Below are 72,089 nucleotides of genomic sequence, written 5' to 3'. Positions count from 1 at the left end.
GCCAACGTGGGCGGCAGGGCCCAAGTAAGTAATGAAGGTAGGATACATGTTCGACAGGAACATTTGTTTAAAAGGTAACAGGTCTTCCATGCCTGTTTCAGTGAGTAGGCCAAAGTAAACTGAAAGAAGCCTATGATAGTAAGCTTGTGGGTGTTCGTTCCGAGCTTGTTTGACGGTGTTAGCCAGTGAGCTATCGTGTTTGCGAGTCGCAGAACCACTGAATTATAATTTCAAAGCTATGGCAAGTTTAGCGTAGTCGTTTAGCACGTGTTGCTGTTGTAGACTAATGAACCTTGTCACGTGTCTATTCGACGTTCGCTTCAACAGGTAAACCCTGTCAGAACCCGTAGCATTTGGGTAGCCATCCAACGCGTCCTATATGTCAGCTAGGAACGTCTCAGTATCGTTTGGCTGACCTGGAACGGGGTCAAAGGTGGGGAAATTCTTGATGAGTTTGTCAAGGTATTCCGCGCCAAGCAGGCGGAGAGTGTTGGCTTCATCCTGTGGAGAGATTGGGGCCGAAAGGCCAAGAGGAGAAGCCAAGCCTTGTTGTTGTTGGCCAAGAGGCGCAATATTACTCAGTGCCGAATGGCCAAGAGGAGAAGACTGAGGGACACATGAGGGAGGCAAGGTCTGAAACCTATCATCTTTGCTCCTGTGAGTACAGGGCTCCGGTTGCCTGGATTGGTAGTCACGCTGTAGAGCTTGACCATTCTGGACTTCCTCCAGATGGTACCTAAGAGTGGTATTCTGCTGCATTGCATAGTCCACTTGAGCACTTAGAGTACTGATTTTGGACACGTGAGTGTCACACTTGCTCCATTCGGTCTCAAACTTATCTGTCATGGTTTGCAGATAGAGGTCTTGAGTACGGAGCGAGCGATTCAGTGATGAGATTTCCTCCGCTTGCTTAGAAATCAATATTTCCATTTCCATCACATGAGTTCTCTCATCATTCATTTGGTCAGCGACTTCAATGAGTTCTGCTGATTTGTCATCCAACTTTGTCATTGTGTTCATTAAATGATCATCTTTGGTCTGCAGCGTTTTGAGTAGAACCATGTTACTTTGAGTAATGTTCAACAAAACTGCATACAGGTTATCAAGTTGTGCGCTCCTGTTTGTAGATAACTCTTCAGATTTATCTAGTTTGGCGTGGACATCATCGTATTTAGTTTAGGCTAAATCGAGTTGTTCCTGTAGAAGACGATTTTGTTGAAGAGCTTGTGCTTGTTCATCGTCATACTTTTTGCAATTACATTTAATTGTTCAGTTTTCAAGCGCAGTTCCATAGCTAGCAGTATTTTTCCCTTTTCTGCATTTGTCATTGGTTTCCTGGTTCTCTCCACCTGTCCCTTTCTGTCTACCATTACCTGCTCATGCTTCAGCTGTGCACTGCGGTATTGGACAGATGCCAATCTCGGGTGGCAAGACATCAGGACTGGAGAGAACCTTTATGAGGCCTGCGCCTGATGGTTGATTTTGGAAAGCGTTGTTGTCTGCTTTTCCACTAATTGCATAATTAGGGTTGGTATCGCTGCTGAGGTCAGAGATCAATCCATTTGCAGGTGGAGGTTCACTAATTAGCGGGCGAGTGGGGACTACCCCCTCTGATAGCTTGCACATTATTAGAACATTTGAAAGGGAAAAAAATGTTTTTCCTAATTTTCCAAAGTTTGGTTTTGGAATATATTGGGAGCTGCAAAGACGATTTTTATCTATTTATAGATGTTAATAAACCATCAGTACTGGACAGTACTGTGGAAGTTGGATGTGAATTGATTTGCAAAAGCAAATTGAATTAATCAATGATAATGATTAATCATACCTGGATAGGCTATCTTGGAATTAAACTTTAAATTAACCTGGGAAGTTGGTTCATCTAGGTTACTATTGCAAAGCTTAACGTGTCTCATTTAACTGGAAGAACCTAGAAAGGTATGTCCGACAATTTAAATAAATAAATTGAATGAGACCAAATAATACCCAAGCAATTGAGATTGCTGGATTATCATAACGATAATGTTAGGTACATTTACCACTATGGTACACTTTCCCCTCAGGTCAAAGCCATATGGGATTCCTGCTGGAGACGGGACTGATTGATTGTGCTTTGCAGAAGCAGATTTTACTGATTGATCAAATTTAATTTATAATCAAACCTGTATAGGCTATCTGGGAATTAAACTTTAAATTCACCTGGGAAGTTGGTTCATCTAGGTTACTATTGCAAAGTTTAAGGTGTCTCATTTAATTGTAAGAACCTAGAAAGGTATGTCCGACAATTTAAATTAATAAATTGAATGAGACGATAATACCCAAGCAATTGAGATTGCTGGATTATTTTAACGTGATCCACGTTTGGATTTCCAACACTTTTTCTAAGAGATGTACTTGCGACCACCAGTGATGCTGAATGCTGAAATCAAACGGAAGTACAAAGAGCGGGACTCCGTCGCACAAGGCAGAGGAATTTAAACGGAACACAGGAAGTGAAAAATGTTCCCTCTCTGTTAGCATAGCCTCTTGTGCCAGTTATATCACGTTCTAAGCACGAAATAGGGTCCTCTCACCATGGAAAGGGTGGGTTTACTAGTGACGTCTCACATTAAACCTTTCGGCATACTTTGCGTTTTATTGACCGGAGCGACACGGTACATAATACAGATATGCCTGTAGTCAGTCCACACTGTTGTAGTGCGATAGGCGGACAAAAATACTTCAGCTCGAACACCGAAGATCTATCCTCTAATTTCTAACCATTCTGGCTCTAGAATTTAATATTGACCTACAGAAATAGTACCGTTTGCCCTAACGGACTAAATCTGGAATTTATCACTCATTGCTCTTATGCTACAGAATACTACCGGAGGCGCACTGTAGGCTCTTTGGGGCGGCAGGGTAGCCTAGTGGTTAGAGCGTTGGACTAGTAACCGGAAGGTTGCAAGTTCAAATCCCCGAGCTGACAAGGTACAAATCTGTCGTTCTGCCCCTGAACAGGCAGTTAACCCACTGTTCCTAGGCCGTCATTGAAAATAAGAATTTGTTCTTTAACTGCCTAGTAAAATAAAGGTTAAAAAAAAATGGGAACACACATCACGACAAGAGAGAGACCACAACAATACATAAAGGGAGACCTAAGACAACACAGCATGGTAGCAACATGGCACAAACATTATTGGGCACAGACAACAGCACAAAGGGCAAGAAGGTAGAGACAACAATACATCACAAGAAGGATGGTAAAGAACATCTAGCCGCTCGAGAGCACTCTTACCTGCCGATCTATAAATTACGTCTCCTTAATGTAGTATGGGTAGGAGGGTCATCTGAATCAGGGTTAGTTTAGCAGCTGGGGTGAAAGAGGAGCGATTTACAATAGAGGAAACCAAGTCTAGATTTCTCTAAATAAAGGGGCCAATGTGTGACCTCAGGGTCAGAATTTCTAAATGGTTTGATAATCATTTAAATATTATTTTCTTGCAGCTTTCCATGTGTAGTTTTTTATTTATTTTTACATTTTTAAATGTAACCTTAATTTAACTAGGCAAGTCAATTAAGAACAAATTCTTATTTACAATGACAACTACCTCGGTCAAACCCAGACGACGCTGAGCCAATTGTGCGCGGCCCTATGGGACTCCCATTCATGGCCGGATGTGATATAGAAATAAAAGTCTAGACATGCACAATGAGACCATAAATCCTCCTAGCAATAACAAAACATCTACATGTCATTCAAATTGTCACATGAAACATGGATACCACGTTTACTTGTCATGCCTAGTAGCCAAGTCTATTTGCTCTTTAGTCATTTTCCCTGTCATTCAGCCATGCTAAACATTCCTGAAGAATGAAAAATATACAGCATTCCTATACATTTGTTTAAATAGTTGATATAATACAATGGGTTCTGTCAAGAACATCATTGACAATAATGTAATGCATATAAATCAGTAAACTCTTCGAGCATTGTGTTTGTGTGTGTTACACTGTATACCCTATTTTAATTTACAGCATGTTCTCTGACTTTATGACATCATTAGATCTCTTTATCACCACTACCATCAATACTCATCCAGCACACTATGTGTGTGTGTGTGTGTGTGTGTGTGTGTGTGTGTGTGTGTGTGTGTGTGTGTGTGTGAGAGATGCTGTTATTCATCTGGTCACTGTCATCTGGTACATCTGATCTCTGGCATCTCTTTCAAATCAAAGATCTCTTTCAAAGTTCTGGTATGGAAACAAAGAATTACATGAGGTTATTGAAAGTAATTTAATATCAAACATGATTTACATAATTTAAGCAAAGTGTTACTTCCCACGCAGACTATGACTTTTCACCTGTCTCCATTGCTCAACGTAATCCGTTCTCACAGACTCCAATCCCATGGAGACAAGAGTCATAGTAGCAGCTGAGGTTTCTGGTTGCCACTAACCCATCCTTGACTGTTTTGATGCAATGCAACTTCATGGTGCCAGGCACTTGCTTCAGACTACGGGGACTTCTGTTTTTTTCAATGTACTGGACCACATGTCGACCACATGGGCTTTTTTAAGCTTGCCTTAAGAGTTTTCTACAGACTCCAAATCACTTTGCAAACTGTATCTGTAGTTTGTATTCTTCGTCATATTCCGTGAACAAGCCAAAGCTTTCCTAGTTGCAGATTGTCTGGACTTTGATTGGCCTTTGGCTACTGCTTCAACAACTGCCACATCCAACTTCCCTCTCTGTGGATCAGATGTTCTTCTGATGGAAAATGGCCGCCTTCCTCGCTGAGGCCTTTTCAATGAGCTCCATGGTATTAGTGACATAGTGACTGTACGTACATATCCCAACCAGAAGCTATGGATTACAGGCAACATCCGCACCGAGCTAAAGGATCTGTGGATCTGTTGGGGCGGTATGTCCTCTTCGGTACTTTTATATATAGCAACAATACATTACAAAACAAACTCTTTAATCCCAACCCTCAGACACTCTCAACCCATCCCACCTATCACCATAGACCACCCTTGTTTGGTTTCCATGTGCCATATCTTTTTAAATTGTGCTGTGATGTATCACAAAATGTTGGAATATTTCTAATCGTATATTATCCACAGATTATGAGCTAAAGATAAAAACCTTTCCTACGAGTATTATTACATTATTTATTGATTGGCGATCTGGAAAGCCATTGCCAAACACGGTTATTTATAAGGTTCCTTTTAAGTGCATGTTGTGATTTTTTTAACCATTCTTGAACCTGTGACCAGAAACAAGTTACATATTGGCAATACCAGAATAAGTGATATTTTGATTCTTTCTGTTTTGCAACAAAATCTACAGAGCTGAGATTGTTGTATGCCCCATATATAAAGCATTCTGTTGGTGGCAAGAATTGTATACAATAATTTAAATTGGAAAAACTCTGCGTTGAGTCAAGTGTAGTTTTTTGCACCAGTTCATTAACCATGTGCGATGGAATTGGTACATCGGAAATCTTCTCCCATTTATTTTGCAACCTGTAAGGCGCAGCTGTCAACATTTTCTATTTTTCTATTTATGGAGTTCCTTTCAGCCAATTTGTATCTTTAATATATGGCAGGCAAACAAGTTCCCTACCTTCTCCCTTTTCCACTTGCCTCCATATTTGTGGTAGTGCTGCAATCAGTTGGTTGTAAATTTGGATTGAGCAGATATTCCCATATATTTTCAATAACTGCATATGTGACATAATTCCTCCATTTCTATTCATAATATCATTAATACATATACCAGTTTTTGTTTTTATCCCCTGGATTTCTAACCTCTTGATGTTCTTGTTGGATCTAATTCTAATAGCTAGCATTTCAATGGACATAATAAATAGATATGGAGACAACGCACAGCCTTGTTTTACTCCTCTTAAAAGCTCAATACTTTCTGAGAAGTAACCAAATCAAATCAAGATCAAATCAAATTTTATTTGTCACATACACATGGTTAGCAGATGTTAATGCGAGTGTAGCGAAATGCTTGTGCTTCTAGTTCTGACAATGCAGTAATAACCAACGAGTAATCTAACCTAACAATTTCACAACAACTACCTTATACACACACAAGTGTAAAGGGATGAAGAATATGTACATAAATATATATGAATGAGTGATGGTACAGAACGGCATAGGCAAGATGCAGTAGATGGTATCGAGTACAGTTTATACATATGAGATGAGTAATGTAGGGTATGTAAACATATAAAAGTGGCATTGTTTAAAGTGGCTAGTGATACATGTATTACATAAAGATGGCAAGGTGCAGTAGATGGTATAGAGTACAGTATATACATATGAGATGAGTAATGTAGGGTATGTAAACATTATATTAAGTGGCATTGTTTAAAGTGGCTAGTGATACATTTTCTACATACATTTTTCCAATATTAAAGTGGCTGGAGTTGAGTCAGTATGTTGGCAGCAGCCACTCAATGTTAGTGGTGGCTGTTTAACAGTCTGATGGCCATGAGATAGAAGCTGTTTTTCAGTCTCTCGGTCCCTGCTTTGATGCACCTGTACTGACCTCGCCTTCTGAATGATAGCGGGGTGAACAGGCAGTGGCTCGGGTGGTTGTTGTCCTTGATGATCTTTATGGCCTTCCTGTGACATCGGGTGGTGTAGGTGTCCTGGAGGGCAGGTAGTTTGCCCCCGGTAATGCGTTGTGCAGACCTCACTACCCTCTGGAGAACCTTACGTTTGTGGGCGGAGCAGTTGCCGTACCAGGCGGTGATACAGCCCGACGGGATGCTCTCGATTGTGCGTCTGTAAAAGTTTGTGAGTGCTTTTGGTGACAAGCCTAATTTCTTCAGCCTCCTGAGGTTAAAGAGGCGCTGCTGCGCCTTCTTCACCACGCTGTCTGTGTGGGTGGACCAATTCAGTTTGTCCGTGATGTGTACCCCGAGGAATTTAAAACTTACTACCCTCTCCACTACTGTCCCGTTGATGTGGATAGAGGGGTGCTCCCTCTGCTGTTTCCTGAAGTCCACGATCATCTCCTTTGTTTTGTTGACGTTGAGTGTGAGGTTATTTTCCTGACACCACACTCCGAAGGCCCTCACCTCCTCCCTGTAGGCCGTCTCGTTGTTGTTGGTAATCAAGCCTACTGTAGTGTCGTCTGCAAACTTGATGATTGAGTTGGAGGCGTGCCTGGCCACGCAGTCGTGGGTAAACAGGGAGTACAGGAGAGGGCTTAGAACGCACCCTTATGGGGCCCCAGTGTTGAGGATCAGCGGGGTGGAGATGTTGTTACCTACCCTCACCACCTGGGGGCTGCCCGTCAGGAAGTCCAGTACCCAGTTGCACAGGGCGGGGTCGAGACCCAGGGTCTCGAGCTTGATGATGAGTTTGGAGGGTACTATGGTGTTAAATGCTGAGATGTAGTCGATGAACAGCATTCTCACATAGGTATTCCTCTTGTCCAGATGGGTTAGGGCAGTGTGCAGTGTGGTTGCGATAGCGTCGTCTGTGGACCTATTGAGGCGGTAAGCAAATTGGAGTGGGTCTAGGGTGTCAGGTAGGGTGGAGGTGATATGATCCTTGACTTGTCTCTCAAAGCACTTCATGATGACGGAAGTGAGTGCTACGGGGCGGTAGTCGTTTAGCTCAGCTACCTTAGCTTTCTTGGGAACAGGAACAATGGTGGCCCTCTTAAAGCATGTGGGAACAGCAGACTGGGATAGGGATTGATTGAATATGTCCGTAAACACACCAGCCAGCTGGTCTGTGCTCTGAGGATGCGGCTGGGGATGCCGTCTGGGCCTGCAGCCTTGCGAGGGTTAACACGTTTAAATGTTTTACTCACGTCGGCTGCAGTGAAGGAGAGTCCACAGGTTTTCGTAGCGGGCCGTGTCAGTGGCACAGTATTGTCCTCAAAGCGAGCAAAGAAGTTGTTTAGTCTTTCTGGGAGCAAGACTTCCTGGTCCGCGACGAGGCTGGTTTTCTTTTTGTAATCCGTGATTGACTGTAGACCCTGCCACATACCACATACCTTGTGTCTGAACCATTGAATTGCGACTCTACTTTGTCTTTATACTGACGCTTAGCTTGTTTGATTGCTTAGCTTGTTTGATTGCCTGGGCGGAGGGAATAGCTACACTGTTTGTATTCGGTCATGTTTCCGGTCACCTTGCCCCGGTTAAAAGCAGTGGTTTGCGCTTTCAGTTTCGTGCGAATGCTGCTATCAATCCACGGTTTCTGGTTTGGGAATGTTTTAATAGTTGCTGTGGGTACGACATCGCCGGTGCATTTGCTAATAAACTCGCTCACTGAATCAGCGTATTCATCAATGTTGTTGTTTGACACAATGCGGAACATATCCCAATCCACGTGATCGAAGCAATCTTGAAGCGTGGAATCAGATTGGTCGAACCAGCATCGAACAGACCTGAGCGCGTGAGCTTCCTGTTTTAGTCTCTGTCTATAGGCAGGGAGCAACAAAATGGAGTCGTGGTCAGCTTTTCCAAAAGGAGGGCGGGGGAGGGCCTTATATGCGTCGCGGAAGTTAGAATAACAATGATCCAGGGTTTTACCAGCCCTGGTAGCACAATCGATATGCTGATAGAATTTAGGGAGTCTTGTTTTCAGATTAGCCTTGTTAAAATCTCCAGCTACAATGAATGCAGCCTCCGGATATGTGGTTTCCAGTTTACATAGAGTCAAATAAAATTTGTTCAGGGCCATCAATGTGTCTGCCTGGAGGGGAATATATGCGGCTGTGATTATAATCGAAGAGAATTCTCTTGGTAGATAATGCGGTCGTCAGGTGAACAGAAGGACTTGAGTTCCTGTATGTTGTTATGATCACACCACGTCTCGTTAATCATAAGGCATACCCCCCCCACCCCTCTTCTTACCAGAAAGATGCTTTTTTCTGTCGGCGCGATGCGTAAAGAAACCAGCTGGCTGTACAGACTCCGATAGCTTGTCTCGAGTGAGCCAGGTTTCCGTGAAGAAAAGACGTTACAGTCTCTTATGTCTCTCTGGAATGCTACCCTTGCTCGGATTTCATCAACCTTGTTGTCCAGACATTGGCGAGTAGTATGCTCGGGAGCAGTGCGCGATGTGCCCATCTCCGGAGCCTGACCATAAGACCGCTTCGTCTGCCCCTTTTACAGCGTCGTTGTTTTGGTTCGCCGGCTGGGATCCGATCCATTGTCCTGGGTGGTGGGCAAAACACAGGATCTACTTCGGAAAAGTCGTATTCCTGGTCATAATGATGGTGAGTTGACGTTGCTCTTATATCCAGTAGTTCCTCCCGACTGTATGTAATAAAACCTAAGATTACCTGGGGTACCAATGTAAGAAATAACACGTAAAAAAACAAAATACAGCATAGTTTCATAGGAACGTGACGTGACGCGGCCATCTCTGTCGGTTGCTGTACATAACTTTAACCCATTTGTGTAAGAGATTCACCAAAATGTAAGTATTTCAGGCATTCATATATAAATTCTAATCATACTTTATCAAATGCCTTTTCAAAATCTGCTATGAAGACCAGACCTGTTCAATTGTTTCAAGTAATTCTCGTATATTATCTCCAATATATCGTCCATGTAAAAAAAACTGTCTAATCAGGATGAACAATATCTGGTATAACCAAATTTATTCTATATGCTATGCATTTTGCCAGGATTTTCACATCACAACGTTGAATTGTTAGAGGCCTCCAGTTTTTTTGATTGGACTGGATCTTTATACTTACCATCTGGGTCCTGTTTTAGTAGTAATGAAATCAGACCTTGTTGAGTTCCTGGAAGTCTACCATTTGTATAAGAATAATTAAAACATGCTAATAATGGATCTTTGAGTACATCAAAAAAGGTCTGATATACCTCTACTGTTATACCGTCAAGCCCTGGTGTTTTTCCAGAGTGAAAAGATTTTATTGGCTCAAAAAGTTCCTCTTCTGTAAGTTGGCCTTCACACTGGTCTTTATGTAAATGTGTTAATTTTACATTATTATTAATAGGAAAGAAATCCTTACAGTTAACATCATTCAGTGGAAATGGAGGAGACTGAAAAGAAAACATATGCTTAAAATATAATTTGGTGAATCATGGATAACTCCATTTGTAATGAGTTTCTGTAAATTATTTTTGGTAGAATTTCTGTTAAATTCAAGAAAAATGTTGTGCATTTTTCCCCATTTTCCATCCAATTTGCTTTATTTTTGTAATAAATTACACTCGATCGTTCTTGAATAAGTACCTCCATTTCTTTTTGTTTTTCATTTAACCTATTTTGTGCCTCTATAGTACAGTTTACATTACCATCTACCTGCGCTGTTACTTCCTCTATTTCCTTTATTAGTCTAATCTCTTTTGACCTAAACTGCTTTTGTTTTAATGATGAGTATTGTATTGAATGGCCTCTAAAAGTACATTTGAAAGTGTCCCATACAATAAAGGGATCTGCTGTACCTATGTTGTACACAAAAAGTTTTTGTCTTAGATAAGAACAAATTGTCATCCAACATCCAACAATTCCACGTGGAATTTCTATAAGAGTTATATGGAGGCCAATTAGATGGTGGTCCGATCGCATTCGGTCTCCTATTAATACTTAAGCATACAGTAGCTGCAACTTTGTAAATCTCCAATTGCCCTAATATTCCACCCACTAAAACCTCCCCCCATATCTAGGTCTGTTGTCACTAAGACATCAGAACATCTCCCTGACTCATGACGCACCATTGCGTCCTAAGGCAAACCCTTGGCCACCAATTGGTGTTGGCCAGAGGGAAATATGGGCAGTCCCATGATAGCATAATTATCGATGAGGATGCCTAAGAGAACTAACCAAATAACATAGAAAACAGTAAAAAAAAAAATAGTAACAATAATAGATATTAATATAAATAATAACAACACACTCATATTTGAAAGTCCTAGCAAGGCTGTAAGCATGTCAGCCTAGCCTGCATATATATATATATATATTTTTTTACGAACAATTGAATCCAATGAACTGAGCAGGCTGGGCTGACATGCTTACAGCCTTGCTAGGACTTTCAAATATGAGCGTGCTGTTATTATTTATATTAATATATATATACACAAAATACTATATATATATATATATATGAAAAAAGAGAACCTAAATATATCGCAAGACCAGTCCTTTTCTTTTAATGTCCATTACATGCAAGACATATTTCATGTATATCCTGTTATATTCTGACAAAAAAAAGGAAGGAAAAAGGAACATAGATTCTAACGGCCGCTAATAACTGCAGGTAAAAATTTGTTTTAGGTATCACATTATATCCTGTTGTATAGTGCCATGGCTGTGCCAGAGCCGACCGCAAGCCAACCCCGGGCGCACCCTTATGGGAAGGCATACTCAAGTTCACCTCACAATCGATTCCGACACAGCCAAGGCACGACAGCCAAGTACTCGACAGTACTCTACCTCAGACGAGCAATACATCGTGACACCAGCTGTTATTGACCAATTTGCACAAAATTCAAAAAAACTATTTTTGCTTTGTCATTATGGGGTATTGTGTATAAATTGATGCTGGAGAAAAACAATTTAATCGATTTTAGAAAAAGGCTGTAACGTAACAAAATGTGAAAAAAGTCAAGGGGTCTGAATACTTGCCAAATGCACTGTAATAATGGTCAAATAGAGACTTACCCAGGAAGCCAAAATGTGACATCATGTGTGAATACTTATGTAAATGAGATTTCTGTATTACAATTTCAATACATTTGCTAACATTTTTAAAAACAAGTTTTAACTTTGTCATTATTGTGTATTGTGTGTAGATGGGTGAGAGCAAAAAAACTATTTTGAATTCAGGCTGCAACAACAAAAGGGGTATGCATACCTTTTCAAGGCACTATGTATCAAGCACATTATATGACATTATGTGAATTTGGAATGTCTGATTATATACCATAGAAAAACAATCAAAACAAATAGGAAAACAATCACAGATCAATCTAAAATATGCATGGAAGTAAAAAGCACGATACATTACATTCAAAAATCATTAGACTGTTTTAGGGAAAATCAATTAATTAATCATTATGGCCAGGGCCATAAAGGTTGTAGTTTACAGTACCATTACAGTACCAAGAGTTGCAGCCTCCTCAGTGCTGTGTTGAACCTCATGAGAAGTCTCTGATTTAATTCTCTTTCCTGGAGAAATGTACTTGCCGGGTCCCTTTCAAATGCCAGCTGGACAAGCTGGGCTTTTGGTTGATGTAACATGCTGCGTGCATCTGTGTTCACTGAATGCTGTAGGCTACAGTCAGATGGCAGGGTGGCAGGAGTTTTTTGCCAGATTTGGACAGGCTGTTTCATCTGATAATTTACAACATTTGGTAGGCTATTAGACAACTAGTCTATAACTAGATACATGCTGCTTCTCTTCTCTCATTATATATGTTGCCCTAGAAGACTAAATAAAACCTTGCTCACCAAAATAGTGCCATAAATCAATATAATTAATTCTTCAATCTAATTGACATCTGTGATCTCTGCTTCTTTCGCAGAGCAAACACTATTAGGGACCGGGGAGAAAATGCAATAACAAATAAAATGGGAATGACATCAGTTTCACCGGTTGCAAGGAAATAGAAAGCTGTGAAAATGATCAGCTTTTATGATTCTGATAAAGATAGATACCATGTGTAGAGGTGCTAACTGTACATTCGCATTCTTGCAAGATGCTGAAACAGAAATTATTTAGTAAAAATTTTGCCTATATTTGGTGTGTCATTTTACCGCAAGAAATGCTTAATTCTGCGGGAGTTAATATTATGACTATGTGAGAGATTATAGACCTACAGTCAATGTCCATTTAACCCATTTCCATTTAACCCATCTGAACAGGAGGTTACAGTTCCCTTGACATGATATCTGCCTATTGGAAGTCCTCATCTTGTGACTGTAGAATTTGACTTGACTGTTGAATATGTATAGCGCCTCACAATCATCACACATAACATAGCCGGTACCACTTCACCAAATCTTTCCCAAACATGACTTTTCAGACCATCCCTTCTCTTTATTTTCAACTCTATTTCGCAGCTCTTCTCTTATTGAATTAAACTTTGACCTTGTCCTTTCTGTCTCCGTGGATCGATTTTCCTGCCTGTTGCCAAAATTATTGTTACGTCCGTTGTTGGAATTAGACCAAGGTGCAGCGTGGTAGGCGTACATTTTGAATTTATTTAAATGAACACCAAAAAAACAAGAAAGATAAACGACACGTAAAGTATTGTAGCGCTAACACAGCAACTAACAAAAACAAGATCCCACAACTGAAGGTGGGAAAAAGGGCTGCCTAAGTATGATCTCAAATCAGAGACAACGATAGACAGCTGCCTCTGATTGGGAACCATACCTGGCCAACAAAGAAATAGAACACATACATTTGCCCACCCAAGTCACACCCTGACCTAAACAAATAGAGAATAAAAAAGGCTCTCTAAGGTCAGGGCGTGACAAGTATTTGGCGATTGGCGTGTAGGCCATTTGCTGCACATACAGTTAGGCCCTAAAGCTTAGGCTTATTATGCACTAATGCTAATAATCATTTCATTATTTTAGGATAAATGAAGCCTATAGATATAAATTACACAATAATTATACATTTATGGATTTTTTAAAGGTATTCTTTTCTCTTTATTCAATCCGCCTACCACCTACCCTTCATTGACATAACCACATAGGTCAACCCGTGCATCACTACAGTCAGCATAATTTCACATGAACTGTATGAGTGTATTTCCACATCTGCCACTAGAGGATGCAGCCATCAACCTAAAGACTTATACAGGACAGAACATTGCTGTAATGGGACAGTTTACTGTAAAACTGAGCTATGAGGATCAAAGTGAGGATCTACCACTCATAGTTGTTAAATGTTCTGGACCAGCTTTATGTGGAAGGAACTGGTTACAAAAGCTAAACTGGAAACAAATTAAGCATGTGAGTACAACTTAAATAAATGCTTGAAAATGCTAAATCTATTCAGGAAGTGTTGGAGATGCATGCTGAAGTATTCTAGAATGAGATAGACATTAAAGCAACTATCCTAATCAAACCTGAGGAAAATCTGATGAAAGGTCTTGATCTAGTCGCTTACTTGGATTATCTGTTAATCACAGGCCAGAACGAAAAGGAGCACCTGAGGAACTTTCAAAAGCTACTGCAACTTCTTCTGGAGAACAGACTGAGTAAAAAGGTCCAAATGTGAGTTTGGGAAAACATGTATCGAGTATCTAGGTCATGTGTTTGATAGCAGAGGAATCCATCCATCCACAGAGAAAATCAAAGCCACCCAGGGGGCACCTCCGCCTACCAATGTGAAGGAGCGGAGGACGTTTCCGGGTCTTGTTAACTACTATGGATGTTTTGTCCACAGTGGAGCACAGTTCTAATGCCACTGTACAGGTTGCTGAGAGACCAGTTGACCTGACGTTGGAAACAACAGGAACAGGATACCTTCAACAAATGCAAAGAACTTAACGAGTGAGCAGGTCTTAGTTGACTCGTAAGTAAAAACGATCCTTTACATTTTACATGTACCTTCCAGTAATTTTGCAGATGCATTTGAGTTATTTTGCGGCGGCAGGGGGGACAGCGACTGCTGTCCTAGCTTCAGGGGTAAACTGGTTCCATCTTTGGGGTGCCAGGACAGAGAAGAACTTGGACTGGGAGGGCCAAGAGACTAGTGGTGGGGGTGTAGGGTTTGAATATAGCCTAAAAGGTAGGGAGGGGCAGTTCCTCTTGCTGGTCCGTAAGCAAGCACCATGGTCTTGTAGTGGATGTGAGCTTCGACTGGAAGCCAGTGGAGTGTGCGGAAGAATGGGGTGACATGGGAGAACTTGGGAAGGTTGAAAACCAGACAAGATGCAGTCTTGTGGATAAGTCGCAGGGGTTGAAGGCAGAAGTGGGGAGCTCAGCCAACAGCAAGTTGCAATTGTCCAGACGGAAATTAGAAATGCCTGGATTAGGACCTGCTCTGCTTTCTGTGGGAGGTAGTGTTGTACTCTAGAGCAGGAACCTGCAGGAGTCGCTACTTTGATGTTTGCAGAGAACAACAGGGTGTTGTCCAGAGTCACACCAAGGTTCTTCACACTCTGGGAGGGCGACACGGTGAAGCTGTAGAGGTCTTTGAGTAGGCAGGCAGCTCAGTCTTGTCGAGATTGAGCTAGAGGTGGTGGGCCGACATCCAAGCTGAGATATCAGGCAGGCCTGTAGAGATGCACGTCGCCACCTGGGTGTCAGAAGGGGAGAAGGAGAGAAGTTGTTGAGTGTCATCCACATAGCAATGAGAGAATATGACAGAGCCGAGTGACTTGGTGTAGAAGGAAGAGGAGAGGGCCAAGAACCGAACCAGTAGAGTATGTGGTGCAGACATAGATCCTCTCCACATCACCTGGTAGGAGCGGCCTGCCAGGTAGGATGCAATCCAAGAGTATGCAGAGCTTGACACGCCCAGCCCTGAGAGGGTGGAGAGGAGGATTTGATGATTCATGTGTCGAAGGAAGATGAGATCTAGGAAGATGAGAACAGATGAGAGAGAGAGTCAGCATTGGCAGTGTGGATAGCCTCCAGAACACAGAGAATAGCAGTCTCGGTTAGGGTCAAGAAGACTGTTCTGAGGCAGATAACGATAGACTTGATCAGAGACAGCAGGCTCAAGTGTTTTGGAAAGAAAAGAAAGAAGGAATACAGGTTTATAGTTTTTGATATCAGATGAGTTGAGTGTTGGTTTCTTGAGGAGGGGAGTGACTTGGGCCATTTTGAAGCCAGTGGTCAGGGATGAGTTGATGAGGGAAGTGAGGAATGGGAGAAGGTCTCCAGAGATGGTGTAGCAAAGGTAAGAGGGGATGGGGTTGAGATGGCAGGTTATCGGGCGGCTAGACCTCACTAGTCACAGGATTTAATCTGGAGAAGAGGTCAAGTTCTGTAGGGTAGTTATGTGTGAGTGGGACCAGTGGACTCAATAGGCTGAGTGAATGAGGAGTGGATGTCGTCAACCTTATTTTCAAAGTGGTTGAAAAAGTCATCCTCAGAGAGGGAGGAGGGTGAGGGGGGGTTGGTAGGATTAAGGAGAGAGGAGATGGTAAAAAATAGTTTTCTAGGGTTAGAGGCAGAAGCTTGACATTTAGAGTGATATAAAGTGGCTTTAGCAGATGAAGAGTAGGTAGAGAGGAGGGAGTGAAAGGATGATATGTCCTGCGGAAGTTTAGTTTTCCTCCATTTTCACTCAGCTGCCCGTAATCCTGTTCTGTAAACTCGCAATGAGTCACTCAGCCACGGAGCAGGAGGGGAGGGCCAAACCGGCCGGGTGGAAAGGGGACTGTGTGAGTCATAGGTTGCGGAAAGCGAGGAGAGTAGGGTCGAAGACGCAAAATCAGGAGAGGAGGAAGAAGGATTTAGCAGAAGGGAGAGATGATAAGATGGAAGAAGAGAGAGTAGTGGGAGAGAGAGAGAGCAAAGACTGTGATGGGCTGAGTGGCTAGGGTTGAAGGAAAGGGAGACAGAAAAGGAAACAAAGTAGTGTTCAAAGACCTGGGCCCAGATTCACAAAACACTTCTTACGCAAAAACTTAAGAATCTTAAGAAAAAAAAATTCATAAGATAGTTCGTAAGATTTAATGATTTTATTTTGAAATTCTCAAATATCTTCTTACAAAACAAATGTTTGTTGCTAGGTAACCATTTTAACTAGCTATCTAGCTAGCAATGGCAATTATGTTAGCATATTTCTTACTAAGATTACTGTTCTAAAACATGTTCTTGGGTTTAAAATAATCAATACTGAAACTTTCAGATTAAGTTTGTGTGAAAAAACATGTTCACTGCGAGAGAGCGAGAGCGAGAGCGAAATATATACCTAAGATCACACAGGACAGCAGATAAGACAGGAGAATTACAACAGATAGGAAAGACTGACCCTAGCCCCTGGCACATAAACTATTGCAGCATAGATACTGGCGGTCGGGGGACACTGTCCAAAGTTAGCCCTGAACAGGGCCAACCAGGCAGTATATAACCCCACTCAATTTCCCAAAGCACAGCCCCCACACCAAAGGGATATCAACAGTCCAGTAACTTACCCCATTGAGACAAGGCTGAGTATAGCCCACGAAGATCTTCCCCACTGCGCAAAAACAGACAGGAAAATCACATCAGTGACTCAACCCACTCATGTCGAGTATAGCAAAAAAAGCCTGGCACAACATGATTCACCCCACCTAGGGACGACATGGGAGAGCGAGAGCAAGCCAGTGACTCAAGCCCATTATAGGGTCAGAGGCAGAGAATCCCAGTGGAGTGAGGGCAACCAGCCAGGCAGAAACAGCAAGGGTGGTTCATCACTCCAGCACCTTGCCGTTCATCTTCACACCCCTAGGCCAGGCTACACTCAATCATAGGACCTACTGAAGAGATGAGTCTTCAGTAAAGACTTAAAGGTTGAGACCGAGTCGGCGTCTCTCACATGGATCGGCAGACCATTCCATAAATATGTTCCTCTATAGGAGAAAGCCCTGACTCCAGCTGTTTGCTTAGAAATTCTAGGGGCAGAATCAGAGGAGGCCACCCACGATGATCTGCTTCCCAAAGATGTGTGCTGGCTGAGTGAAGGAAAAGCGGTGAAGGGATTCTGTGAGCTGCATGATCACCTTCACATTCTGGAAATTGAGGAATGTCTCTCCAATGTTGCTTTTTTGGCTGACATATTCTGTCACTTAAACAGGTTAAATCTGCAGTTACAAGGAAGCGGGAAAACAGTTGTGGACATTGTGGGAAAATGTGGAGGCCTTTACTAGGAAGCTTGAGTTTTTCGATTTGGACTTGTCATCTGGAAGGCTACTGCACTTCAGCGCGCTGAAGAAATGACAGGCAGAGGGATCAGGCCGCAACATTGTCCCAGAAGTGATAGAAGATTTCATCAATCAGCTAAGGTACAACTTCTCCACCAGATTTGAAGACTACAGCAGGCCCAAGGATATCATTGCGTTTCTACGTGATCCTCTCAGTCGCCCAGGTGGAGAATTCTCCTCCCTTGCTAAGAAAACAATACCCTTGCTGGATGAGGCCACAATTCAAACTGAGCTGATTGAATTCCAGACATCGAGCCAAATCAGCTATGCGCTCAAGAGTGCCGAGTCCCTGTGTGCGTTTTGGGTGGCATGCGCAGAGGAATACAGCACAATAAAGAAACTAACAATGTTTGGATCGACTTACACCTGCGAGTACACCATTTCCTCTATTAACACAATCAAGACTTACGACAGGAACTGGCTTTCACGTAAGTCATCCATCTCATTTGACATCCACCAGAACGTGTCTGAGCAGAAATGCAACTTTTCCCATTTAAGTAACTTAATAGCCTATATGACTTTATTTAATAAATACTAACAGTATTGTGAGTGCTTGTCCTATGCCTTTTTAGGTCTCCTGTTGACAGTATTTTCTGTTTGTTCTGTTGTTACAGGAGCAGGCCATCCCGAGACTCCCGGTACAGACGCAGACATTTACAGACGTTGACATTTTTTCTTTAAATTATTGTTTTATGTAGAATGCTCCATTTTTTGGCCAGTTGCCTTTGTAAGTAAGCCTAATAATAACTTTAAAAAACACTTCTATTAGGCCACATTTTTTTCCCTTGTGAAATATACATTTAAGCCACATAAAAACCGGCTGAGCTAGGCTGTTTTATATAAGCCTAGGCTCGGAAGAAATAGATGATTAAGTTTTGTTATTTGAACATTTAAATTAAGATTGTTGCAAGCACTGTTCACCTATTGATTGCGCAGGGTTTGCAGTTTTTTCGTTTCTTTATTAGTTGACTGTCTTCTGCATTCTCCCTCCTCATGAATTAAGTTAAAAAGTAACTTTTGCATTATTTAGGTGGGGTAACTTCCTTCTTGGGACATTATATTTGCGGCTATTTGCATCATGTGTCTGAGAATGTTATTTACATTTTGTTAAAAATAATCATATTATTGCTAGCCAGATTTGTCCCACTGGCCTCCAGTTGAGGAACCCTGCCCAATGCAGCCACACAACTGCTCTCCCACCCTCTTACACATATTCACCCTCCCTCACACATCCCACCCTCACACATGCATTCACACACACACACAGAGAACAGTTAACATACATGCTATATTTCTCACTTTGAATTGTCTTTTCAGTGTCCATGTAGCCCGTTGGCATCGGCTACTTCTATCGTTTCCTCATAGAGAAGAACAGTTACTTGGGGAAAGTAGAGTATAGATTGCATTGGGGGAAGGGGGAAATAATGTCTCAATTTACCATAAACGGGTCTTAGGTCTCACTATGTTCATCGCTTTTTCTCACTTCATCATCTTCTTGGTGCAGGGGACTCTCCTCTGCCCGTGAAGGTCTCCATTACACTCAGTGTTCGTAGGCCTTTGACTGGAAAGGTTTCTTGCAGCTTGATTAGGGCTTCATCGGTGCCTGTGAATTCCATGCTTTGCATTCCCTTCCATTCCATATCCACAGCACTGCCGGGAAGTGGAGCTGATATTTAATCCCTTCTTTGTCCAGGGACTGTCTGATTGGAAGGTATTCCTTGTGTCTTTTTATCAGCTTAGTAGATAGGTCCTGGATGAATAGAATGGTCTGTCCTTGGATTTTGATCTCCTTTGATCTCCAACATTTCAGAATGTTGACTTTGGTCTGATAGTTCCATAGTTTGAAGATTACCATGCATGGCTGTTCAGCGTTCTTCTGCTTCACGCCGATTCTATGTCATCGTTCCAGGGATCTTCTGGTGATATACCCACATCAAGTTCCTCTGATATCAGTTTGACCAAGTAGCCGGAAAGATCTCCTTTTTCCTAGTCTTCTGGTAACAACAACGTTCTCATATTGTTATGTCTCAATCTCTTTTTTTTTGCTGGTCCGGTTCATCGCTATTTTTGTTGTCTTGTTCGTTCATGTGCACACCTTGATTGTGCATGTCTTACACGATAGCTACATTCTTTTTGAGCGCATCTACTTTCACAGATTGTAGCAGTTCAGTTGTTTTTGGTGTGCATTGAGAGAATTTTAGCTACGTTTCCCTGGGATAGCATTTAACTGTTCATTACTCTCGTTTGTGTCTCCAAGTTGTTACTTGTTGTAATTCGTGCCGCTGTGTAGTTTTACAAACTGATTGGTTTGCTTTTCCAGTTGCTTGGGGATATGTTGATTTACTAGGTTTAGAGGCTTGATTTAACCTTTGTTGTCTGGTTTGTACATGTAACCACAGTTGTGTCGGTACAAAACGGAGCTACTTACACCTCTTGCCTCCGATTGGTACACGCATGCTTCTCTAAAAGTTTCTATCAGCGACACCAGTTGAGCATGCCAACAGCATTTCTTTCCAGAAGCCACCTGTACTTACTGGTGGCACAGACTCCGTTTCATCCTTTCCTACACTTAAATTGCTCTTGCCTAACGATTGCATCTGAAGCCGGGCTTGCAACTCGTTATACTCACCATAAGGCGATAGTTCTCCTGTATGTTATGAGTACAACGAGAAGGCATAGTGTTACTTAGCGTTTTTGTCTGGTGGAGGTCCTGCATATCCATGTCCAGATAAAGCGTCCGGGGACAAAGCTAAGTGTAGGACAAAACTAAGACGTTAGTGTACTTGTTAAATAGAGTTTGATTAAAAAAAATCTTAAAAGTAAAATGTGAAAAGTTTGGCAGTTAGGAGAGTAGAAACAAACAGCCTATGGACTGATCAAAAACCTCTACCTTGTTTGGGGAGCACGATGGCCGCTGCACGCATTCGGCAGTGGGCCATCATCTTGTCAACGTATGACTACCGCATTGGTTATTGCAAATCGGAACACCAGAGCAACACTGATTTATCTCACTTTCCTTTACCTGAGACCAGTGACGCCGGAACCGAGGCAGTCAGCTCACATCCACACACTGCTAACAGAGCACTTCCAGGAAGCACCACTGAACACTACACAAGTAGCCAGAGCAACACGCACGGTCAGCAAGAACTCAAAAGTCTACAAATATATCATGAAGTTTGGCCTGAGCCGGTTGAAGACAACTTGAAATCATTCTACATACAGAATGAATGAGCTGTCAGTGGAACAAAGGTCTGGGGCACAAGAGTTATAATTCTAACTAACCTGAGAAGGGCAGTGCTAAAAGAAATTCATCAGGGCATCGTGAAAATTAAAGCATTGGCTGAGCAAATCGTAACGGACATTAATTTCAAACGTATTCCAGACGTTCATGAGGCAGAACAAGATCCTGCACTTAAACAGCGCACCCAACTTCAAACGGGCTGGCAGACAGGAATGTTCAGACATAACAAAATGGCACGAAAAGCTTGCCGATACCACTCTGGAAATCGAGGACAAGATCTCCTTGTTCTTACTGCAGTACCGCACCACACCGAACTGCACTACAGGACAAACACCTGCTGACCTGTTCTTGAGCAGACATGTTCGTACCAGACAGAAGTTCATCAAACCAGCACAGCCAAAACTGTCCGCAGGATAAGGTACCGACAAAAGTTCTGCCATGACCAACGTGCAGTGGAACGGTAATTCAGTGTGGATGATGCCGTGTACTTGCAAAATACAACGGGAGGAGGACCGAGATGGATACCTGGGTTTGTCACACAGACAGGTCCGGTATATTACATAGTGATAAGCAGAAACACAGACAGTCTACGTCCAAGGTAAACGTCCACGTCAGTCTCACAGGGTCATCAGACCACACCAGCGTTACAGTCTGAAACACACGGTTATTAAAGACTTTTATTAAAGACACTGATAAGAGACTGAAAAAATGACTTGTGATGAAAACAAATGTGTGGAAAATAAGGTTGTAAAAAAGAAACATGTTGTCAAACTGTTCATTTTTGATGACACATTGAAATGTTACAGGTTTAAAACAAATGCTCTTTTAGTCGTTTACAGTACAAAAGATAAATGCTCTTTTAGTTGTTTACAGTACAGTATAAGCATTTACCGGGAATTATTGTTATCAAGACCAAAAGGGGGATGGAGTGTATTAATAACTACATGGTTTAATTATGGTATTACATTATAGGGTTGATCGTAATATTGGTATGAGCAGGATGCTGTACCTTAGTCAGGTCAAAGTACATTATGGGAATGCACGCAAATTCATTCTGTTATCAAACTTGATGCTAAACAGCATGGCTGTGTCTTGGCTTGTTAATATACCACAGTATCTTTGAGAAACACTGAGTGGGGTCCATGTTGTTGTTGTTGCTATGGTTGCGATTTCACTTCGCAAGAATGTGAGAGCCACAATAAACTCTGCTTCCACTGGTTTAGTTTAGATCCAACAATGGTCTGACCTAGTTCACATCCAAAATGTCTGGGCTCTCGGGATCTATGGCACATAGAGCCTCCACCAGTTTACTATTTCCCTAGCTAAAATCGTTAGTACATTTCCCCCAGCATGGCATCCAAAGTGCTGAAAAACAGTCATTTACACTCAACTACATAATCATGCTGACCCACTGTGCTTTCAGCTACATACTTTTGCAGAGTTCTACTGATGAGTCTCCGTTGTTTGCTTAGAGCTGGTGTGCTCATGCCCTCCTGGCATTCACCCCTCATGCCCGACTTTGCCCCCAACGAATATACACAATGAACAGATTGTCAAACAGACAATGGTTCCTTTTGAGTTTCGGGGGATTTTTTAAAACTCGGTATGTATGTGTGTGTGTAAGAGAGATCCTAAGGTTTCAGACTGTATCCATCGCTGGTTTCCTGACTGTGGGGTTCCACTATTGAGGCGAGTGCTGTCCTGTTTCTAGCCAACACTGCCTGCAGCTGTAGAAAAGGGAAAATTTCAAACCTGCACCATCCCGTTTCTGAACTTCTACAGACATGAATCAAACCATATAGTCCACATTGTGCTGAATGAACACATTTGATCACAATTCGGGAATAATATAACAGTGTGGATTGAAAGGACCAAAGGTCAACCTAAGTTTAAATGGACCCACTAGTTGTGTCCCAAATGGCACCCAATTTCCTATATAGTGCAATACTTTTGTCAAAAGTAGAGCACTATGTAGGAACTAGGGTGCCATTTGGAACAAAACCACTATTCCAGGCAGATGCCTCCATTCTCTTCTCTCCCTGCTCAGGACAGAGCCAACAGATTTGTGTAGGTCTCAGACAGCAAGTGCAGTCCTAAGTACACACATTTACAGACAACACACATCATTCAATGTACTTCCCGCTGTCAGAGTGCAGTGGCAAAAACGTTGGGCTACCATTAGCTGTATCATCCATTGTGATATGCAGATGTCAATGCTTTCAGATTCTTGGGGCAGCAGGTAGCCTAGTGGTTAGAGAGTCATTGAAAATAAGAATGTGTTCTTAACTGACTTGCCTAGTTCAATAAAAAGGTACAAATAATACATCTTCAATAATGAAGAAGCCTTTAAGTTTTAGCTGAAGCCCTCCTAGTCAACCTCCTCAAACTGTACCATCTATTACCATTATTCTTATTATCTCCCCTTTTTTTGGGGTGGGGGATTCTCCAACACTAGTGTCTCTAAGCCAAAACCAACACTTCCCCTATCAAGCTGGAACAAAGAAAGCCTTGGAGGCTCAACCAGAAACCAAAAGCAGCAGTTAAGGTTTGGCAGAGGGTCGGAAAAGGTGATTGCATCCCACAATAAAGATGCAAATAAAAAAGGCATGACAAAACAAATATTTATTAAGGCTTTCATGAAAGTATAATGAATCAATACAGCTTCATTGCAGATTTATCACCAACTCAGGACGCCGTAGAGAGCAGTCAAATTAGCTAACGGTAAATCATGATAATTCCAAATCAGGCACCAGTTCACAAAAGATCATGGTGGAATGCTTCAGTCTGGCCATTTAAACCGTTGACCAATGAAGACCCATTCATATTCCTGTCCACCATTCAGGGAGAAACTACATTTAAGACAGACAGGCCAAGCTCCACCCCTGGAGCAAACCTAGCAGTCGTTTTGGTCGTCCATTTTGTTGTCCTTGCAAGGAGAGAGCTGCTGCTCCTATCAGCAAGGCAAAGAGAGTTCCAGTTCATCTCACATACAACTGATATCTGTAATACTGAGATTTTAGTATGCCACTCTGTGGAAAACCTGCTAGGTAGTTCTTCCTTCCGTTCCTCTGCACCTTCTTCCCCTCCTCTGATGATGACATCATCAACCTGCAAAACAAAGGGACACTTTTGAGGGATCTTGAAGAGAGCTACCATACTCATATTTGCTGACTGTCTCTTACCAGGTTTCCTACTCATCAGATTTGGGTTACAAACTGTATGGATACTGGCAAGTATGTTAACAATGTTTTCCAAATTGGAAGGTAGGAAGATTTGTGAAGCACATCCAACAAAGCTCAATCTCTATGGCTTACTTATATGGGGTTCAAGGTTGGCTGCTATATGACAAATATTATTACATACAGTATCACATCAGTCAAAACAGAATCTCTATGAATTATGAACTGTTCAAAGTGTGCGTCATCATACCAGTTCTGTGTCGGGACCCGTGTGAACAGTGGATGCTCACTGAAGTGTTTCACCATCCAGTGAAGCACCTCCTCCATGTCTGTGTTGGTGTACACCAAACCCTGGGAGATCCCATAAAATGAGTTAAACAATGTCCTCATAAGTATAAACAGTAAACAGAAAGCCTTTTGTCAAAACCTTTCAGATCCCAAAAGTAGACTAATGTTCAGATGAGTCCACGTCCCACATAATCTGTTCTAGATACAGATATATTACTCAATTCCACAGGAATGGGGAAAACAAGCAACATATGATCCTCATTTCAGTCTGTGCCAAATGTTTTCCATTCATTTGGGTTTTAGGTCCACTTTTAGACCTAAACATCTGACAAACTTTGATTTTAGAGTGAACAGTCACTTAAAGCTCCTACCTAGTGCAGCAGGTGACTGATACACACAAACATCATACCAACTGTGGTCTGTACTTTAAGTATCAATCTAGTTTGAGACAGGGGACAGATACTGGGGTCTACTTTAACAAACCTAATGCAAATGGTAAATCTTAGCGCTTGCACTAAGTCCAGAAGTTTGTCAGAAATATTTTTGTTCTTTTCACAGCAGGAATTATTGGCGCAATAGCTGGCGGTGGTGTGAAAAGGCTAGATTTTGATTAATAAAAAAAGTGGTAGGTGTGACAAGGGCTTGACCATTCACTGGTCAATCAACGTGTTCCATGGCTAAATACTGATGCAGCAGTTGTGTACGTTATTGTCTTTGTGTTGTCATCAACTCCAATTCGGCTGGGGGGCACGGAATATTCTCGTCCATTGTATTTTGATACTGTTTATTACAGTGTTGTGACTTTGTCTATGAATATTCAAGATCATTTACTGATTAATTAGTGGAATAATTCATTGATTTAATTTCTAAGAAATTTGGTAATCCTATCCAACTTAATCTAAAGAATCATTATGGGTTTTGATATAGAGAGACCCCTTGAAGTAACTATCAGTAGTTATCATTAAACATCAACAATAGTCTTAATCAACACTTAATTTACTATATTCTAATTCTGAATGGTCATTGAGATCTGACTTCAAGAATTCAATCTCACACTAAGGCCTTCAATGCAACAACGGATTTACTTCAAAGTTTAATTACTAGACTAAGATGGAAAATTAGTTAGGTACAGTTAAGCATACGGCATGCCAATATTGGAATAAAACCTGAGATTGGCTTGTGAGTGTACACAATAAGTCCCTACTATATAGATATATATTAGTTCCTGAAAGGGGATAAGGAGCCCATAGATTCTAAACATGACTGGAATAAGATACATACATACATTACACTTTTAATAACATAGGAACAACAGTGTGGTGAGGCATTCATTTTGAGACATTATTTTGAAACCTGGTGAAAAGGCCCACTTCGTGTTTGGTGCTATTGTCCTCCTTAGAACAAAAGAGGCATCAGGCTAAATATTACTCTCTTGTCCCCCTTCCTTAAAATCAGCATATTTGGTGCCAGGATCTGGTTGACTAATTCTGTGTAACACATGCTAATCATAAAAAAAGTGTCTAGTTTGACCTGTTTGATAATTAAGGGCCGTACGAGGAGGGGATAGGACTATGGCCCTTGTGGTAGACCTGGTTTGTAAGATAACCAAGGACATTTGTTTTCCCTCGTGGGGTCAGAGAGGTACAACAACAGTTGTACCATGTACAACATATGCCAAGATTTAGGGGATGGGGATTATCTAATTGTTATGATTTTTTAGAATACTGCGGACATACTTTCAATTGAGATCATCATGATTTAGTGACTGCAAAGAAAAATGTACTGATTGACTGGGATTTTTAAAACAGACTACCTTTCTGTTTTGTCTGCTTGGACTCAAGTGATTAGTATGGTTGTGTTAATCTTTTTGCAGGCAGTCATGTTCTTTAAATGAATGTATTTGCAATTTTGACGGTATAACATATTTTTCATTAATGTATTAATGTTTTGAGAAGGTGTAACGATCTTCTTCATCTGAGGAACAGGAAAGATCGGACCGAAACGCAGCGTGGTAAGTGTCCATTTTAATTTAATATAACTGAACACGAAATACAAAATAACAAAGTGAAACAACGAAAATTGAAACAGTACTGAAAGGTGACACAACACAAAACAGGAAACAACTACCCACAAACACCAGGTGGGAACAGGCTACCTAAGTATAAGTATGGTCCTCAATCAGAGACAACGAAAGACAGCTGCCTCTGATTGGGAACCATACCAGGCCAAATACATAGAAAACATAGAAAAACAACATAGAATGCCCACCCCAACTCACGCCCCGACCAAACCAAAATAGAGACATAAAAAGGAACTAAGGTCAGGGCGTGACAGAAGGCAACTACACGAAAATGCATTTACTGATTTGTAAAAGGCCACTGAGTTACTGTGCGTCTTGTGAACTCTTGTAAATCGACAACATTGTTCCAAAAAAATGCTTTTACGCGATTGAGGAAAAACTATACAACAGCATAGGTTACAGTAACAAATTGCAGCAACAGTAAAATACATCCAGTTTTTGCTAAATATGTTTGGTGTTGGCAGTCAACATTGTTGTAATTGCTTCAACGAGTATAGGCCATACATGTCTTTACGCATACAAAAATAAATCACATAAAAAATACTAGGCTCCCCTTAAAATGTAATGTATTGTGTATGTGTGAGGCACAATCGCAGTAAGCAAGATATAGGCCTATCCACCGTTGATATGGCATTATAGGACTGAATCATTTGAATATGTTTGAAGGAGCGCATCCTTCGTAACTGGACAAGTCGCTCTTTAGAAATGGGAATGGATACAAGCGAAATGAAGTAGGTAGGTAGGCCTATGAGAATTGGCAATCACGCAAAAGCATGATGGCGAAAGCCTCCAAAGTTGACCATTTAGAAATCTTCTATGGATAGGCTACTTGACTAATTCTTGGCAAGGTTTTTAATTGTGGCGGCAGGTAGTGTCACGCCATGACCTTAGTTATCTTTGTTTTCTTTATTATTTTGGTTAGGTCAGGGTGTGACGAGGGTGGTATGTGTGTTTTTGACTTGTCTAGGCTTTTTGTAAATCTATGGGGTTTTAGTATGTCTAGGTATATGTAGGTCTATGGTGGTCTGATTGGGGATCCTATTTAGGTTTCCATTTTCCATTTTGGTTTTGTTGGTTATTGTCTATGTGTAGTTGCATGTCAGCACTCGTTCTATATAGCTTCACGTTCGTTTTGTTAGTTTGTTTAGTGTTCTTTCTTTCATTAAAGAAGAATGTATTCATATCACGCTGCGCCTTGGTCTCCTCTATACGACGAACGTGACAGAATAACCCACCAAACCAGCACCAAGCAGCGTGAAAAGGAGGAACAGCGCTTAATGGGGAAATGGACCTGGGAGGAGATATTAGATGGAGCAGGACTCTGGACACAGCCGGGGGAGTCTCGCCGTCCTAAGGAGGAGTTAGAGGCAGCGAAAGCGGAACGGCAATACTACGAGGATAAATACCGGAGAATAGAGCAACAGCGACGATATGAAGGTACATGGCTAGCAGGGAAGCCCGAGAGGCAGCCCCAATAAATATTTTGAGGGGGCACACGAGGAGATTGCATAGTCAAGTAGGAGACCTGAGCCAACTCCTCGTGCTTACCGTGGGGAGCGTGTAACTGGTCAGGCACTGTGTATGCAGAGATGCGCACCGTGTCTCCAGTGCGCTATTCTAGCCCGGTGCGCTCTATTCCAGCTCCTCGTATTTGCCGGACAAGAATGGGCATCCAGCCAGAACGTATTGAGCCCAGCTCTATGTTCTGGATCTCCAATGCGTCTCCACTGTCCAGTGTATCCTGTGCCTCCCGCGCACTCGCCCTGAGGTGCGTGTCACCAGCCCAGTACCACCAGTGCCAACACCACACACCAGGCTTCCTGTGCACCTCCAGAGTCCAGTAGGTCCTGTTCCTCCTCTCCGCACTTGTCCTGGGGTGCATGTCCCCAGCCCGGTACCACCAGTGCCAGCACCACGCACTCGGCCTCCAGTGCGCCTCCAGGGTCCAGTACGCCCTGTTCCTGCTCCTCGCACTCACCCTGAGGTGCGTGTCCCCAGCCCGGTACCACCAGTGCCGGCACCACGCACTCGGCCTCCAGTGCGCCTCCAGGGTCCAGTACGCCCTGTTCCTGCTCCTCGCACTCACCCTGAGGTGCGTGTCCCCAGCCCGGTACCACCAGTGCCGGCGCCAGGCACCAGGCCTATAGTGCGCCTCGTGCAGTCCAGTACGCCCTGTTCCTCCTCCCCGCACTCGCCCTGAGGTGCGTGTCCCCAGCCCGGTACCACCAGTGCCGGCACCACGCACTCGGCCTCCAGTGCACCTCCAGGGTCCAGTACACCCTGTTCCTGCTCCTCGCACTCACTCTGAGGTGCGCCAGGCACCAGGCCTACAGTGCGCCTCGGCAGTCCAGAGTGTCCGGCGACAGTACCCAGTCCAGAGCGTCCGGCGACAGTACCCAGTCCAGAGCGTCCGGCGACAGTACCCAGTCCAGAGCGTCCGGCAACAGTACCCAGTCCAGAGCTTCCGGCGACAGTTCACAGCCCGGAACCTCCAACGACGGTCCCCAGCCCGGGGTCTCCAGCGATGGTTCCCAGTCCAGGGTCTCCAGCGACAGTCCCCAGTCCGGGGTCTCCAGCGACGGTCCCCAGCCAAGGTGAATTTTTATATAATAATTATTTTTAGCATGTCCGTCCAATTTGCTCCAGGAGCGGGGTACTACTATGGTTGACCCTGAAAAACACACACCTATATCTGGAGAGCCCTGTGGTTGCGGACGGTGCAATTGTCATACCAGGCCGTGATACAGCCCAATAGGATGCTTTCAATGGTGCATCTTTAGAAGTTTAAGAGAGGACAAATTTCTTCAGCCTCCTTAGGTTGAAGAGGCACTGGTGCGCCGCCTTCACCATGCTGTTTGTGTGAAGGGACCATTTTAGGTTGTCAGTGATGTAGAAACGTGAAACTTTTTACCCTTTCGACTGCAGCCCCATAGATGTGGACGTTCTCTCTCTGCTGTCTCCTGTAGTTCACGGTCAGCTCCTTCATTTTGTTGATGTTGAGGGAGAGGTTATTTTCCAGACACCAGACTGTTATGGGTACTTGGTAATTAGTTGCTCTTCAGTAGCTAACTATAAATAGGTTTTAATGTACAATCAGGGCTTTACCTAGACATTTCTGACAAGGCTTTACCTAGACATTTCTGACAAGGTGGTAGTGATGTAGGCCTAAGGTTGGGTAGTGGGTAGCATAGAGTCTTACATTATATCAAACAATGTAGCCAACACATTAGTTTATGTTTGATCGTAAATTAAATTGAGCTGGTCTAAATTACACTTTCATATTTTTCTAGGTTCAATTTAGGGGTCATTTCTCTGCCACGTTCATACCAGTGTACTTTGACCTCAAATTGTGTGTATGGTACGCAAAATGCATGCAGGTTGTGTGCAAAATGCATACAGATTTGGTCATGGCTGGATAGGCTTAGCTTCTGCTGTCAAAATCCATACCATAACCAACCTCGTTACTGCTAAGACATGCTTTTGGGGAGTCTAAAATCTCACTGCGCAGAATGATAGTCATTTTTGAGCTACTTTTTAAAGACATAACTCAAATATTGCCACCCCTCCCACCTCAGTGCAAGTGAGCTGATGTTAGATAGGTAAATTGCCAAACCTGGCACAAAGGATGCAAAATGCCATAGCACCAGTTTTACATGCCGAGATAGTGAACCGAAACACGGAGGGACTACCTGGACCTGTCCAATAAGAAGTTGCACTAATGAATCCGTGTGCACTATTACATTTGACCCTGATCTCCCATTTTCCTATGATCTTTCAATATTTTTCACAAAACATGCCTTGGTGTGGTGGCCTTAAATACTTTGAAGAGCAAAGGTCCCCCCCCAAAAGGACAGATATAGCCCAAAACCAACATAGAGGTTTATCACCTGTGTCATTGTAGTTTACATTGGATTGCGGACAGATAGTGTCATTTGAACAGGGCTTTCTTGGAAAACTCAGCAATGGCACAGATTAGCATAGCAGCTGTTGTGTTCACGCCAGGAAATGGGGAGGTGTGGAGGTGGGGGGAGGGTGTGTGTGGCGGAGGTGTGTGCATGTGTGTTCTGGGCAGATCGATTTTGCAGTCTAAACCGCCATAGTGGAAAATTCACTAGACCGCTCTTCTCTCCTCCCCCCCAGAAGAGATCAGGGTCTGGCATGGGCTCTGTGTCAGTGCTGCTGAGTGTGCAGGTAGCGCCTACAGACACACCCACGCGCATGTGAACAGATTAAAATCCTACATGCACAAGCCTCCCATTGTTCTCTCCATCCGCAGACTTTGGGTTCCCTTGATGAACCCCCCCCCTCCCCATACGCTGTGCTCTATCCTTACCCCTTCCTTCAGTGTGTAGGTGTACTCCGCCAACAGTGTGGGACTGACATCCGCTACTTGCGCTTGGGTCTTCTTGAAGTGCGGCTCAGGAAACAGGAGAAACATCTTACTGAGCTGAGGAGAGAAATCAACAAAACAAAGATCACAACGCAGACATGACCAGACAGACAGGCCACAGACCTATGAAACAAATTCCTCCTGCCGTTACTTCCTCTGGTACTTCTTTTACTGTGAAAGCAAGAAAACTATGCCACTAAATATTATCTTGTATCAAACCAGTGTATCAATGTGGTTATTATTCAAACCAGTCTATCAAGTATTATTATTTTTGTGAAATGAGTTAGCGCTATGTAGTTCTCATAATATTTTGGTGTTAGTTGTCCGGCAGCCCGGGATGTAAAGGTGGAAATTCTCTAAGTGATTTTTATTAAGATAAAGTCCCTCTCGTCTCTACCTTTAACAAGGTGTACACAACTTACTACTATTAGTAAAACTGTTCCAGTTCACTCTTTTATTAGTTGAAATAACTAAAGACAGAAAAACAGGGGGATAATCATGGGGGACTGCCGTTGCCCCAGGGGGGTTTCGACTGGGCCACACTTCACAAGATGGAAAAAACTTCACACTTTGATTTAGTGCTCTGGCACAGAGGAAAAAAAGAACAACGACATATTGGGGAGTATAGCGCCATTTATACCCACACTTACATCATGCGTGTGGGTGCACAAATATCACTCAGGGGCTCCCGTTAATGTGTGTCCCTATGACTGAAAGTATATTTATGTGTGTGTTAGTCGCTCTGTGTGTTTTTCCAAAGCACCTAATCCTCGGCACAAAATGGGCAGGTCTTAATGACATCATTGTCTGGATATTTGTGGTGCTCTGAAACTTTATTAACACTTGTGAGCGAGTCAAGTCGACAGACACTTTTTGCATTGCTTTCAGTTGTCAGCCCCAGGAGCCCACACTCAGAATGACTCCTTCTTAGGACAGCAATACCCTATAGCATGTCACGATTGAAATTTCCACTGTCTACTCCGTCTCTTTTCATATGTCATCATGTCAACGCATCTGTTCAAATTCAGCCTAGGAGCTTTGCTCCAATGCAAGAAGTTGAAAGAAAATGAGACGTATTATAATTTCTTGTTTGCTTTGACTTTTTCCTCTTGATTGGTTTTCCCTGTAAAATGTGTTGCGATTTTAAATTCCTAAAGTTTGATTCAATCTAATTTAGGTTACTCGCCCTATGTTGTTGATGTAAAAAACATTTGTTTGTGCAAACAGACACGGCACCTGACACATTTATGAAATTGCTTATTCCAGTTAATAATAAGCATGCACCTATTAAGAAAATGACAGTAAAAACAGTTAAATCCATGTGGATTGATTAGGAATTGAAAAATTGTATGGGTGAGTGGCAAAAGCAATGGCAAATAAGTCTGGCTTTCGAGCACCTTAAATTAAATTTAGGAAAAAAAGGCAAACTCAGCTCCATCATACATTGAATCAGATGGCTCATTCATCACAAAACCAACTGTTATTGACAACTACATTAATTATTTTTTCATTGGCAAGATTAGCAAACTTAGGCATGACGCTGACACTACACATCCAAGTATATCTGACCAAATGATGAAAGACAAGCATTGTAATTTTGCATTCTGTAAAGTGAGTGTGGAAGAGGTGAGAAAATTATTGGTGTCACTGTGGTCTGACAAGCCACTGTGATCTGACAACTTGGATGGAAAATGACTGAGGATAATAGCGGACAATATAACCACTCCTATTTACCGTATTTTCAATTTAAGCCTACTAGAATGTGTGTGCCCCCAGACTTGGAGGGAAGCAAACGTAAATTCCGTTACTCAAGAATAGTAAAGCTCTCTTTACTGGCTCAAATAGCCAAACAATCAGCCTGTTACCAACCCTTAGTAAACTTTTGGAAAAAAATTGTTTGACCAGATACAATGACATTTTATAGGAAACAAATTGACAAACTTTCAGCACGCTTATAGGGAAGGACATTCAACAAGCACAGAACTTACACAAATGACTAATGATTGGCTTAGAGAAAGTGATGATAAAACGATTGTGTGGGCTGTTTGTTAGACTTCATTGTGGCTTTTGACATTATTGATTATAGTTTGCTGCTGTACACCCCTTGCTACATTATGGATAAAGAGTTACCTGTCTAACAGAACACAAGAGGGTGTTCTTTAATGGAAGTCGTTCCAGCATAATCCAGGTAGAATCAGGAATTCCCCGGGGCAGCTGTCTAGGCCCATTACTATTTCCAATCTTTACTAATGACATGCCACTGCTTTGAGTAAAGCCAGAGTTTCTAAGTATGCGGATGACTCAACTCTATACATGTCAGCTACTACGGCGACTGAAATGACTGCAACACTTAGAGAGTTGCAGTTAGTTTCAGAGTGGGTGGAAAGGAATAAGTTAGTCCTAAATATTTAAAAAAAAACTAAAAGCATTGTATTTGGGACAAATCATTTACTAAACCCTAAACCCCAACTAAATATTGTAATAAATAATGTGGAAATTGAGCAAGTTGAGGTGACTAAACTGCTTGGAGTAACCCTGGATTGGTCAAAACATATTGATACAACAGTAGCTAAGATGGGGAGAAATATATAAATAATAAAGAGCTGCGCTACCTGTAACTGACAGTTAACCTGTAATTCTATGTCGTTGTCTTTTGTTTGAATTGTTTACGTGTCCGCTGTGCGGGGGAAATGATAATACAAGCGGAAATACGTAGCTAATACTGTTGTAACGGGGATCCTTATTGTAGCAACACACTTTTGGAGGGAAGGCAATCCAGCGCTGTGTTAGCTAAGTTTTCATGTTTTCATCGGGTGTAGTTCGTAAAGGTTGAAGCGTGTATGTTAGGATGGTGACGTAATAATAATTAAGGATGAAGTGTGAATTCATGCCAGGAATAATAAGTGTGAAGTTTGATTTCCTCCCTTCTGTAATAAGCAGCTGTAACAGTATAACTTTAGACCGTCCCCTCGCCCATACCCGGGCGCGAACCAGGGACCCTCTGCACACATCAACAACAGTCACCCACGAAGCATCGTTACCCATCGCTCCACAAAAGGCTAAAATCTCTGTGTTGTGACATAAGGGTTAGAAATCATTATCTATTGTTACTCTCCGGTTATAGAGATAAAAACCAAGCTGCTGTACTGGTCACATTGGTCCCGGTTGGTGCTGATCAAACACTTCATATTTTTGGTGCTGATCAAACACTTCCTATTTTTGGTGCTGATCAAACACTTCCTATTGTTGGTGTTGATCAAACACTTCCTATTGTTGGTTCTGATCAAACACTTCCTATTGTTGGTGCTGATCAAACACTTCCTATTGTTGGTGTTGATCAAACACTTCCTATTGTTGGTTCTAATTAAACACTTCCTATTGTTGGTGCAGATCAAACACTTCCTATTGTTGGTGTTGATCAAACACTTCCTATTGTTGGTGCTGATCAAACACTTCCTATTGTTGGTGCAGATCAAACACTTCCTATTGTTGGTGTTGATCAAATACTTCCTATTGTTGGTGCTGATCAAACACTTCCTATTGTTGGTTCTGATCAAACACTTCCTATTGTTGGTGCAGATCAAACATTTCCTATTGTTGCTACTAGAGGGTTGTAAACTACCTAATATAGACAGGGTGATTTTACTCACTGAAAGGTTATGAACATATTTTATGTCACAGATGTTCCATTTATTTGACCAGATAGTCCATTGGCCACTCTAACAATGAATGAGAGGGCAGCTACACGTGTGCTATCCGGGATCCTTGGGACATCCCTACCCCATTGAAGTTGAAATTGAAAATGGTTAAAGTAGCAAGTTGGAGTTACAGATTAGGGTAGGGACATCACCCGGACACCAGATAGCACAACTCCGATATAAAGTGTTTTTTCCCGGGATGTCAAGTGTCCTACTTATATCGGTACAACCTAAGCATTACAAAACTTCTATTCAACCAAATAAAAATCACGTAGCAAATAAGCCGTTACATTTTTTGGGACCAAATTCAACACTCTCATTGACCTCCATGGTAAGCGGAAAAAAACAGAAAAACGCCACCTGCTGGAGAAGACATTTTGGGCCGAGTTACCCGTCTCACTTCGCCTCTTTCACTCTGTTTGTATCCCCTATTTTGTGATATACAGAAATATTTATATTGAGGTTGATAGTAATTATTAAATAACGTGTCCTTCCTAAGGTGGATAACTTCACATAACCTCAATGCCCAATGGTCAGAAAGCTGTACAAAATTGTAGCAAACACCATTTGAATTTGAGCATCACCAGGAAACAAAACATTTAGAAAACTTGCTGAAGGGATCAAGTGCTGTATTATTTAGAGGTGGGATGTTTGACAGACGTGTCTACAAATAAATATAAACACGATAAATACAAGGTAGAAGTGTTATGTGGGTGACAACCTTAGACTGTCTTTGGCTACCTCATCATCAACATTGAAGTGTATAAAAACATTTTTTTTTTAATTGTTAGAATACACTTCACACAAAAAAAGAAAGAGGGGAAAAGGAGACAAAAAATGTGGAACAGGGGAGGGGAAAACAGTTAAATACCTGTCCCTTAGAGAAGAAGTTGGGCAGGTACCTCATGGTGTTGCACCGTAAGCAGGCAACGTTCCCGTAGCTGAAGCACGCAGGGAGCGGATACGGTCTTGGACGTAATCTGACACAGATCTCCAGGCCCAGGATCAGTTGGTTTGGGAAGAGCAGGGATAACTACCGGAAACAGGTGGCTAATACAGAGTGGGGAATACCACTAAAATAGAGTCTACTATGGCTGTGGACAAGGAGAGGATACTGAATATTGAAAGCCCCATTCTGATTCTGAATGCTTTCCTTGCATTAAATCGATATACAAGACTCATTCAATACAGCGACAATACTGTACAAGATCATCCTTTTGGTTAATCCAGGAATATAGACAGACAGGCCAACAAGTGATATGTTTCTATCCCTCTGTACAGATACAGATCTACTACTCACACCACTCCTCTCAGGATCCCTGCCACCTCTCCTTTCTTCACTGCCTCAGCATAGGACAACTTCTGCACTATTCTAACCCTGGAAACCTCAACCTGCCTCTCTCGCACAGGACATGTTTGATCCCCAGCCCCATGGGCATCCCTACAATGAACACATTTCACTACTTTCCCCAATGCTACACATTATTTTGTCTCATGCCTTTCTGCACACTTCTCACACCTAGGAACCTCCCTCCTACACACTGCTGCCACATGACCATAAGCTTGACACCTGTAGCGAGACAGAGGGCTACCTCGCTTCTAGTCCTTAAGAAACTTTTGCAGTATTTCGTTTTTTAATGTATTATTATTATTTATTTTTTTACCTTTATGTAAATAGGAAAGTCAGTTAAGAACAAATTCTTATTTTCAATGACAATGGGTTAACTGCCTTGTTCTGGGGCAGAACAACAGATTTGAACCTTGCCAGCTCGGGGACTTGATCTTGCAACCTTTCAGTTACTAGTCCAACGCTCTAACCACTAGGCTACCTGCCGCCCCATTTTCTGGGCTAACATCCTTTGTCCGCACCCCTCAAGGCATTTGAACTGGTTCCAGACACCAACCCAAAACAAAGCCACCTCAGGGAGAGGGAGTTGGAGCGGTCTTCTAGTCAGACTTCGGAGGTGCGCACACCACCCACCGCTTCCGACTATATTACTCGCTAATGTCCAGTCCCTAGATAACAAAGTTGATGAAATCAGGGCAAGGGTTGCTTTCCGGAGAGACATGAGGGATTGTAACATACTGTTTCATGGAAACATGGCTCTCTCAGGATATACTGTCGGAGTCGGTACAGCCACCTGGATTCGCAGTGCATCGCACCGACAGGAATAAACATCTCTCCGGGAAGAAGAAGGGCAGGGGTGTTTGTTTCCTGATAACGACTCATGGTGTAATTGTAACAACATGCAGGAACTCAAGTCTTTTTGTTCACCTGACCTAGAATTCTTCAACCGTGTTATCTCCCAAGAGAATTCTCTTCGGTTATTGTCACACCCATGTATATCCCCCCTCAAGCCGAAACCACGACGGCCCTCAAGGAACTGGATGCAAACTGGAAACCATATATCCTGAGGCTGCATTTATTGTAGCTGGGGATTTTAATAGAGAAAATTTGAGGAAAAGGCTACCTAAATACTATCAGCATATCGACTGGAACACTCGCGCTGGAAAAACACTGGACCATTGTTACTTTAACTTCCACGATGCATACAAGGCCCTCCCCCGTCCTCCTTTCGGCAAATCTGAACACGACTCCATTTAGCTCCTCCCTTCCTTTAGGCAGAAATTCAAACAGGAAGTACCTGTGCTAAGGACTATTCAACCCTGGTCTGACCAATCGGAATCCATGCTTCAAGATTGTTTTGATCACATGGACTGGGATCATTTCCGGGTAGCCTCAGAGAATAATATCGACTTATACGCTGATTGGGTGTGTGAGTTCATAAGGAAGTGTATAGCAGATGTTGTAACCACTGAATATTAAAACCTACCCTAACCAGAAACTGTGGATAGATGGCAGCATTTGCACAAAACTGAAAGTGCGTACCACCGTATTTAACCTTGGCAAGGTGACTGGGAATATGGCAGAATACAAACAGAGTAGTCAATCACTCCCCAAGGCAATCAAACAAGCAAAATGTCAGTATAGAGAAAGTGGAGTCGCAATTCAACGGCTCAGACACAAGACGTATGTGGCAGGGTCTACAGACAATCACGGACTACAAAAGGAAAACCAGCCACGTCGCGGAAGCCAACATCTTGCTTCCAGACAAACTAAACACCTTTGCCCGCTTTGAGGATAATAAAGTGCCATCGACATGGCCCACTACCAAGGATTGTGGGCTCTCCTTCTCCGTGGCCGACGTGAGTAAGACATTTAAACGTGTTAACCCTCGCAACCCTGCCGGGCCAGACAGCTTCCCTAACCGCGTCCTCAGAGCATGTGCAGACCAGCTTTCTGGTGTGTTTATGGACATATTCAATCTCTCCCTATCCCAGTCTGTTGTCCCCACTTGCTTCAAGATGGCCACCATTGTTCCTGTACCCAAGAGTGCAAAGGTAACTGAACTAAATGACTATCACCACGTAGCACTCCCTTCTGTCATCATGAAGTGCTTTGAGAGACAGGTCAAGGATCATATCACCTCCACCCTACCTGTCACCCTAGACCCACTTCAATTTTCTTACCGCCCCACTGCTCTATCCCATCTGGACAAGAGGAATACCTATGTAAGAATGCTGTTCATTGACTATATCTCAGCATTTAACACCATAGTACCCTCCAATTTCATCACTAAGTTTGAGGCCCTGGATGGCAGCCCTGCCCTGTGCAATTGGGTCCTGGAATTCCTGACGGGCCACTCACAGGTGGTGAAGGTAGGAAATAACATTTCCACATCGCTGATCTTCAACACTGGGGCCGCAAAGAATGTGTGTGCTAGCCCCCTACTGTAGTCCGTTCACCCACAGCTGCGTGGCCAGGCACGCCTCTAACTCAATCATCAAGTTTGCAGACAGCACAAGAGTAGTAGGATTGATTACCAACAACGACGAGACAGCCTACAGGGAGGAGGTGAGGGAGTGTGGTGTCAGGAAAATAACCTCTCACTCAACGTCAACAAAACAAAAGAGATGATCCTGGACTTCAGGAAAAAGCAGAGGGAGCACCCTTACTATCCACATCGACAGGACAGCAGTGGAGAAGGTGGAAAGTTAAGTTCCTCGGTTAAGTTCCATATCACTGACAAACTGAAATGGTCCACCCACACAGACAGTCTAGTGAAAAGGTGCAACAGCGCCTCTCCAACCTCAGGAGGCTGAGGAAATTTGGCTTGTCACCAAAAACCCTTACAAAATATTTCAGATGCATAATTGAGAGCATCCCGTTGAGCTATATCACCGCCTGGTGCGGCAACTGCACCGCCAAGCAACCGCAGGTCTATCCAGAGGGTGGTGCGGTCTGCACAACGCATCACCGGGGGCAAACTACCTGCCCTCCAGGACACATATAGCACCCAATGTCACAGGAAGACCAAAAAGATCATCAAGGACAACAACCACCTGAGCCACTGCCTGTTCACCCAGCTACCATCCAGAAGGCAAGGTTAGTACAGGCGCATCATAGCTGGGACTGAGAGACTGAAAAAACAGCTTCTATCTCAAGGCCATCAGACTGTTAAACAGCCATTACTAGCACAGAAAGGCTGCTGCCTACATACAAACTTGAATTAATTAGCCACTTTAATAAATGGAACACATATTCTTATTCCATTCCTTTACTTAGATTTCTGTGTTTTAGGCATTTGTTGTGGAATTGTTAGATATTACTTGTTAGATATTGCTGCACTGTCAGAACTAGAAGCACAAGCATTTGCTACACTCACAATAACATCTGCTACCCATGTGTATGTGACCAATAAAAATGTATTTGATTTGTAACTTAATGTATTCGGCACCAAAGCTCGTACAGGATAACTTATATATCCTAACATCACTTTGTCAGCCAAAGACTTAACATCAAAACTCAAAAGAACAAACAATGACTGTTTCACCACTCACACCACCCTGTCTGCGTCGCACCAAACGACGAGCATCACAAACACTGGAATCTTCCCCTTCGGTTGGTCAACTTTTACATTTACTGCACCCCAGTAATCAGTCCTTTCAATGGCGCCCTTTTCTTGAGAGCAAAACAATTCACATTTCTTGCCCCCATTCGTTTAACGCGGAGAACCTCTGACCAGCAGAAACGCAAACAATTATCACAAGATCACTTTTGGTTACCCTCGCCGATTCCACAGCACCCAACTCTGATTACACCCACCCTGAAACCACAAATGGATCAGCCAAAAGGCAAGGGTCCACTTTTCCTAAAAACCTCCCTCCTACTGTCACAGACTCATCTTTATCCTGACCCCCGGGGCAAGCCTCGGGCTCCGAGAACTTCACCACACCTACCACTTATGATACTTTGAACTCATTTACTTCCATCTCTCTCTCTCTCTCTCTCTCCATTCGTCCGACGTATTCCAAGTATACTTCTCGTAATGTACATCTTGTTCTTACCTTCTCAAGGGACGCCATTTAATCGGCTGTCACAATCTTCGTACAATCAGCACGATCCCCTCCGGATGTCCCCCACGTTAGTTGTCGCTCGCTTCCCTTCCTTCGCTTCCCTCGGCTGCCCAGTGACACGAGCCTACCAGACGAGCTAAACTACTTCTATGCTCGCTTTGAGATGAATAACACTGAAACATGCATGAGAGCACCAGCTGCTCCGGAAGATTGTGTGATCACACCCTTCGCAGTCGATGTAAGTAAGACCTTTAAACAGGTCAACATTCACATGGCCGCAGGTCCAGACGGATTTCCAGGACGTGTACTCCGAGCATGCGCTGACCAACTGGCAAGTGTCTTCACTGACATTTTCAACCTCTCCCTGTCTGAGTCTGTAATACCAACATGTTTTAAGCAAACCACCATAATCCCTGTGCCCAAGAACACTAAGGTAACCTGCCTAAATGACTACCAACCTGTAGCACGCAGGTCTGTAGCCATGAAGTGATTTGAAAGGCTGGTCATGGCTGTCATCAACACCATTATCCCAGAAACCCTAGACCCATTCCAATTTGCATACCACCCTAACAGATCCACAGATGACACAATCTCTGTTGCCCTCCACACTGCCCTTTCCCACCTGGACAAAAGGAATACCTATGTGAGAATGGTATTCATTGACTACAGCTCAGCGTTCAACACCATAGTGCCATCAAAGCTCAACAATAAGCTAAGGACCCTGGGACTAAACAACTCCCTCTGCAACTCGATCCTGGACTTCCTGGCGGGCTGCCCCCAGGTGGTAAGGGTAGGTAACAACACATCAGCAACACTGATCTTCAACACAGGGGCCCCTCAGGGGTGCATGCTCAGTCCTCTCCTGTACTCTCTGTTCACTCATGACTGCACAGCCAGGCACGACTCCAACACCATCATTAAGTTTGCCGATGACACAACAGTGGTATGCCTGATCGCAGACAACAACGAGACAGCCTATAGGGAGGAGGTCAGAGATCTGGCCGTATGGTGCCAGGACAACAGCCTCTCCCTCAATGTGACAAAGGAGATGATTGTGGACTACAGGAAAAGGAGGACCGAGCACACACCCATTCTCATCGACGGGGCTGTAGTGGAGCAGGTTGAGAGCTTCAAGTTCCTTGGTGTTCACATCACCAACAAACTAACATGGTCCAAGCACACCCCAAGACAGTCGTGAAGAGGGCACAACAAAACCTATTCCCCCTCAGGAGAAAAGAATTGGCATGGGTCCTCAGATCCTCAAAAGGTCCTCAAAAGGTTCTACAGCTGCACCATCGAGAGCATGGTTGCATCACTGCCTGGAATGGCAACTGCTCGGCCTCTAACTTCAAGGTACTACAGAGGGTAGTGCGTACGGCCCAGTACATCACTGGTTAAAAGCTTCCTGCCATCCAGGACGTCTACACCAGGCGGTGTCAGAGAAAGGCCCTAATAATTGTCAAAGACATCTAATCAAATGGCTACCCAGACTATTTGCATTGCCCCCTCCCCTCTTTTACACCGCTGCTACTCTCTATTGTTATCATCTATGCATAGTCACTTTAATATCTACCTACATGTACATATTACCTCAATTATCTCGACTAACCGGTGCCCTCGCACATTGACTCTGTACTGGTACCCCCCTGTATATAGTATCGCTATTGTTATTTTACTGCTGCACTTTAATTACTTGTTACTTTTGTGTCTTATTCTTATTCAAATGTTTTATTTTTATACTGCATTGTTGGTTAGGGGCTCGTAAGTAAGCATTTCACTGTAAGGTGTTGTATTCGGCACATGTGACTAATAAAATTCGATTTGAGATTTGATTTGATTTAAAACAAAATACAGAACACAACTAATCCTAATATATTCACAATTCAATCAGAGCTACACAGGTCTGGGAAACTGAGAGGACGGAACTGTTCCAGCCAGTACTTCATGTAGCTTCTTGCATGTGACATCCCGCAATACCAAGAATATCTCAGCTGCGACAATTCTTGCTGAGTTCTTCTACCTAATTCATTGATACAATCACAGACCGTTATGATACAATGCAGCCTGTAGTGGAGCCAATCTACTACAGTTGAAGTCAGAAGTTTACATACACTTAGGTTGGAGTTATTAAAACTTGTTTTTCAACCACACCACAAATTTCTTGTCAACAAACTACAGTTTTGGCAAGTTGGTTAGGACATCTACTTTGTGCATGACACAAGTAATCTTTCCAACAACTGTTTGTTGGCACCAAAAAGTAGCTTAGAGAATTCCAGAAAATTATGTCATTTCTTTAGAAGCTTCTGATAGGCTAATTGATATAATTTGAATCAATTGGAGGTGTACCTGTGGATGTATTTCAAGGCCCACCTTCAAACTCAATGCCTCTTTGCTTGACATCATGGGAAAATCAAAAGAAATCAGCCAAGACCTCAGAAAAAAAATCGTAGACCTCCACAAGTCTGGTTCATCCTTGAGAGCAATTTCCAAACACCTGAAGGTACCACGTTCATCTGTACAAACAATAGTATGCAAGTATAAACACCATGGGATCACGCAGCCGTCATACCGCTCAGGAAGGAGACGCATTCTGTCTTCTAGAGATGAATGTACTTTGGTGTGACAAGTGCAAATCAATCCCAGAACAACAGCAAAGGACCTTGTTAAGATGCCGGAGGAAACAGATACAAACGTATCTATATCCACAGTTAACCGAGTCCTATATCAACATAACCTGAAAGGCCGCTCAGCAAGGAAGAAGCCACTGCTGTCACAACTGGCTCCTGTCCCTGTTCGGGCAGTGCTCGACAGTCGTCGTCGCAGGCCTACTAGCTGCCACTGATCCATTTTTCCTTTTTGTTTGTGTCTGTCTGTTTATCCTTTACAAATGTGTCCTATTTGTTAATTTCGGTGGGTTTATTAACCTCCGCTGCCTGTTATTCTGTGTGCGGGATTATTTGCTGTTGTTGCTATGTTAGGGGTGCGTGTTTGCGCCACGGGGTTTTCTTTCTCACGGTCGTTGTACCGTTTTGGACTGTAATTAGGAGTAGAGGTTTCTCCTCCGTGTGTTGAGTTTATTCCCTGTGTGTGGGGACTTCGTTTGGGCGTGTTCCTCCACTTGTTGTTGTTGAGTTGGGACTTCTAATAAATGATTGTGCTATTGGGACTTCCTTGCTCTCCTGCTCCTGACTCCTGCACCTCCCTCCAGTTAGGAGGCACAACAACTGCTCCAAAACTACCATGAAAAAGCCAGACTACGGTTTGCAACTGCACATGGGGACAAATATTGTACTTTTTGGAGAAATGTCCTCTGATCTGATGAAACAAAAATAGAACTGTTAGGCTATAATGACCATCATTATGTTTGGAGGAAAAAGGGGAACGCTTGCAAACCGAAGAACACCATCCCAACCGCGAAGCACGGGGTTGGCAGCATCATGTTGTGGGGGTGCTTTGCTGCAGGAGGGACTGGTGCACTTCACAAAATAGATGGCATCATGAGGGAGGGCAATTATGTGGATATATTGAAGCAACATCTCAAGACATCAGTCAGGAAATTAAAGCTTGGTCGTAATTGGGTCTTCCGAATGGCCAATGACCCCAAGCATACTTCCAAAGTTGTGGCAAAATGGCTTAAGCACAACAAAGTCAAGGTATTGGAGTGGCCATCACAAAGCACTGACCTCAATCCCATAGAAAATTTGTGGGCAGAACTCAAAAAGCATGTGCGAGCAAGGCGGCCTACAAAACCTGACTCAGTTACGCCAGCTCTGTCAGGAGGATTGGGCCAAAATTCACCAACCTATTTTGGGAAAGTTTTGGAAGGCTGCCTGAAACATTTGACCCAAGTTAAACAATTTAAAGGCAATGCTACCAAATACTAATTGAGTGTATGTAAACTTCTGACCCACTGGGAATGTGATAAAAGAAATAAAAGCGGAAAGAAATTATTCTCTCTACTATTATTCTAACATTTCACATTCTTAAAATAAAGTGGTGATCCTTACTGACCTAAGACAGGGAATTTTTACTAGGGTTAAATGTCAGGTATTGTGAAAAACTGAGTTTAAATGTATTTGGCTAAGGTGTATGTAAACTTCCGACTTCAACTGTAGATATGGATTTACTGCTGTATTGTATCAACGCAAATGCAGTTGTATAAAGTACTTAGGTAAAAATATGTTAAAGTACTACTTAAGTAGTTTTTGGGGGTATCTGTACTTTATTATTCATATTTTTGACAACTTAAAATGTTACTCCACTACAGACCTGAAGAAAAGATGTACTTTTTACTCCCATACATTTTCCCTGGCACCAAAAAGTACTCGTTACATTTAGAATGCTCAGGCATGACAGAATTACGGTGCAATTCGTGCACCTATCAATATAACGCAGTGTCATCCCTACTTCCTCTGATCTGGTGGACTCACTAAACTCAAATACTGCATCTGTAAATGATGTCTGAGTGTCAGAGTGTTTTAAAAAAAAAGAAAATCGTGCTCTCTGGTTTAAGGAATTTGATGTATAGCATTGACAATTGATGACAATTGAGTACTTTTTCCATCACTGTACTTAAGTACATTTAAAACCAGATACTTTTACTCAAGTAGAATTTTACTGGTTGACTTTTACTGTTACTTGAGTAATTTTCTATTAAGTTATCTTTACTTTTACTCAACTATGACAATTTAATACTTTTTCCACCACTGTGCAAATGTTTGCATGATGTGTGTCACTTCACTGAAAGACAAATTATGTATACCAGTTTATCTGCAACGGGACACATCTGTTTGGATATTATTCTATTTCACCTGTTCCATATTATGGATACGGTAGCCCTTTCCTGCAGTCAATGACCAAAAGCTCCCTTTTTGGCCTCATGCGTGGAATTATGTTATTAATATTTAATAAATAATAAATAATAATAATTAATAAATATTATTTCAGAAAACCTGACAAAAATCCAGTGTTTCTATGTCAAACAATTTTGTTATATTTCAGTCTTCTGTGATGTATATAATGTGTAATATTGGGATGCAAATGCAAAATGTTTATATATTTCAACTCAATATCTGACATGGTACAGGTGTTTTTTAAGCCCAGAACCATGTGTGAGGTGTTGTAAAGTAGATTTGTTTAAGACCACCAATAATCACTCTGTGTGACCCTGATTCAGCCCACTGCAGTAAAAGGTTCAACTTAAAGGGCATGGTATTTTTATTGTGGCTGTTTTAATCTGTTTTAAAGATATCAAAACATGAATTGCTGCCCATAGACCATCAAAGGCCATCAATCTTTTATATTGGTCATTTGTCGCCATCTGTTGGCCTACTCCGCATTTACTGAATTGAAAATAATTACTTTTCACAACCAATGAGGGTATAAGTAGTCCACTCTAACAACATAAGCATTGTACTCTCCTGCATTCTGTAAACTACAGTCAGAATCCAGAAAATGATAATAGTGGGTTCACAAAGCTTCAAAATTTCTGTTGTGAAAGGCCAAAATTATTATACACGCCATTCTGCAATTGAATCCTTACCCTACCCATTGGCAGATGGGGCTAATTCCATGTCAATTTCAGTCGATTGAGGTTAGCTTATATTATATTCAAACCATTAAAGAAAAATTAAAATCTGTTCCTGTTGATTAACTCTAATTATTGATGCTTACCTACCTTCTATTATTAACTTTAACATATTAAAATATTCCAAGGTACAAATCTCAGAACTTCACACAGTAACTGATGAAAACAAGACAACATATACTATTGATACCAAATATTGTGCACAATATAAAACTGTGACGTCACACAGGGTTTCACCATGACATGTACAGGTTTCTTTATTGCAGAAGATGAATTGTAATGTTGGAATCTCATTCAGATGTGTCAGTCATATCTCTTTAAATAGTTTTATTGCACTTTTTTGCTCGTATCCTTTAGAGGGTTCCATGTCTGCTTTGCGCCAAAGGGACAGTTTAGGTGTTACAGGTGGACAGGGAATGTATTTCACAGACACCGTGGAGAAAAAGAAAGAGAAAAGGGGAGGGTTTGGGGATACATGGATGAGTTGAGTTGAGGAGGGGGAGATGTGGGTCAAAATTGGTGGCATGGGTTTGGGGGGCAGATGTAAGAAAATGTCCCTTGCCATTTTTCCTCAACATGTTCTCGATTATAAAATCTAAATCAGTAACAATACTTTGAGGTTTTCTTCAGAAAATAGAAGAACAGGAATAATGACAATACTTTGTGTATTTCACCTGGCGAAAGAAAGCCCTCCAGCTTTTTTTTCATTTTTTATCGAAGCCATTTCCTTTTAGTCTTTTTTAATTAATGGTTTTGTCCTACAGTCTGTGTCTGTAACTTCAACAACACTCTAACTGTGCTGCTCTCCCTCCCCTCGTGTCTCAAAGGAGGGTTATCAGAAGCAGGATCTCTGTGTCTACTGCCACACTTTGGGCTTAGGGAGATACTCAGGGGGGAGGCCAGGGGCTAACGGTGAGAGTCATTTGGGGGTTTTAAGGAGGTGGATCAGGGGGGTTGGTGGCTGTTGTCCAAATCCCTCCCACCCGCAGAGTCCGGTCTCATACGGTGGTGACCCTCATGACCACCTCACGGTTGGTCGTGGCGCTGATGCGTGCATCGCTGGGCCTCAGCTGGCTGAGGATGTGCAGGATGGTGTAGCCACAGTGGTGGTTGAGAATAGTCCTAACACGCTGGCCTGGCCGTCCTCCCCTGTCCGCCCCGGCTGAACTGTGGGGAGGGTTTTGACCCCCACGCCCCCCACCCTTGCTGCTGGAGCTGACGGGTTCGCCCAGGTCCTTGTCTTTCTCATAGTTCAGTACTTTCCACTGCTGGTTCACCGCCTGCCAGCGCTTAAAGATCCGGTATACAGACGATCCCTCATGAATTATAAGACCTGGACAGAGAAAACCAGACAGACATGGACAGACAGACATGGGCAAGTAAGAGAGAGAAAGGGAGAGAGAGAGGACAGGTATGAACGTGAGGGATGCAGGAGCAATACAAGTGGTAGAAGATAGAGAGACAGTGAATAGAAAATAGGTGGATGGAAGAGGAAGGCAAGTGTATGGAGAGAAGTGAAAGATTGCAGAGTGTGAATAGCCAGACAAAGAAGGAAGCAGATAAAAGGACACAGAGAAAGAGAAGGACAGGAGAGAAAGTAAGAACACACTCTGGGGGGAAAAAAACTTTAAGGCAGAAATGATTGTCGGCTACCTTTGCACAAGTATGCTGTAAATATTTAAACAGTCTGGATGTACAAGGCTCTTGAGAAGTGGCTGTACATTTTCAGCATTACATGTCACACAGACTACGACCTAAGTGAGATGAAAGCCCAAACAGAAACGAGCAAAACAAACAAATTGCTCTCACTAACTAAATTATCACACACACACACAGCTGACAACTACAAGGAGAACTGACCATGAATGTTAAAATGATCAATAGTTAATAGCGTTTTTTTATCGCTTTGTGGTGAATGTGGTGAATTTTCAAAACTCTTACTACAAAACACCAACACTTGTAGTGCAGCTAGTCTTACATTCAAAACCTTTCATTGTGCAAGGTTGCTAGGCACGTGGCCCCTCAAATATGTCCTGTTTTTTATTTATTTTTCAGATGTTAAATTAATAACTAAAGTTAATTTTTAAGCCCACATTTGATAACATTTATTTATAAAAAGATCTGTCAGCTGAAGTTTGTAGAAGGGGCACACTGACTGGACCAGGAAAAGAGTACCCCCCTATTCTCCATAATAAGTGGTTCCTTCCAAGGTGCACCAAGGAGCAGATACGTTACTTCAGTGGAGGAGGAGAGAGAGTGTTGGGTGACACACACCTTTATGATTTTAGCTGCCGGTGATGGGCAAGATTCGCAGGAACTATTTTGTTCCAACTAGATCCACACACCTGACAAACTGAGCTCATTAATCAGTTCAGTGATTGCCTAAATTCAACACACCTGGTCTTCCAGGTCGGTTAAATAAAAAAACATGCCGTGCCAGCAGCACTCCAGTACCAGGGTTGCCTACCCTTGGTATTGGCCGTTCTTTCTTGTTTTGAACTGTCTGGATTATTTTCATCCAACAAGCATTTCGCTGCACCTGCTGTAACATCTAAATTGTTTATGCAACCAATAAAATTTGATTTGTTGCGCATATCTGGTCTTGTCAATATCTGATTTTTTAAAAACTTGCTGTGAAATAAAATCACAACAGTCATCATAGTAGTAGTACATTTGAGTATTAATCAAACTTTTATGTTTCTACATTGCAGACATACATTTTCATTATGTAGTTCTCAAAATCTGTAGTAGACAAACCGGTTTACATTTAGAATCTTTAGGTTTACCAAACATTTAAGCGATCATCAATTAAGAGCGTTCAGATTATGTAACAGTAAAATGTTGTTTAACAAAACATGTATTTCTACAGTAGATGAAGCACTGATTAAGTTTGGAGAAAAAGTGACTGTATGATTTTGTGTGTTGTACTTAGTCAATTGAAAATGTGCTTTGAGTTTTGAAGCAAATGCCTTTATGATTAACTGTTTGAGTTTTGTACTAAGAGTTATGAAAATGTACCGCATACTTGTGAAAACTGCACCACTGAAATTAAAAAACTGTAGGATGCTTCACCTTGTCAAAGTTCAGGTCAGACATAGTAACTGTCAGGAGACCAATCACAAAAGCTTATGAAGAGAAGGTAGAATATCTGTAAACTGTTTAGATCCTAGACCTAGTGCTGTAACACTGGAACGTTTCAACCACCCTTCCTACATTCAAACTCTGGGAGCATTGTCACGCCCTGACCTTAGATGTCTCTGTTTTCTATATATTTTGGTTAGGTCAGGATGTGACGAGGGTGGGTACTCTAGTTGTTGTATGTCTATTTTTTTTTGTATGTCTAGGGTTTTTGTATGTCTATGTTGGTCTGATATGGTTCCCAATCAGAGACAGCTGTTTATCGTTGTCTCTGATTGGGGATCATATTTAGGCAGGCCTTTTTCCCACTTTCTGGTGTGGGATCTTGTCTATGTGTAGTTGCCTGTCAGCACTATAGTGTATAGCGTCACGGGTCGGTTGTAATTTTGTTCGGTGTTCATTCTTTTAAAGAGAATGTACGCATACCACACTGTGCCTTGGTCTCCTTCATATGACGAACGTGACAAGCATGTAGGTATTCTCCTTTGTTGTCATATGCAACTCTACTCATACCTGCAATTGCAATCACAAAAGTTTATGATTATCTTTGATAGTATATCAGTGAGGTCTACGTTATAGAACCTTCTAGCTTACCTATGCACACAATGTCCATGAAGCCGTACATGCCATAGCAGATCTGGAAGAGCAGGTCCTGGCGCTGCCACTTGGCCGAAGGGCTGAGGGACGACCACACCAGCCAGGAGATGCTGGCGATAAGGAACAGAGAACCCAGGATGATGGCTGCTATCTGCACCTTCTCTATCACCGTCAGAGAGATGGCTTGCCACTGGAGAGAGGGGGGGTATACAGAGAGGGGGAGAGAGAGGGGCGGTGGAGAGAGAAAGAGGGAGGTGGAAGGAGGGAGAGGTGGATCAATGTGTGTGTCTTTTTGGTGGAGATAATTATCTGTGCACTGATGTCATGCAGTTGCAGGCAGGAAGACGTGAAAAGGTGTTTTGTTACATTTGTATGTATTTTTGGAGCATTGGAGTGCTATGTTTCAGCATTCACAGAATACCTTTGATTTGGTATGGAAACCCTGAGGTATAGGGCAGCACTTGTAGTCACTTACACCCACATGCGTACACACAAACAGATCCTGTACCTGCAGTGGGTTCTTGGTGCTGATGGCCAGGACCTGGTACTTGAAGTAGCAGAGCTCACAACTCCAGGAGCCTCTCTCGCTGATCCAGCGGATGAGGCAGGGCTGGTGAGTACAGCGCACAGAGCCGTCACAGCGACACGGGCTCAGCAACTCCCCCTGCAGGACACAGACATATGCTTCAGTTAAATCTCTCTAAATATCTACTGAAGGCATGGGCAACTACTCTGGTCTTTTGATCCTAGACTTTTGGTCCAGACCAGCACTAAAATACCTGATTCAGCTAAGCATGATGTGGATGATTGATAGATAGTTGAATCAAGTGTATTAGTGATGGGTTGCTACAAAAGCCTGCAATCCCTGAGACCAGGCACAAAGCACTGAATCGTTGGTGAAGCTGACACGGATGTTCAAAAACAAGTGTGCACCTGGATCTCTAGAGGCACTTCTGGGTACAGGGTTTTCTTAAGGGTGTTGTGTGTCTCAAATGACTATTCAAACATGAGTACACCTACACCTTGGTATCTGGCAGTATTCCTAGATTGCTATCTAAAATAGGACATCCGCCTTATTCTTGATTCCCTTCAACATGAGATCCACATAAATATCAATGTGAAGTCGTATAGCCACTGGCTGAGGTTAGAGGTCAGGGTCAGGTGGCTTATCCCCATCATCTTGTGGTTTATTCCATTCCATCTAGTCTAGGACATTACTCACAATGGTAGTCTGGATGGAAGAGGACAAGCATTTCCATGGTAATAAGATGGTATAAATTTGCCAGGATAGTCCAGTACAACACATTACAAAATGGAGTACAGGGATTGTGCATAAAATGTGAGTGATGTTTTGTGTGATGGAAGCAGGTATGTATAGTACAGTAAGAGGCATGTTAATGTCATTGGATAAGTGAGGGGGGCATTACAGTTTGCATTATGGTACATAATAAGACCAGGATACTGTACTTTAACTACCCAAGCACAGGCAAAGAACAAGGAAGTTGTTGAATGCAGAACATTTATTTAGCTCACATTTCATGATTGAAGTTGTTAATGAGAGAGAATGTACAGCTGTATAGCTTTACATGATTTGGGAGAGGATGACATTGCTAATCCTGACATAGCCCCCACATTAATTGTAGATGATTGGCACCAGGTTGACACACACTCAAGAGATATGTTACTCACATTACATCATGAAAGTCCCCAACATAATGAATTGAAAGTGGCTTTCTTGTCCCTCAGTATGTTCCTCAGTACACAAACATGCACACAACAATATAGCAAGGCAATACATGTGGTGCTGGGCCCAGTCAGGTTTTGACAACAATACACTACATGACCAAAAGTATGTGGATACCTGCTCTTTGAACATCTCATTCCAGAATCATGAGCATTAATATGGAGTTGGTCCCCCTTTGCTGCTCTAACAGCTTCCATTCTGGGAAGGCTTTCCACTAGATGTTGGAACATTGCTGTGAGGCACTAATGTTGGGCGATTAGGCCTGGGTCGCAGTCAGTGTTCCAATTCATCCCAAAGCTGTTCGATGGAGTTGAGGTCAGGGCTCTGTGCAGGCCAGTCAGATTTTTTCACACTGATCTCAACAAACAATTCTGTATGGACCTCGCTTTGTGCACAGGGGGTATTGTCATGCTGAAACAGGAAAGGGCCTTCCTCAAATTGTTATCACAAAGTTAGGAGCACAGAATTGTCTAGAATGTCATTGTATGCTGTAACATTAAGATTTCCCTTCACTGGAACTAAGGGTCCCAGCCCGAACCATGAAAAATAGCCCAGACCATTATACCTTCTCCATCAAACTTTACGGTTGACACTATGCATTGGGGCAGGTAGCGTTCTCCTGGCATCCGCCAAACTCCGATTCGTCCATTGGACTGCCAGATGGTGAAGATTGATTCATCACTCCAGAGAACGCATTTCCACTGCTCCAGAATCCAATGGCCGATGCATGGTGATCTTAGGTTTCTGTGCGGCTGCACGGTCATGGAAACCTATTTCATGAAGCTTCCCATGAACATTTATTGTGCTGATATTGCTTCCAGAGGCCGTTTGGAACTCGGTAGTGAGTGTTGCAACTGAGGACAGACAATGTAAGCTTGTGTGGGCTACCACGTCGCGGCTGAGCAGTTGTTGCTCCTAGATGTTTCCACTTCATAGTAACAGCACTTACAGTTGACCGGGGCAGCTCTAGCAGGGCAGAAATTTGATGAACGGACTTGTTGGAAAGGTGCCATCCTATGACGGTGCCACGTTGAAAGTCACTGAGCTCTCCAGTAAGGCCATTCTACTGCCAATGTTTGTCTATGGAGATTGCATGGCTGTGTGCTTGATTTTATACACCTGTCAGCAATAGGTGTGGCTGATTCCACTAATTTGAAATGGTGTCCACATACTTTGTTTATACATGTATAGTGTATAACAAGCCATACCGTGCGGTGCTGGACCCAGTTAGGTCTTTGACACATTCAAATAAAATAAAAATCTAACTTTATTTGTCACATGTGCCGAATACAACAGGTGTAGTAGACCTTACCATGAAATGTTTACTTACAAGACCTTAACCAACAATGCAGTTCAAGAAAGAGTTAACAGCATCAATGTAACAGTATAACTTTAGACCATCCCCTCTCCCATACCCGGGTTTGAACCAGGGACCCTCTGCACACATCAACAACACATCAACAACAGTCACCCACAAAGCATCGTTACCCATCGCTCCACAAAAGCCGTGGCCCTTGCAGAGCAAGGGGACCCGCTACTTCAAGGTCTCAGAGCAAGTGACGTCACCGATTGAAACGCTATTTAGCGCGCACCACCGCTAACTAGCTAACCGTTTCACATCCGTTACAGTAGCACAATAAAATAACAATAATGAGGCTATATACAGGGGGTATCCCGATACCGCGATACTTGCATAACAAGGTTGGATGGATACCTGGTTACTGAGAATTTGGTCAAAAACATTGTAATGGCTTATTAGATTGAATAAAAGTTTTGTAATGTTTAGGTTGCTATGAGTGTACTGATATAAGTATGACACAAGACATCCAGGCAACCTTGAAAAATAAAAAACGTTACATTTGAGTTGTGCCTGTTGTTCACACACATCTGCCCTCTCATTGGCTAGAATGGTCTCCTCCCAACTGACATACATTTTTTAAATAGATGTCTTTCCATTGTTAGAGCGGCCACTTGAGTATCTGATCAATATAATGGATAATATGTGGTAGTGACGTGTCTCTAGGCTTTCGAGATGGCATCCGTTTCCAATTTTTCTTTTACGGTCTCAACCATTGCAAGTCAAAATGTGATTGGTTGATTCCACTTTCACTCGCGGATGCTGCTCCAATACAGTTGAATTGCAAAGGCCTCCTGTCTAGCTTCTGAAGGCCTAGCCAACAGCTAAGCTAGATAGCTTTATTTTTATCCCCAGAGACCACCAAATAAAAATCCTGATTGGATCTTTTTTTCTCTTCAATGTTAACCCTTTCCTTTCCAAAACAAACTGCAGACATTAAATCCAAATTTTATTGAAATATTATTGAAAAGATAGGAATTAAATACAAATTCTAACTAAATGTATATTTAAAAAAAAACAATTATAACCCTTCTCTGAAGGCCCTTACGGTTCCCCACTTCCCATTTCCTTCTCTTTGTTTCTCTCTCTTTCGCTTGCTGTGTTCCCCCCTCATATTGTTTACCTTTCTCACACTCTCTCTCTCCTCTGTGTGTGTGTGTGTGTGTGTGTGTGTGTCTGTGTGTGTGTGTGAGAGAGTATATGTATGTGTTTTTGTGTGCTCAGATTCCAGATAGCCACAGGGCTGCTGTAGAGACGGAGAGGAGAGAGAAGTGGAAGGGAGGACGGTGACGGGAAGGAGGGGTGGACGGTGAGTCAGCGCACATGTCTCACTGCCTGTTTGCCCGGCATGGCCATCCAGAAAGCCAATGGCAACTCACTGGACACAAATAGGATAAATCAACATTGTTTTAATGTATTGGGATGCAGAATCTGCATTGGATTTGAAAAAAGTAATCAACTCTTGTTTTGAGGGTGAAATTTCAACCACATGATTTGATCTGCACACATGGGTGGCAGGTAACCTGGCGGTTAAGAGCGTTGGGCCAGTAACAGAAAGGTCACTGTTTGAATCTCAGAGATGGCAAGGTGGAAAAATCTGCCGTTCTGCCCTTGAGCAAGCCAGTTAACCCCCAACAACTGCTCCCCGGGTGCTGATGACGTCGATTAAAGCAGCCCCCTGCGCCTCTGAATCAGAGGGGTTGGGTTAAATGAGGAAGACACATTTTGGTTGAATGCATTCAGTTGTGCAACAGACTAGGTATCCCCTTTCCCTCATGGTAACCACATTTCAACATAGACAGACCTTGTATAAAATATTTTTACTTTGTACCTTAAAAACAATGATAGTTTTTCAAGGTTATATCCACTATCTTAATTTTAAAAATACAATAGGCAGGGCAGCACCTCCTACTGGAGAATTGACCAAACTACAGCTACCCCATGTTCTGGCATCCAAGGTTTTAGCCAAGCCCCGCTTAGCTATTTGTCACTGACCATTACCAATATGCTGTCGTTAGAATGATTGTTGAGAGATCTCCACTTAAAAATGAAATAGATTCTTTGTTGTTATCAAAGTAATTCCAAAGGGTAGGTTTAACAGATCAAAATAAATGTGACAATACTTGACCAATGATCAATGATGCTATTCAGGCCGCAACACAATTCAATATCACTAAATATCATGACATTTTAAATCAACCAAAGTTTGAAACCCTAGGCATACTGTATAAGTCATCAACACCAATTGTTTGAATTCAACCCAGAATTCAACAAACAATATACCATACAGTATGCCTAGGGTTTCAAGCTCCGGTTGATTTAAAATGTCATGATATTTATGGATATTGAATTGTGTTGCGGCCTGAATAGCCAAATACCACAACCAAATATCAACATTTGAAGGAGATGTACAGTTGAAGTCGGAAGTTTACAGACAATTTAGCCAAATACATTTAAACTCAGTTTTTCACAATTCCTGACATTTAACCTCTAGTAAAAAGCAGGTCAGTGAGGATCACCACTTTATTTTAAGAATTTGAAATGTCAGAATAATAGTAGAGGGAATAATTTCTTTCAGCTTTTATTTCTTTCATCACATTCCCAGTGGGTCAGAAGTTTACATGCACTCAATTAGTATTTGGTAGCATTGCCTTTAAATTGTTTTCGTTTGGGTGGCCTTCCACAAGATTCCCACAATAAGTTGGGTGAATTTTGGCCCATTCCTCCTGGCAGAGCGGGTGTAACTGAGTCAGGTTTGTAGGCCTCCTTAATCGCGCACACTTTTTCAGTTCAGCCCACAAATTCTCTATAGGATTGAGGTCTCCAATACCTTGACTTTGTTGTCCTTAAGCCATTTTGCCACAACTTTGGAAGTATCCTTGGGGTCATTGTCCATTTGGAAGACCCATTTGCGACCAAGCTTTAACTTCCTGACTGATGTCTTGAGATGTTGCTTCAATATCCCTCATGATGCCATCTATTTTGTGAAGTGCACCAGTCCTTCCTGCAGCACAACACCCCCACAACATGATGGTGCCACCCCCGTGCTTCACGGTTGGGATGGTGGTCTTCGGCTTGCAAGCGTCCCCCTTTTTCCTCCAAACATAATGATGGTCATTATGGCCAAACAGTTCTATTTTTGTTTCATCAGACCAGAGGACATTTCTCCAAAATGTACGATCTTTGTCCCCATGTGCAGTTGCAAACCGTAGTCTGTCTTTTTAATGACGGTTTTGGAGCAGTGGCTTCTTCCGTGCTGAGCGGCCTTTCAGGTTATGTCGATATAGGACTCGTTTTACTGTGGATATAGATACTTTTGTAACCGTTTCTTCCAGCATCTTCACAAGGTTACCTTGCCTGGGGCGGCAGGGTAGCCTCGTGGTTAGAGTGTTGGACTAGTAACCGAAAGGTTGCAAGTTCAAATCCCTGAGCTGACAATGTACAAATCTGTCGTTCTGCCCCTGAATAGCCTAAACCCACTGTTCCTAGGCTGTCATTGAAAATAAGAATTTGTTCTTAACTGACTTGCCTAAGTTAAAAAAAAAAATTTAAAAAAGGTCCTTGCACTTTTCACACAAGTCCGTTCATTTCTAGGAGACATAACGCGTCTCCATCATGAGTGGTATGACGGTCCCATGGTGTTTATACTTGCACACTATTGTTTGTACAGATGGACGTGGTACCTTCAGTCGTTTGGAAATTGCTCCCAAGGATGAACCAGAGGTCTTGGCTGATTTATTTAGATTTTCCCATGATGTCAAATAAAGAGGTACTGAGTTTGAAGGTAGGCCTTGAAATACATCCACAGGTACACCTCCAATTGACTCAAATGATGTCAATTAGCCTATCAGAAACTTCTATAGCCATGACATAATTTTCTGGAATTTCCAAGCTGTTTAAAGGCACAGTCAACTTTGTGCATGTAAACTTCTGACCCACTGGAATTGTGATACAGTGAAATAGTCTGTCTGTAAACAATTGTTGGAAAAATTACTTGTGTCATGCACAAAGTAGATGTCCTAACCGACTTGGCAAAACTATAGTTTGTTAACAAGATATTTGTGGAGTGGTTGAAAAACAAGTTTGAATGACTCCAACCTAAGTGTATGTAAACTTCCGCTTTCAACTGTATCTTCTGCTTGGATAGTTATATCTGTGCCACTGACTTAGTCTGGCTTTAATTCCAGTTTGTCTACAAATAAAATAGTTATATGTTGGATTCTCATCTCCATCTCAACCAAATATCTAAATTAAATAGGAAGAAATCAAATTAAACTTTATTTAAAGTGTATTTAAAGTCTGATTTGATTTAGGTTGAGATGGAGATGTGAATCCAACATGTCAATTATTAATTTGTTGACAAACTAGAATTAAAGCCAGACTAAGTTAGTGGCACAGATGGAACTATCCAAGCAGAAGATACATCTCCTTCAAATGTTGTTATTTGCTGCATTAACATGCAAGCATAATTCAATTTTACTTTTGTAATACGGTAAATAGCCTAAAGTTGTCACGCCCTGATCTGTTTCACCTGTCCTTGTGCTTGTCTCCACCCCCTCCAGGTGTCGCTTATTATCGGCAGTGTATTTCTCCCTGTGTTTCCTGTCTCTCTGTGTCAGTTTGTCTTGTTTTGTCAACCAGTGTTTGTCCTAGCTCCTATTTTTCCCAGTCTCTGGTTTTTCCCTAGACCTCCTGGTTTTGACCCTTTCCTGTCCTGATGCCAAACCCGCCTGCCTGACCACTCTGCCTGTTCTGACCTCGAGCCTGCCTATCCCCTTGTACTGTTTGGACTCGAACCTGATCACTGAACCCCTGCCTGTCCTGACCTCGAGCCTGCCTATCGCCTGGTACTGTTTGGACTCTGACCTGGTTTATGAACTCTCGCCTGTCCCCGACCTGTTTTTACCTACCCCTTTTGTTATAATAAATATCGGAGCTCAACCATCTGCCTCCTGTGTCTGCATTTGGGTCTCGCCTTGTGCCCTTATAAAAGTTAAGACGATCTTGCAAATGAATGTAACATTTGACCTTAAAATGAGTAACACATCCATGGGCACATTGAGGTTACTGTAACTATACATTTCTTCTTCAGTAATCATATAAAACATGCATGTTCAAAATAGCATACATAGATCATCGCAGGTCTGTGGAGATCTTCAAAATCGCTGTAATAATCTGTGCAGAATCTTGAACGGCATTGATCACTTGCACCATGTACTTTTAATGTCATCTCAACTGCAATCCAAGTCATTTGTTTTTGATGGATTAGTTGAATCACAGTGATATCACATTCCTCTTTTGTACTATATAAATTAACAAAATATCTGACATTTTGTTCCCATTTGAACTTTGCTGTGCGTTTTAAATGGTTGAAAGTGAAGTGATAAGACGTTAACCAAAAAATATCAGACATTGTTTTTCCATTGGAATTTGGTTGTGCTTTTAGATGGTTGAAAGCATTGGAAATTCAACTGTCTTTTTGAGTGGGTGAATATAGGTTGTAATCTCATTGATCAATGTCTCAACCAAATGTTACCCAATTTTCCATGTTGAAATTATGTAGTGCCCAGTGTCCACTTAGGATAAAAACACTTCACAATTACGCACACAAAACACTCTTGCGCTTTTATGCGGTCCATTTGATGAACATACTTTGCATTTTTACTACTGAACTTATTTAAGCTTGCCATAACAAAGATTGGAATACTTATTGACTCAATACATTTCAGATTTTATTTGTTTTATTACATTTACATTTTAGTAATTTAGCAGACACTCTTATCCAGAGCGACTTACAGTTAGTGAGTGCATTAATTTTCATACTTTTTACTACTAGTCCCCTCGTGGGAATCGAACCCACAACCCTGGCCTTGCAAGTACCATGCTCTACCAGCGGAGCCCAAAAAAATTATACAAACAAAATTCCACTTTGACATTATGGGGTATTGTGTACAGACCAGTGCCACAAAATCTAAATTTAATCCATTTTAAATTCCGGTTGTAACAGAACAAAATGTGGAAAAAGTCTCACACTTTCTGATGGCACTGTATGTGGAGTAATCATAGTCAGTCAGTGCTGGTGCTTTGATTTGATATTTTCCTTCATTCAATCAGTGATTCTTTCCACTGTGATACATCCTAATTCATCCAAAATAGTAGGACTAATATTTCTCCCACCCCTATTGCCCAGATTTTGTTTTCTACATTGAGATGTGGTATTGGTCTCTGTAGTTCATTCTATGAACATTATATTGTATTTGAATCCTGCAACCAAGTGTATCTCAGTCTTGATCAATACTTATTATCGTCAATCAACACTTATTCTCAGCTAACAATCACAGACATGGACAAAACATTATTTTCATATACAAAGTGAATGTTGAAAGAATGTCTCCACAGAGTACTGAAAACATTCCTGAACAATTCATGGAATGTGTCTGTCATGAACATTATTGGAATACCCTATGAATATCCTGGGAACCAACAATTGCTCGCTGGATTGTATCTTTGCCTCTCTGTCACTATGAGGTATGGAGTATTGAGCATGGGTGGGACCAAACTTGATTCCCAACCTCAAAACACGCACAAGAGTGCCCATCATAACAACTTAATATAAATAAGATTTGTTTCGGGGCATATAAATATCCACAGCAGTTGATGGTTCAATTGGCAAGGACTGAAGTAGCTGGGTCCAAAAAGAACCAGCAACATTATATAGGCTAATTCAAGGGTAAGTGAATCTGCTCCTTGGGCATAATGCATTATAAATCAAATCATGTAGACAGCTAAGTAACCAATGATTTATTTGTTAATGGGATGTTATGGAGAGACAGGTGAACCAATTATGACAGAGTACCACAGTATGAGTCATAATACCCATAAAACCTAGCAGTCAAACAGGGAAATGGTTCCAATAATTTTTCCACCATTCATTTTCCCATAGGGTATTTTAGAAACACTGTGTTTCATGTAGGCTTACCCTGGCGTGACGTTTTGATAACCGTGTAAATCTAGGACAAGGTGACTTTTATCAATATATTTGCAAGTATTTACCCCCCCCCCCAAAATGAAATGCTAATTTACTGCTAATGTGGCTATAATAAAGAACTACAAATGCCATGATGACCTGCACAAGACTGGCAATAGAGGCAAAGGTCAGAATATCTGGATTAACTATCTAATGTTAGCTAAATGTAGTAATAATTTATACATTTAAATTTAGTAAATGTAATAAATTGGCTACATTTCTTAAAATGGACAATTCTGTGATCTGTCTTGTGCATGTTTTCAATTGACACAATACCTGTTAGCAAAGGTTTCAGTTAGGGATGACATGCAGGAGCTGGCCTTGCAGGGACTTTTAGTTTTGCATGGTCTACTTTGATGCTAATTTACATGTTTGAATCTGAGAGTAAATAAACGTGAATATATTGGTAATATTCAACTTGTTCGAGAGAGATTTACATGGTTATCAAAATGTCACCCCAATGTCAATGGAAGGCAGGTAATGAAATAATCAAAAGAAAAACGTGTTTATTATAGCCTACCCACTTGGCAAAAACTGTTTAAATCAACGTTGTTTCCATGTGATAGATTTCAACAAAACAATATATTGTTACGATGTTGAATCAACCTGGAAAACTGTTTGAATTTGACAAAAGTCATTAACGTAGGGTCATTTCGTAGTTTTACCCAACGTTTAACCTAAACCCAATGACAAGGTGACATTTTTTGTTGATTTCACATTGAATTCACATTAGTTGACAACTCCAAAACTAGATGGTGAACTGACTTCTGTGCCCAGTGGGTAGGGGTTATAGGTACATATGATGTGAAATAGGCCTTGTGTGAAATCATTGTCAAAGCAAAAGAGATACCAATGCATGTAGGTCTAGATTATTTATGGTTCTCATAGAAATATCAAAACATTTTAACAACTCCAATTCAATTGCATGTGGCGCAGGAATCGCTGACTCGCTGCATTTTCCTAATCAAGACACCTGCTGGTAACTCTTAACTGGTTACGACAGCTCATGAGGTCTCCAAAATATATTTAGACTAGGTGTGACTCTAATGACTAAAGAGGCTTCATGCATAGCTTTTATTTTTACCCATAACAGTAGGAGTAAAATGTCTCTATTCTCACCACTTACAACCAATTTTCTACTCTGAGACGCTTTGTGAATACAGGCCCAGGCCGGTTGACCCACAGTGACACAGCATGTTCATCTCTCCATCTCAGGTTGACAGTGTCAACAGGGAGTCACCCCCATCACCGAGCCGCTGGAGAACGGCCTGCTAATGACCATGAATATTTGATACCTCCTGACGAGGTGGCTAATTGTGTTTGTCGAAGATAAATGGCAAGCACCACGGAGGTCGGGCCATCACCTGTTGAGACACTTAACCTGAAGAATCGATGAGGAGAAGGAATAGAGAAACTGTGATAGAAGTGTGATATGCAAACTGCTTTTTATACTGTTCAACATACCTTGTGTCAATTGAAGCTTATCCTCAACACTGAGTAAACTAATGGTGTTTTCTAATGCAAGAAAAAAACCTCTGAACCTTTCACCTATTACTCCCTGTCAGGGCAAGGAGATTGAGGTTGTAAACTCATAAATATCTTGGAATTTTAATTGATGACGACCTCTCTTTTAAATTGCATATTCAACAACTTACAAAAAAAATGAATCCTGAAAAGGGATTTTATTTTAGGAATAAGACCTGTTTTTCTTTTGCAGCCAGAAGGAGGCTAGTATCAGCTACATTTATGCCTTTACTAGACTATGGGGATATTTTATATATGAATGCTTCCGCTCAGTGTTTGAGATCAATTGACACTCTTTACCATGGCACTTAGAGATTTATTTTAAACTGCAAAACCCTTACGCACCACTGCACTTTGTATACCAGGGATGGCGGGCCTTCTCTAGTCACTCGTAGGCTCTGTCACTGGTATACTTTTATTTACAAAGCCATTTTTGGTTTATTACCTTTTTAATTTGTGCATTTTTATTGTTCAGAAATGTGGTGGATACTCTCTTCATTCACTTGACTTTATCCTGCTAACTGTTCCAAATGTCCGAACTGAATTTGGTAAAAGGGCTTTTATGTACTCTGCGCCATCGTCTTGGAACACCTTACAAAATACTTTTAAACTGGAAGAACTTGTCCCGATTGGTGTTTTTAAATCACTGATGAAGGATTTTGAGGCTGATTCCCTGACCTGTCAATGTTTTTAATTTGCTCTTTTATACTCTTGTGAATTCAATGTTTTTTACTATATTACTTGTAGTTTTTCATGTTGTCTGTCTGTAATTTTTTTGTAATGACTTGGTGCTGCCTATCTTGGCCAGGGCGCTCTTGAAAAATAGATTTTAATCTCAATGAGCCCTTCCTGGTTAAATAAAGGTCAAATATATATATATATATATATAGGTGTAGTGCTATTGCACTGTATGTGATTAATGTTGTGCTCCTCAAAATCCTCAGCTTTTTCATGAAGTTGTTTCAAGGCCAACGGTTACCTCTCACTATGTTGGGTAAAAGGCTGACCATAACTAAGGTTGGGATCAATTCCATTTCAATTGCCCCATTAACTGAAATGTACACTACCGTTCAAAAGTTTTTGTCCATGAAAATAACATCAAATTGATCAGAAATACAGTGTAGACATTGTTAATGTTGTAAATGACCATTGTAGCTGGAAACGGCTGATTGTTAATGGAATATCTACATAGGTGTACAGAGGCACATTATCAGCAACCATCACTCCTGTGTTCCAGTGGCACATTGTGTTAGCTAATCCAAGTTTATCGTTTTAAAAGGCTAATTGATCATTAGAAAACCATTTTGCAATTATGTTAGTACAGCTGAGAACTATTGTCCTGATTAAAGAAGCAATAAAACTCACGTCAACAGTGAAAAGGCGACTCCGGGATGTTGGCCTTCTACGCAGAGTTGCAAAGAAAAAGACATCTCAGACTGGCCAATAAATAGAAAAGATTAAGCTGGGCAAAAGAACACAGACACTGGAGAGAGGAACTCTGCCTAGAAGGCCAGCTTCCCAGAGTCGCCTCTTCACTGTTGACGTTGAGACTAGTGTTTTGCGGGTACTATTTAATGAAGCTGCCAGTTGAGGACTTGTGAGGAATCTGTTTCTCAAACTAGACACCCTAATGTACTTGTCCTCTTGCTCAGTTGTGCACCTGGGCCTCCCACCCCTCTTTTAAATAGTAATTTACAAGATTAACAATGTCTACACTGTATTTCTGATCAATGTGATGTTATTTTAATGGACCAAAAATGTGCTTTTCTTTCAAAAACAAGGACATTTCTAAGTGACACCAAACTTTTGAACGGTTGTTTATATTTTCCTCAATGGCATTCAATTAGAAACATTTGGAAATGGAATTGGAATTCCAGTTAACCTTATGAATTGACTGAATTGAAAACACAACTGACATTCAAGTGTTTATCAAGTTGAATATAACCTGGCTATAGGAAGGGCTGATGTATGAAAATTGAAAATGTTAAACTGTACCAATATCAAAGCCAAAGAGTAACCTTTTTGTGAATAGCTTACATAGAATCATCATAATGAAACCTCAAAAGCTAGAAAGGTACATGTAAAAATGAACGTTCTCAATTAACCATGTGGTTTTAAAAGAGATAACAGAATCCCTAAAATCTGCATTTTCTTTTCATCACCTATTTCCCACTCTATTGTTCTTTTTTCCACCATACTACACTTTACCTAACTGTCCATCTCACTTCCCCCTCTCTCTATCCCTCGCTCTCCTTTGTCTCTTTCCCCTCCCCCACTGTCTTTCTCCATCTCTTATCATCGCTCCTTTATTATCTTGCTCTCTGCTTGATTCATATCATTTAGGATGTACTACATAATGAGACACACACACACAGGCACACAGACACAGACACAACCGCACATACACATTGGTTGACATGTGCACAATTACACAGAGTTAGTGCTCCAGAAACACCTGACGGTGACAGAAAGGTTGTTATTGTCTCTGGTCTCAGACATGACTTACAACATTCCTCTCTGACTAGACCAGTGTGAAAAAACAGTGTATATGAATTCATGCACAAGGTGATCAGATTCTTTCACCCATATGGTAATGACCACTTTCTGTATAGTTTCTATTCTGAGAACAAATACACAGGTAGATGGAAGAATGAGATTTAACCGACTCAAGTTGATTATATCTTTAATGTAATGGAGTGGAATACAGTGTTCATGGTGTGTTTCAGCTAAAACCCTGGGATTGCATGTGGGAGTTGTCCATCTAGACAATCCACTGTGGGCACTCTTGGTTCTCTCCAGTGATGTTGGATGAATGTCAGAATCTGCCTGCAGTCCAATGCCTTACACATCAGCACTCTTCAACCAGCAGAGCCTGGGTCCATACACGTGCACCACCACCATTACCTCACTGCAAATAACATAGAGCTATAGCCAGCCTTTCAAGGATATTCTTAGAACCATACTTGCTACACTTTGAAAATGAATTATCATCTAGGATAAAAGACTCCTCGACCTCCCATTTGAAACCCACTTCCTAAGCTCTTCTTTATCTGCAGTCTTTAGGCTAAATGAGAAAATGTGACCCGTTTAATATACATGTACAGTTAGAGGTTTGGAAGGAATACCATTCCCCAGTGCAGAGGTGGAATAATACACTTGACTGTAGATTTGTGATAAGGTTAGGGCACTATACCCCTAGCTACATGGTTTTTGTCTTGCAGACTCCACAGTCCTCTCTTCATCTCTTATTTCCCTGCACAGTAAGTCCCCATCACGACACTCCTATAAATCAACTCCATGCAATGTTGTCATCTCCACTCTATTAATGGACCCACGTGCCTCCTTTCAAAGGATACCACCAAGCCTAATTAAAAGTGTTCAAAGGTCCTGTCTCATTTGATTCCCTCAGGGGATCCCTATATCACAGGACATGGTGCTGCAACAGAGACTGTTCCTATCTATAAAACTACAGCCCAAAGTTAGACTTAGCTTAGGTCTTTTTTTATTTTGAGCTCTGACAAATAGCCCAATTCAAACAAAATGTATTTTAATTTACTCAAGAATACAGGAAGTTGATTTGCTAGAGTAACAGACATTTTCTACCATCACTAATATATTGAATTAGACTTGTTTTTATATGTACAGTATTTCTTAACAATGTTTAAAATATTTTGTGCAAACAATAATCTTTGTTGATGAATTGTGATTGGATGTCATTATAAAAGGGCAAAGGTCAATAAATGCATTACCCAGGATGCACTTTACAACTGTATTTCACTTTATTTTCCACCATCATTTGCAAATAAATTAATTAAAAATCCTACAATGTGATTTTCTGTTTTTTTTTTCTCATTTTGTCTGTCATAGTTGAAGTGTACCTATGATGAAAATTACAGGCCTCTCTCATCTTTTCAGGTGGGAGAACTTGCACAATTGGTAGCTGACTAAATACTTTTTTTGCCCCACTGTATGTATGTATGTATGTATGTACTGTATGTATGGAACAATGTATGTATGTATGTATGTATGTATGTATGTATGTATGTATGTATGTATGTATGTATGTATGTATGTATGTATGTATGTATGTATGTATGTATGTATGGATGGAACAATGTGTGGAACAAAATGTACGTGTGGAACAATGTATGGAACAACATGTGTATGGTCTAGTAAAAGACAAACTGACGCACACCCACCAAAAACGTTATAGAGGTGCTGACTAATGAGAAGTAAATGATAAAAATAAAGAAGGTAAGTCGCATACCCTAATTATGCTCCCAAACAGTTAATGCAACCAACGTTTCGGCATGCAGTGCATTCCTTCCTTTATTTATTTTTACAACATGTGTATGGAACAATGTATGGAACAAGATGTATGTTTGGAACAATGTGTGTATGGAACAATGTATGCAACAAAACAACAATGTTTTACCCATTGGAGACATTTCCATATTCTATGTGTTGCTTTCTGAAATTAGACTTTTGGCATCCTAATAGGGTCACAATGAATTCAACCAAAATCCTGTTTAAACTCCTCAATAGAAGGAACCTGTATCACTGTCTGTTTTGGCTGCAGCTGGAACATGATGATGCAGAAACACGTCAACAAAGTTCAAGTTAAAAGGTTTGTATCCGTTTTAGTTATTGGGTTCCAGGAAAATGTAACAGTCTGTATGGAGCCAATATGTCATATTATTATTATTTAAAAATATATATATTTTACCAAGCCAATCTTGTCTAATTGCTGCGACTCCCCTACGGGCTCGGAAGAGGAGAAGATGGAGTCATGTATCCTCCGAAACATGACACGACTAACTGCGCTCCTTAACACCCGCCAGCTTAACCTGGAAACCAGCCGCACCAATGTGTCAGAGGAAACACCGTTCAACTGGCAACCGGGGTCAGCCTGCAGGCACCCGGCCCGACACTAGAAGTCAGGATGAGCCAAGTAAAGCCTCCCCGGCCAAACCCTCGCCTAACATGGGTGACGCTAGGTTAATTGTGCCCTGTGCAATGGAACTCTCGGCCATGGCCAGTTGTGGCACAGCCAGGGAATGACCCCAGATCTGTAGTAACGCCTCTAGCACTGAGATGCAGGGCCTTAGATTGCTGAGCCACTCGGGAGGCCCTGCCAATATGGGGTCTTTGGAGACAAAGGTTGGCTTGATCCAAACAGTTTGATCTTTGAACTGATAAAATACATGCTTGTTTGCCATAGCCTAGTAGAGGGATACCTGAGCTTCCCTGCAGTGTGTGCTTATGTATAGACCTGAAATACAGTACATGCAAAGAACCAATTTATAAGCCTTGAAGAAACTTATAGAAATAACCCTGGAAACAATGGGTAGTCACAAGGATCAGGGGGAAGGGTAGCCTAGACTTGGATAGATAGGTGAAGTGCAGGGCTATGGCTGAGGACAGGGGAGCCTACCTGTTCGGGGCCCTGGAAACAGATCCGGCACTGCGGCGAGCGCATGCCACTGTCCAAGCTGCTTGTGAGCGACACCGCGTCCAGGCCTGCTTGGAGCTTCTGATCCTTCTCCTCGAATGCCAGGCTGCGCGGCCGGGGATCGGTGCCATAGTACTCCTCCTCATCGTCCCGAGTAGAGCAGTCGAAGCGTGGCCACCCGCAGCCTCCTACCCCGAGCCCTCGCATGCTGCTCGTGCGCCTGTCTGTGTCTGTGTCTGAATCGGTCTCCCGTCTTGAGCCAGACCGCATGAAAACCAGCACTTTCAGTTCATTGAAAAACATACGGATCCGGTACTTAAACATCATGAACTAGCCCACATAGGCAAAACACAGCTGTAGGGTGAAATAGAAGGTATCAATAAAGGGAGTTGGATGAATCAGGCATTTAGTTTGCATGATTTGGGAGCCAAAGGGGGCTTTGTTAGTATTATTATTATTGCCAAGTGCGAGGCTATTTGTTTCAAGTAGCCTTCTCTAGCTATGGTATCAAAACAAAATATCAGAGGTGTCTATAAAAAGTATGGCTGCCAGGCACAAATCTTGGTCAATAGAAATCCAAATATGACAATGTAAATAGATTGTATCATTCCTTGATACATTTTTTCTGTTACCAAGTGTAGCGTATGATAGCTAATGCGGAAGTTTTTTAATGGATGGGCAGAGACTGTTTATTTTCGGGAGTCAACGGATGCCAATACAAAACCATCATGATAGCTTTCAGTGTGAGCGATTAGCATATCCAAACAGCAATAAGATCAAACGGAATCCCCTCACGTTCATTTTCGACCCAGTCACTCATGGGACAATGCCAAAGCTTGAATTTAACGGGAGATGTATTTAAGGGGAACCTTTAACATGGTTTTGAGCGAAAATGTGATATTCTATTTCAAGACGAGAGCGGAGCAAGATTGAGAGGGGTTCAGAGGAGCTTTGGAGTCTCAGGTATAATATAAAATTATATTAATGCTATGGCATGAGTAATTCCACCGAGTCATTTTGGGGTGTTGCTTTCAGCTGTTTAGTCCATACAAAAAAAGGCCAGTTGAAATTAAAACGAGATGGCAATCATCTCTCTTGTTTGTCCCTCAATGGCATGCTAGCCATCAGATCACCGTTTTTCTCTTCCCCCGTTTCCTTACCGTGTTTTTTTCTGGCTGATAGATAGAGAATAGGCTACGTCCACACTGTTCCCCCTCCACACAAGTCCGAGAGACACTACTATCCAACGTGTTTGCATTTTAAACAGAATCGGACGAGACACCAAAAATGTGTAGAAAAACGCACATCACTTTGCCATTGAATTTCCATGCTGCTTTTTTATTCTTTCTGCAATGATTCCTGCACAACACAAACCAGGAAGAACGAAGATGCCAGGGAAGAACCCCCCAGAATAGGCGAACGAAGCGATTACTTCGCTATGCCAGTTAAACTTTGCCATCAAATAACGGGTTCGTTTACTACCAATAACTCATTTCACCAGTTCAATTAATAACAATAAGACGTTAATTTACATGGTTGCGCTGAAATACTTGCTTCCGACAGCAGACGTGCCTCCATCGAAATCTGATAACTGGAGGATCCTGACATGGAAGTGCATGCTAGCCGAATTGAAACAGATGTGTTTATCTATATTGTTTTTGTCGAATCATTTTCTTATGATTATTCCTTCCTCCGTCTATCGGTAAAGGAAAAAGCTCCACCGTTTTGCTGCGCGTTGGCAGAAGCCGCTGTCCGAGGTGCTGATTTCCATGTGACGTTGCGGCCACGTGTTAGTCAGAGTATCCCGGGAAATCTAAACGGTGTATGGACAAGGACGGACATTAGTAGTCTGCCACTGCAATAAGGTGTGTCTTTTATCAAATATCTCTCTCTTGTAACATGTGCCTATGCATCGTTTATTCAAAGCTTTCTCAAACAAGTCTAGGCCTATCACCTAAACGGATACTAGGGTCTTGGCTTACATGGATGTTGTAATGATGCACATTGCTTCACTGGCCACCCCACCATTGAGGTGTTCTTTCATTAAGTTCAGCCAGGTGGTACTTGATGCCACAAATAAAATGTTTAACAAATTTCAAAGAACTCGGCCAAGCAGCATCAGACGATTAAATAGATTAATTATGCCATAACTAGATTAGAGTTTAATCACAGCCAGATGAAAACATTAGTCATAGAGATATGGGAGCGAGGGTAAAGCCTTGTGTGTATTATGAGCGCTGTCTGGCCCGGCCGGACACCTGCGGAGAGTCACCCTGGGTTGAACTCTCAAGGGGCAGGATGCTCTCTATCGACTACACATGCAGCAGCCTACGGAGCGCTGGATCCACGTGCACCTCGCATGTACACAGAAGATTTTCACTCAATAATAAATGAGCTGAAAAATAAATCTTCTTCGGGATCGGTGTTCCTTCCACGGGACGTTTAAGCTAACGTAGGCTAATGCGATTAGCATGAGGTTGTAAGTAACAAGAACATTTCCCTGGACTTAGACATGTCTGGTATTGGCAGAAAGCTTAAATTCTTGTTAAGCTAACTGCACTGTCCAATTTACAGTAGCTATTACAGTGAAATAATACCATGCAATTGTTTGAGGAGAGGGCACAATTTTGATCATGAAAAGTTATTCATAAACAAATTAGGCACATTTGGGCAGTCTTGATAAAAAAAAGTTTGAACAGAAATGCAATGGTTCATTGGATCAGTCTAAAACTTTGCACATACACTGCTGCCATCTAGTAGCCAACATCTAAATTTCACCTGGGCTGGAATAATACATTATGGCCTTTCTCTTGCATTTTAAAGATCATGGTACAAAAAAATAACGATTGTTTTTTTCTTTGTATTATCTTTTACCAGATTTATTGTGTTATATTCTCCTATATTCCTTTCACATTTACACAAACTTCAAAGTGTTTCCTTTCGAATGGTACCAGGATTATGCATATCCTTGCTTCAGGGCCTGAGCTACAGGCAGTTAGATTTGGGTATGTCATTTTAGGCGAAAATTTAAAAAAGGGGCGGATCCTTAAACTAGCCTACGGAAATAAGAAAGAAAGAAAGAAACAAGTATAAGCTCATTATAATAATGCATTGAAAATATGGTCACATGACAGATGATTTCAATGATCACATAACAAGAAAAATGGTTTATCTCAGTAGCAGATCTGTTTAGGGAATCAAACAATTATTTATGTTAGGCCATGTAAAGTGTTGGTCCCATGTTTCCTGAGCTGAAATTAAAGATCTCAGAAATGTTCCATATGTACAAAAAGCTTATTTCTCTCAAATGTTGTGCACAAATTTGTTTACATCCTTGTTAGTGAGCATTTATCCTTTGCCAAGATAATCCATCCACCTGACAGGTGTGGTGTATCAAGAAGCTGATTAAACAGCATGAATATTACACAGGTGCACCTGGTGCTAGGGACAATAAAAGGTGACTCTAAAATGTGCAGTTTCTTCACACAACACAATGCCACAATTGGAATGCTGACTGCAGGAATGTCCACCAGAGACCATGTGTAACCATGACAGCCCAGGACCTCCACATCCAGCTTCTTCACCTGCGGGATGCTCTGAGATGAGCCACCCGGACAGCTGATGAAACTGTGGGTTTGCATAGCCAAAGGATTTCTGCACAAACTGTCAGAAACCGTGTCAGGGAAACTCATCTGCGTGTTCATCTTCCTCACCAGGGTCTTGACCTGACTGCAGTTTGGCATTGTAACAGACTATAGTGGGCAAATGCTCACCTTCGATGGCCAATTGCCCGCCTCAAAGTAGCCGCCCTTTGCCTTGATGACAGCTTTGCACACTCTTGGCATTCGCTCAACCAGCTTCATGAGGTAGTCACCTGGAATGCGTTTCAATTAACAGGTGTGCCTTGTTAAAAGTACATTTGTGGAATTTCTTTCTTTTTTAATGCGTTTGAGCCAATCAGTTGTGTTGTGACAAGGTAGGGGTGGTATACAGAAGATAGCCCTATTTGGTAAAATACCAAGTACATATTATAGCAAGAACAGCTCAAATAAAAAAAGAGAAACGACAGTCCATCATTACTTTAAGACATAAAGATCAGTCAATCCGGAACATTTCAAGAACTTTTCAAGTTTATACAAGTGCAGTTGCAAAAACAATCAAGCCCTGTGATGAAACTGGTTCTCATGAAGACTGCCACAGGGAAGGAAGACACAGAGTTACTTATGCTGCAGAGGATGAGTTCATTAGAGTTAACTGCACCTCAGATTGCAGTCCAAATAAATGGTCCTTTGGTCTGATGAGTCCAAATTTGAGATTTTTGGTTCCAACCGCCGTGTCTTTGTAAGACGCAGCGTGATCTCCGCATGTGTGGTTCCTACTGTGAAGCATGGAGAAGGAGGTGTGATGGTGTGGGTGTGCTTTGCTTGTGACACTGTCTGTGATTTATTTTACAGTCCAGGCACACTTAACCACCATGGCTACCACATCATTCTGCAGCAATACGTCATCCCATCTGGTTTGCACTTAGTCCCACTATCACTTGTTTTTCAACAGGACAATGACCCAAAACACACCTCTAGGCTGTGTAAGGGCTATTTGACCAAGGAGAGTGATGGAGTGCTGCATCAGATGACCTGGCCTCCACAATCACCCAACCTCAACCCATTTGAAATAGTTTGGGATGAGTTGGACCGCAGAGTGAAGGAAAAGCAGCCAACAAGTGCTCAGCACATGTGGGAACTCCTTCAAGACTGTTGGAAAAGCATTCCTCATGAAGCTGTCTGAGAGAATGCCAAGAGTGTGCAAAGTTATCATCAAGGCAAAGGGTGGAATCTAAAATATAACATGTATATTGATTTCTTCAAAACATTTTTGGTTACTAGATGATTCTATTTGTGTCATTTCATAGTTTTGATTTATTCTCTATTATTCTACAATATAGAAAATAGTCAAAATAAAGAATAACCCTTGAATGAGTAGGTGTCCAAATTTTTGACTGGTACTGTATAGGCAAAATGAGCAGTCAGATTTTGCAGCACTGTGAATAGAATTGTAACCAGTACAATTATCTGCTGATATATTAGTACTGAAATTAGATCATTTGTTTGGAGGACAAGAGCCATGAAAGGACAGCGAGGCCCAGATGTATGAAAGAAAAAGAGATTTAGGTCATGGAAAATTGACAACCACTGCTCTGTCTGTACGAGTGTAAAAAAGAAGAAGAAGAAACAACTGCTAGGCAGGCCTGTGTCACATTTCATAAACTATCAATTTAAGAATATGATGTTTGGATAGGCTCCATCAGTTCATGCCAACAGGCTAACATTGACTACAACATGAATGCACTGACTGTAAGTCGCTATGGATAAGAGCGTCTGCTAAATTACTAAAATGTAAATGTAAAACGTAATGTTCTGTCAAAAGGCCAGCAGGTTGTCCAGGCATGCTAACTCTGAGATTCTGTCAGTCTTAGAGACACTACTACAGCACAAAATG

General features: G+C 41.9%; 1 protein-coding gene and 1 pseudogene across 1 annotated transcript; both read right to left on the bottom strand.

Annotated features, from left to right (window-relative positions):
• Window positions 1-15,190: 15,190 nt before the first annotated feature.
• On the bottom strand, window positions 15,191-40,176 carry LOC112262796 (annotated as a pseudogene).
• Window positions 40,177-46,652: 6,476 nt separating this feature from the next.
• Window positions 46,653-68,347, bottom strand: LOC112216337 (E3 ubiquitin-protein ligase MARCHF9-like). Its single transcript, XM_024376251.2, has 4 exons — window positions 66,576-68,347; window positions 49,998-50,153; window positions 49,487-49,679; window positions 46,653-47,087 (listed from the first exon to the last, which is right to left on the bottom strand). The coding sequence occupies exons 1-4, from the start codon at window positions 66,918-66,920 to the stop codon at window positions 46,753-46,755; spliced, it is 1,029 nt and encodes a 342-aa protein (XP_024232019.1). The 5' UTR covers window positions 66,921-68,347; the 3' UTR covers window positions 46,653-46,752.
• Window positions 68,348-72,089: the final 3,742 nt, after the last annotated feature.

This window comes from Oncorhynchus tshawytscha, linkage group LG02, assembly GCF_018296145.1.
Source record: "Oncorhynchus tshawytscha isolate Ot180627B linkage group LG02, Otsh_v2.0, whole genome shotgun sequence".
Lineage (NCBI taxonomy): Eukaryota > Metazoa > Chordata > Actinopteri > Salmoniformes > Salmonidae > Oncorhynchus > Oncorhynchus tshawytscha.
The sequence above is the reverse complement of the archived record's forward strand: the minus strand, read 5'-3'. Positions and strand labels throughout refer to the sequence as shown.

Coding starts and splice junctions, on each gene's coding strand:
- LOC112216337 (XM_024376251.2), bottom strand. CDS start 66,920: ATGATGTTTAAGTACCGGATCCGTATGTTTTTCAATGAACTGAAAGTG. Junction 50,154..66,575: donor GTTTCCAGGGCCCCGAACAG/GTAGGCTCCCCT, acceptor TGTGTCCTGCAG/GGGGAGTTGCTGAGCCCGTG. Junction 47,088..49,486: donor CATGGACATTGTGTGCATAG/GTAAGCTAGAAG, acceptor TTCTCTGTCCAG/GTCTTATAATTCATGAGGGA.